The 66,654-nt window shown below is 59.6% G+C and overlaps 5 protein-coding genes across 9 annotated transcripts; 4 read left to right on the top strand and 1 right to left on the bottom strand.

Moving 5' to 3' along the window:
- The first annotated feature begins 2,957 nt into the window (after positions 1-2,957).
- NR1I3 (nuclear receptor subfamily 1 group I member 3) lies at positions 2,958-21,124 on the top strand. The gene is made up of 8 exons (XM_030542536.1): positions 2,958-3,232; positions 6,043-6,173; positions 8,799-8,980; positions 11,606-11,841; positions 12,456-12,601; positions 13,647-13,763; positions 14,512-14,617; positions 19,242-21,124. Exons 1-8 carry the CDS (start codon positions 3,045-3,047, stop codon positions 19,369-19,371), a joined length of 1,236 nt encoding a protein of 411 aa, XP_030398396.1. The 5' UTR covers positions 2,958-3,044; the 3' UTR covers positions 19,372-21,124.
- Positions 21,125-29,632: 8,508 nt separating this feature from the next.
- Positions 29,633-38,836, bottom strand: TOMM40L (translocase of outer mitochondrial membrane 40 like). Its single transcript, XM_030542302.1, has 9 exons — positions 38,139-38,836; positions 37,606-37,673; positions 36,875-36,967; positions 35,111-35,212; positions 33,218-33,323; positions 32,707-32,829; positions 32,253-32,329; positions 32,068-32,170; positions 29,633-30,334 (listed from the first exon to the last, which is right to left on the bottom strand). The coding sequence occupies exons 1-9, from the start codon at positions 38,242-38,244 to the stop codon at positions 30,195-30,197; spliced, it is 918 nt and encodes a 305-aa protein (XP_030398162.1). The 5' UTR covers positions 38,245-38,836; the 3' UTR covers positions 29,633-30,194.
- A 69-nt stretch (positions 38,837-38,905) lies between these two features.
- APOA2 (apolipoprotein A2) lies at positions 38,906-48,309 on the top strand. 4 transcript variants are annotated; one of them, XM_030542153.1, is made up of 5 exons: positions 38,906-38,948; positions 41,484-41,651; positions 46,665-46,741; positions 47,380-47,515; positions 48,030-48,309. In XM_030542153.1, exons 3-5 carry the CDS (start codon positions 46,690-46,692, stop codon positions 48,145-48,147), a joined length of 306 nt encoding a protein of 101 aa, XP_030398013.1. In that variant the 5' UTR covers positions 38,906-38,948; positions 41,484-41,651; positions 46,665-46,689; the 3' UTR covers positions 48,148-48,309. The 4 variants fall into 4 exon arrangements, with proteins under 4 accessions (XP_030398013.1, XP_030398014.1, XP_030398016.1 ...); XM_030542154.1 differs by having other exon boundaries at positions 41,484-41,772; XM_030542156.1 differs by lacking the exon at positions 41,484-41,651 and adding an exon at positions 44,584-44,718 and having other exon boundaries at positions 38,910-38,948.
- Positions 48,310-52,549: 4,240 nt separating this feature from the next.
- On the top strand, positions 52,550-60,331 carry LOC115639506 (endogenous retrovirus group V member 2 Env polyprotein-like). 2 transcript variants are annotated; one of them, XM_030542366.1, is made up of 2 exons: positions 52,550-53,371; positions 58,115-60,331. In XM_030542366.1, exon 2 carries the CDS (start codon positions 58,616-58,618, stop codon positions 59,999-60,001), a length of 1,386 nt encoding a protein of 461 aa, XP_030398226.1. In that variant the 5' UTR covers positions 52,550-53,371; positions 58,115-58,615; the 3' UTR covers positions 60,002-60,331. The 2 variants fall into 2 exon arrangements, with proteins under 2 accessions (XP_030398226.1, XP_030398227.1); XM_030542367.1 differs by lacking the exon at positions 52,550-53,371 and adding an exon at positions 57,866-57,887.
- A 1,379-nt stretch (positions 60,332-61,710) lies between these two features.
- Positions 61,711-66,427, top strand: UFC1 (ubiquitin-fold modifier conjugating enzyme 1). Its single transcript, XM_030542278.1, has 6 exons — positions 61,711-61,871; positions 62,836-62,903; positions 64,565-64,628; positions 65,296-65,372; positions 65,933-66,023; positions 66,104-66,427. Exons 1-6 carry the CDS (start codon positions 61,749-61,751, stop codon positions 66,173-66,175), a joined length of 495 nt encoding a protein of 164 aa, XP_030398138.1. The 5' UTR covers positions 61,711-61,748; the 3' UTR covers positions 66,176-66,427.
- Positions 66,428-66,654: the final 227 nt, after the last annotated feature.

Raw genomic sequence — 66,654 nt, 5'->3', positions numbered from 1 at the left:
CCATGCAACAAACCTCGATGCCAACTCTGCCCACATAACTACACCAGCGACACCATCACAGGACCTAACCAGATCAGCCACACCATCACCGGTTCATTCACCTGCACATCCACCAATGTAATATACGCCATCATATGCCAGCAATGCCCCTCTGCTATGTACATTGGTCAAACTGGACAGTCACTACGGAAAAGGATAAACGGACACAAATCAGATATTAGGAATGGCAATATACCAAAACCTGTAGGAGAACACTTCAGCCTCCCTGGCCACACTATAGCAGACCTTAAGGTGGCCATACTGCAGCAACAGCCATACTGCAGCCAAACATTCCCACTCCCAAGGGGCTGAGAGGAGACAACCCATGAACCATTGTGATGAGGCTTGGATATGGAAGTGAGCAGGGCCAGCTATGTACTGAGAGAGCTAGGTCACTAGAGGGATAGATGGGGCTGGATGGAGATAAATACTGGGGTGTATGGGGATAATAAAAGGGTGTATGGGGATAGAGCAGGAGTGGGCAAACTTTTTGGCCTGAGGGCCATATCAGGGTTGCAAAACTGTATGGAAGGCCGGGTAGGGAAGGCTGTGCCTCCCCAAACAGCCTGGCCCTCGCCCTCTATCTGACCCTTCCCACTTCCCATCTCAGACTGCCCCCCTTAGAACCCCTCAACCCCCCCTCCTCCTTGTCCCCTGACCACCCCCTCCTGGGACCCCACCTCCTATCCGCTCCTTGACTGCTCTGACCCCTATCCACACTCCTGCCCCCTGACAGGCCCCACAGGACTCCCATGCTTATCCAACCCCCCATTCCCATTCTTCGATCGCCCCCCCCAAACTCTGCCCCATCCAACCATCTCCTGCTCCCTATCCCCTGACTGCCCCCCTGGGAACCCTTGCCCCTTAATCCAACCCCCCGGCCCCCACCCCCTAACCATGCCACTCAAAGCAGCATGTCTGGCAGCCGTTCCGCCTGGCTGGAGCCAGATACACTGCCGCGCTGCCCTGCAAGAGCGCACCGCTCCGCTGCCCAGAGTGCTGCCCATGTGGCAGCGTGGCTGTGGGGGAGAGGAGACAGCGGGGGAGGGGCAGGGGGCTAGCATCCCTAGCCGGGAACTCAAGGGCCAGACAGGATGGTCCAGCGGCCTGCAGGCCATAGTTTGCCCACTTCTGGGATAGATGGTGGAGGTGTGTGTATGGGGATAGAAGGGGGATGTATGGGGGGGATGGGGATAGATGGGGGGTGTATGGGGATAGATGGTGGTGTCTGGGGATAGCCAGAGTAGTGTATGGGGATAGAAGAGGGTGTATGGGGATAGATGGGGGGGTATGGGGATAGAAAGATGGGTGTTTGGGGTGAGCCAGAGGGGTGTATGGGGATAGAAGAGGGTGTCTGGGGATAGAAGAGGATGTCTGGGGATAGGCAGAGGGATGTATGGGGATAGAAGAGGCTGTCTGGGGATAGATGGGGTGTATGGGGATAGATGGGGGGTATGGGGATAGATGGGGGGTATGGGGATAGGCAGAGGGGTGTCTGGGGATAGAAGAGGGTGTCTGGGGATAGATGGGGGGTATGGGGATAGATGGGGTGTATGGGGATAGATGGGGAGTATGGGGATAGGCAGAGGGGTGTATGGGGATAGAAGAGGGGGTATGGGGATAGACGGGGTGTATGGGGATAGGCAGAGGGGGGTATGGGGATAGAAGAGGGTGTCTGGGGATAGATGGGGGGTATGGGGATAGATAGGGGGTATGGGGATAGGCAGAGGGGTGTATGGGGATAGAAGAGGGAGTATGGGGATAGATGGGGTGTATGGGGATAGATGGGGAGTATGGGGATAGGCAGAGGGGTGTATGGGGATAGAAGAGGGGGTATGGGGATAGACGGGGTGTATGGGGATAGGCAGAGGGGTGTATGGGGATAGGCAGAGGGGTGTATGGGGATAGAAGAGGGGGTATGGGGATAGAAGAGGGTGTCTGGGGATAGATGGGGGGTATGGGGATAGATGGGGGTATGGGGATAGGCAGAGGGGTGTATGGGGATAGAAGAGGGTGTCTGGGGATAGATGGGGGGTATGGGGATAGATAGGGTGTATGGGGATAGAAGAGGGGGTATGGGGATAGACGGGGTGTATGGGGATAGGCAGAGGGGTGTATGGGGTAGTTGAGGGATAAAAGATGGATTCCCTGCAGAACATACTCAGCTGTGGCAGCAGGAGCTGGCCACTCGCCAGGCTGATGCGTTGGCAGCAGTGTTCCAGAGGCAGCAAGACACAGGGCACTGTGGCTGCACTGCAGAGGTGGTGGCCGGTGGAGCTGCCGGAGGGTAACTGGGGGCAGAGAAATGCTGTAACTGAGAGTGTTGCCCCCTGCTGGCAGGTCCTGCCTGTTCTGTAGCCCCCGTGGCGGGAGATGGCCCTGGAGAGGCCCGGTTCACTTGGTAGAAGATCCCCCATGGGTAGGTGACAGGTGGTGGGGCCATCTGACCATTGCCATCTGCTGCCCCCCTAGCTGGCGTTGGCAGTTCCGGTGACTCCCGGCCCAGTGGCACAGAAAAAAGCTCCCCTTAGCGTGCTGTGGGGCATGGACTTCCAGGGACCCCGGCAAAGGCTGGACGCAGTCCTAGTAGAACTTGATACAGGGTCTCCCCAAACCCACTCGTCCAGGCTTTGAGAGAAACAACATCTCTGTGTGTGTCTGCATGAATCAGGGGTTATCCTACCACCCACTACCACAGTACAACCGACAGCAACAGCTAATTTGTCGTGTGACTGCACAATGCCTGCAGAAGCATAAACAACGGGCTCCACTGGGATCTGCGGGGGGCTGTCCCTGGGGAAGGGAGGGTGGAGGAGGAATGGGGCCCACGGATGGGGAGCCGTCTCCTGGGGGAGGGCCAGGAGCCCAGGCTGGACTGGCCCCTATGGAAAGACCACATGGCATGGTCTGACCTGGGCCGTCCCTGTGCTGGAGCCTAGGCCTGTCGTTGACTCTCCTCTCCCCACAGCAGCTTGCCCGTGGGTGCCTGGGGGCCAGGAGCTGCCATGCTCAGCCCCTCTGATAGGGAGAGCAGCAGCAGCAGCAGCAGCCCCAGCGTGCTGAGCCTCGGGGCCGGGAGCAGGGAAGACGGGGAGCCAGAGGGAGAGGAGAAAATCTGTGCTGTGTGCAGAGACCGAGCTACCGGCTACCACTTCCATGTCATGACCTGCGAGGGCTGCAAGGGCTTCTTCAGGTGAGAGCCCCCTTGGTGCCATCATCCTGCCAACCTCCAACCCCCTGTCCTGGGCTTTTCCACCCCATGGGGCTGGCAAGGATAAACGCTGCCTCCTATTGGCGCTGCGCAGGCAGGGCACTGCCCTGGGTCACACTCAACACCCCTCAGAACAAGGAGGGTTGGGGGGGGGTTGTGCACTCGTGTGTGGGGGGTGCACAGGGTATGTGTAGTGTGTAATGGTGTTCTTATGTGCTGGGGGGGGAAGTGTGCAATGAGATGTGTGTGCATGGAGGGGTTTGACCGATATTGCAACTGCATGCAGCATCTCAGGGAACCGTGCTGTATCCAGTTTATGAATGGTTGCTGTAGCTTTGCACCCAGGGATTGGAGCAGCTCCATGGGGGAAGGTTACCCAGGAACTAAAAATAGCGGTGTGGGGAGGTGATTCCTACAGCCCCGCGACTCTAAACAGCTCTGGAGAGGTACCTCCCTGGGGTGGTTTGCAGAGACTAATTTAGGCCAGGGCAGTCACAGAGGACAAAGGAAGAAGGTGCTTTGTTAAGGCTGTTTCAGGTCTGAACCTTGCTGAAAGGTTGGAAAGGCAGCCGAGCCAAGCCTGTCTGGTTAGTGCATGTGCACAGCTCTTTCTCACCGTTACCCTTCCTCTGGAATGCTTTTGTCCTTCAGATACATGTGCTCTGCTGGGGGAAGGCTGGGGGGTCACTGGTAACACTGTCTTTGGAGAGAAAGCATGATGCGGGTGCTGCCTTGCTGGGGATGTCACAGTGTAAGGCAGGGGGCTGCAGTCTTAAAGTGTTGCTCAGGAAGGAGTGAGATGGGTCTCGGCCCACGTGAGGTGATGGCTGGGAGCTGGAAGCCTCAAGAAAATGCCCTCGAGGGGCCACAGAGGGGGAATACAGCTGCAGTTACCCTCAACTGTGACGGGGTGTAGTGTGCAAGGTGTATGTGTAAACTGGTGTGTCTATAAGGGATGCGTGAGTAGGTTGTGGATGTGCATATTTGGGGTGCGCATTGGGATGTCTATGTGGGTGCGTATAGGGTGTGTCTGTGCGCGGGGGTATATGAGGGGAGTGTACATTGGGATGTGGGGTATCCGTATACTGGAGTGTGCAGGAGTGTGTTATGCACTGGTGTGTGTATATCGGGAGTGCGCATTGGGATGTATATGTGGATGTGTACACAGGTATGCGTATGCATTAGGGGGCATGTGTGTATAGCATGTCTGTGCATTGGGATGGGGATGGGTGGGTGCGGTGCGTGTTTGTGTGCACACAGGCAATGCCCTGGCTCAGTGGCTGCTGTGTCCAGCCCTTATGGCAGCTGTCCTGTGGCTGTGCCGTCCTATGGCTCAGAGCCGATCATGTGCTCGCCTTCATGGGCGTTTGCTGCTGCCGACCCCAGGTTTATCTCAGCTGATGCCCAGGCGAGTACAGCTGTGGCAGTGACGCAGGGTGCAGCTGCGATGCTCTGCCAGGCGCGACTCCCACCCCCGAGTTTCAGGGAGCTGGAGCTAATACCCCTCTTGATTCAGGACCAGCCAGGCGAGGTGCCCAGGTCTTCACACTGAACTGGGGGCCTCACCTGCTGCCTCCTGCAGCTGCCAGCCTGAGACACGTGCCAGGCCTGATGGGCAGCAGCATCCCTGCACAGCTAACCAGGGTAACTCCCTCCTGCACAGTACTGCCGGGACCTGATACCCACACAGCACTCCCTACTGTGCCTCCACCCTGCTCCCTGCAGCACAGTGCCATCGCTGGCTGTGCAGGGCGAGTGCCCCTTCTGCTCCCTGCAGCACCGTGTCCCCAGTGCCATGCTAAGCTACTTGCACCACTTCTTGCAGCATGCTGCACATTCCTTTGGGGTCTCCCATCCCCCTGCCCCAGAGTGACTGATTCGTTGTGAGGCTTATTCTCAGAGAAAGGTGTTGGGGTTTCAAGGCTTTGGGGCATTTTTAATGTTTGTGGCTTCTCCTCCATGCAGGGAAGAAACAGTTCTAGACACCCTGGTTCAGCCAGATGGGCTTGTCCCGGGCATTGCAACTAACTGGGACAACCAATGCCTGAGATGGCTACTGGGGGCAGGGCCCAAAGCCTCTTCACCATGGCTTCTTGCAGCACCATTTACCACGCTGTGTGCTTGTGTGTGTGAGCGCGCGCACGCATAGCCATCTGTCTGTTTGTGTGTGCTGGAATAACCATCTGTGTGTGTGACAGCAAGCAGAGGAGGTGTGGGCCTACCCATCTACATAGGGGGCAGATCTCAGGGAGGGGGCAGAAATTGGCACAGCCCAACGTGTTGGCATGTTACATGTCTGTGTTGCTCAGTGCCTGGGCCAGCACCCCCCACCCAGGCACACAGACATGGCGGCCCTGTGCCAGGAGAAGCGTAGCTCGGACAGTTTGGTGAAGAGGAAGTCAGAAGCCGGCTTCCCCAGCTCTATCCCACAATGCAGTGCCTCGCAGCTGGAAATGACCCAGAAGCCCCCGCTCCTAGCAAGGGTGCTGGGCATTGGGTTGGACGTCCCTGTGCCTGGATGGGCGGGGAGCAGGAGCGGGCTGTGCTGTGCCTGGGAGGGATGCAATGCTGCATGGAGCAGGCTGGGGATGAAGCCAGCAGAAGGCTGGGAGGGGATGGCGGGTTGCTGAGGAGTGCCAGGATAGCCTGCCTGAGTTGCTCTGAGCCTTGCGGTGCCAGGTTCCAATAGGTCGCTCGCTTGGGGCTCTCACTGTGTGGGGAGGAGGGCTCTCTGACCCTTTCCCAAGGCAGGGGGTGTCTCCTGCCCCCCAAACCCTGCCCCTCTTTTGCAGGCGGTCGATCAGCAAGGGCGTGTGCTTCACCTGCCCCTTCACCCGCAACTGCACCATCACCAAAGCCAAGCGCCGGCAGTGCCAAGCCTGCCGCCTCCAGAAGTGCCTGGCTGTGGGCATGAGGAAGGACAGTAAGTAAGGGCTTGGCTCCCCGCCCTCCTGCGCTGGTATCTGGTCCTGGGGAGGCTGGCAGGGGAAGCGCAAGGTCTGTTCTCCCCAGGACATCGGCACTCAGGGACTATCTGTGCTGTAGCCTTGTCAGAATGGGGGTGCTCCTCACTGGGCTTAGGCAACTTCTGTTGATGAACTCCCCGGCAGGGGGAATGCCAGGCTACAGGGGTGCAGGATCGGTGCTGTGTGGGGATCCCAGCTGGCAGGGCGCTGGGCTGGCCTGGTTCCGTGCAGGGGGTCCCAGCTGACAGGGCCCTGGTCTGCTGCTGTGCAGGGGGTCCCAGCTGGCAGGGCGCTGGGCTGGGTTGGTGCCGTGCAGGGGGTCCTGGCTGGCAAGGCACTGGGCTGGTGCCATGCAGGGGGTCCCAGCTGGCAGGGCGCTGGGTTGGTGCCATGCAGGCGGTCCCGGCTGGCAGGGCCCTGGGCTGGGCTGGTGCCGTGCAGGCGGTCCCGGCTGGCAGGGCCCTGGGCTGGGCTGGTGCCGGTGCCGTGCAGGGGTCCTGGCTGGCAGGGCCCTGGGCTGGGCTGGTGCCGTGCAGGGGGTCCCGGCGGGCAGGGCCCTGGACTGATGCCATGCAGGGGGTCTCGGTTGGTAGGGCCCTGGGCTGGACTGGTGCCATGCAGGGGGTCCCGGCTGGCAGGGCCCTGGGCTGGACTGGTGCCGTGCAGAGGGTCCGGCTGGCAGAGCCCTGGGCTGGGCTGGGCTGGTGTCGTGCAGGGGGTCCCGGCTGGCAGGGCCCTGGGCTGGGCTGATGCCATGCAGGGGGTCTCGGCTGGCAGGGCCCTGAGCTGGGCTGGTGCCGTGCAGGGGGTCCCGGCTGGCAGGGCCCTGGGCTGGGCTGGGCTGGTGCCATGCAGGGGGTCCCGGCTGGCAGGGCCCTGGGTTGGTGCCATGCAGGGGGTCCTGGTTGGTAGGGTCCTGGGCCGGGCTGGTGCCGTGCAGGGGGTCCCGGCTGGCAGGGCCCTGGGCTGGGCTGGTTCTGTGCAGGGGGTCTCGGCTGGCAGGGAGCTGGGCTGGGCTGGTTCCGTGCAGGGTGTCTCAGCTGGCAGGGCGTTGGGCTGGGCTGGTTTCGTGCAGGGGGTCCCGGCTGGCAGGGCCCTGGACTGGGCTGGTGCCGTGCAGGGGGTCTCGGCTGGCAGGACACTGGTCTGGCCTGGTGATGTGCGAGGTGTCCCAGGTCACTGGTGCCTAGTACTCACCCCTTGTTGCCCCCCAGCAGCATCCCTGCTGGTAACAGCAGAGCCACTCAGCCACTCTCTGCTGCATCTGCTCTGTCCCCATCCCCACCAGCACCTGGCAGGGAGGGAGAAGAGGATCAAGCCATCAGCAATGTGGGGAACGCAGGGGCCTTGGTGCGTCACCCAGAGGAGTAGCCCCTGTGTCACTGGGTGCTGGGCAGATAACCTGCTGGGGGGACTGGGCAGATAGCTCATTGGGAGGCTGTGTGGATAGCTCGCTGGGGGGGACTGGGCGGATAACCCCCTGGGGGGGACTGGGGGCTGTGTGGATAGCCCACTGGGGGGGCTGCGTGGATATCTCGCTGGGAGGGCTGGGCGCTGGGTGGATAGCTTGCAGAGGGGGTTTGGAGGCTGCATGAATAGCTCCCTGGGGGGGCTGGGAGCTGCCTGGATAGCTCGCTGGGGGGCCGGATGGATAGCTCGCTGTAGGGGGGCTGGGGGGCTTTGTGCTTCCCCTGTGGAGCAGCCAAGGTCTCTGATTTGCAGCGATTATCCGCTATCCAGTAATGGCTCTGGAGAGTCTGCCTGCCTGGCCCCGAGCCCCCGGCCCATGCAGCCCCAGCTCAGAGAAGGTGGCTGGTGCCCCTGATGTGTTTAAAGCCACCCTGTCTGGTGGGGGCAGCATTGGCCTCCTGGAGAACTGTCCCGTAGCAGTGGGGGGGGGGTGGCTCCTGGTGGAAGTGACTCTCCTGTCCTTACTCTGGTCACTCCTGAGCGCCTGGCTAACACACGCTGCCTGCAAATGCCACGAGCACCCAGGTTTGTAAAGCCACAAGGCCATACCCCTTCCTCCGGGACTCACAGCACCCTAGCATGCTGCAGTTTAAACACATCAGGAGCACCTCTTGAGAGCTGGAACCCAGGAGTCTGGACTCCCAGGCACCTGCTCTGCACACTAGACCCCTCTCCGTCCCAGAGCCAGCAAGGGAACCCTGGCAGCCTAGTTTCAGCCTCACTTTTTACCCACTAGACTCCTGTTCTTTTCTGGCTGACAGCAGGGGCTGGTTGGGGTTTCTTCCTGGCTCTAGGGTGAACCCAGGAGTCCTGACTCAGCCCTGCTCCTCCACCACTCTCCCCTCTATACCCCTCTCCAGCCCAGAGCTGGGATTAGAATGCAGGAGCCCTGGCTCCCAGTCCCTGCTCTCCCACTAGGCCCCGCTCCCTCCAGCCAATTTGGTCATGGAGCAAAGGCAGATAGTAGAGCCCACGGCCAGGGCAGCGCCATATCGAGCTCCCCAGGCTCTTGGGTGGGGCTGAGGGAGAGGAAGCTGGGAGGCGTCTGTCAGCGTGGGCCTGGGAGCTGTTGCTGGGGCCAAGCCCCTTACCCCTGCCTCATGGCCTGGCAGTGATCATGTCAGAAGAGGCTCTACAGATGCGCCGGGTCCTGCGGAAGAGGAAGCAGCAGGAGCGGGAGCCGGCGGGGGAGCCGGCAGAGCTGACAGAGGAGCAGGAGCAGCTCATCAGCATCCTCATCGAGGCCCACAAGAGGCACTTCGACTCTGGCTTCTCCCAGTTCGCGCATTGCCGGGTAAGAACCCCCACCGCAGCATCCCCTGCAGGCACCAGGGCAGCCACTGCCCCCTGAGCCACAGCCCCGCTGGAACCAGCCCCCCATACACCAACCCAGCTCATCCCAACCATCCTCCTCCCTTGCAGGCACTGAGCAGCCACTGCCTCCCAAGCCACAGCCCCGCTGGAACCAGCCCCCCCATACACCAACCCAGCTCATCCCAGCCATCCTCCCCACTCACAGGCACTGGGGCAGCCACTGCCCCCCGAGCCACACCCCCTCTGGAACAAGCCCCCCATACACCAACCCAGCTCATCCCAGCCATCCTCCCCCCTTGCAAGCACTGGGGCAGCCACTGCCCCCCGAGCCACACCCCTGCTGGAACCAGCCCCCCATACACCAACCCAGCTCATCCCAGCCATCCTCCCCCCTTGCAAGCACTGGGGCAGCCACTGCCCCCCGAGCCACACCCCTGCTGGAACCAGCCACCCATACACTAATCCAGCTCATCCCAGCCATCCTCTCCACAGGCACTGGGGCAGCCACTGCCCCCTGAGCCACACCCCTGCTGGAACCAGCCCCCCATACACCAACCCAACTCATCCCAGCCATCCTCCCCACTCACAGGCACTGGGGCAGCCACTGCCCTCCGAGCCACACTCCCATTGGAACCAGCCCCCCCATACACCAACCCAGCTAACCCCCAAGCCCACTGGGCTGGCCACCACCCACAGAGCCACACCTCTGCTGGAACCAGCACACTGATCCAGCTCGACCCCAGCCTCTGCCTGCCCAGCCCCATCATCACAGCCTAGGCAGGTAAGGGGGTGGGGGCTGTTCAGACCCTTCTCCCCCCTACTGGGGTTGTAAGCAAAACAGCTGGGGCAGAACAGCTGCCATTGGCTGAGTCACATGCTGGGATTCCTGCTCCCTGATTGGATCAGGCTGGTTACTGGGCCACGGGCTTGCATAGGTGAAGTTTCACACCTGCCAGGGCTTCAGTCTGTTCTCCCCATAGGGTGCCCCCAGCCCCTCCACCTCCCCTATTCCCCTTCCCTCCTGCCCCCTAGCCCACCTCTCCCCAGCCCCTCCCCCCCTCCTGTCCCCAGCCCACCCTCCTGCCCCCTAGCCCACCTCTCCCCCAGTACTCTGCCCCACCCCCCCTCCTGCCCCAGCCTGCCTCTTCCCCCCATGCCTCCCAGCCCACCTCCCTCCCAGTACTCTGCCCCACCCTGTCCCTCCCTCTCTCCTGCCCCTAGCCCCTCCACTTCCCCTCTCCCTCCTGCCCCCTAGCCCACCTCTCCCCCAGTACTCTGCCCCACCCCCCCTCCTGCCCCCAGCCTGCCTCTTCCCCCATCCCTCCCTCCTGCCTCCCAGCCCACCTCCCCCCCAGTACTCTGCCCCATCCTATCCCTCCCTCTCTCCTGCCCCTAGCCCCTCCACTTCCCCTCTCCCTCCTGCCCCCCAGCCCACCTCTCCCACAGTGTTCTGCCCCACCCTATCCCTCCCTCCTGCCCCCAGCCCCTCCCCTCTGCCCCACCAGCCCACCTCTGCCCCAGCCCACCCCTCTCTCCTGCCCCCTCAGCCCATCTCCTTCCCCTCTGCCCCCCACCTTCCTTGCCTCCAGCCCCCACATCTCCTCCTTGCCACCCCACTCCATCCCTCCCTCCTGTCCACATCCCCTACCACTACCCCATCCCAGCCAGGGGAGGGCTTAGGCTGCCCTGGGCAGAGCCTGCAATTCCTGTGGGAAGGGAAGATGAACAGAGACATGGCCTGGGCTGCTCTGATCCCAGCAGGGCTCCCAACCCGGTGGGAGCAGCCACGTGTCTGCACCATCCTTGCTCCTGCCCAACTGCACCTGCATCTGCAGCGTCTGTACTTGCGGATCCTGGACATGCAGTTCTGACCCCCCAGGTTTGAGCTCAGCCCTGAGGGAGGCCTCGGCAGAGGACCCCCAGCCACTCTGTGGAAGCGGCGTTAGGGTTTGTAAACAGGGGCAGCTCTAGGCACCAGCAAAGCAAGCACCTGCTTGGGGCGGCAGGGATCCAGCATAGGAGCTGAGAACCAACAAGGGGCTCTGGGAGCTGTAGTTCCTTGGTTAGCTCCCTGTCTATATAGCCAGCCCTGGAGCAGGGAAAGAACTACATTTCCCAGCATTCCCTTGGCCACTACCAACTGGAAAGGAAGGAAGCGAGTTACCAGTGACCCAGGGCTGCTGCGGAAGGAGGGTGCAGGTGGGGGCGGGGGAGAGCCCAGAGCTGGGGTGGGGGAGGGCACTGGTTGGGGGAAAGGGGGAAGCCCAGCGCTGGGGCGGCAGGGGGTGCGGGTAGGGGGGAGAGCCCAGGGCCGAGGCAGCAGCGGAGTGTGACGGGGAGACCAGGGCTGAGACGGGGGGCAGCCAAATTTTTTTTTGCTTGGGGCAGCAAAAAAACCTAGAGCGTAAACCATGGCGTATGCGGGGCTGCACCCCGCCGGGGTGTGGGGATTGGGGCAGGTGTACCCAGCAGTCCAAGGCTCAGCTGTATTGCAGGGCAATGCACCAGGGGCTCGCCACACCCCAGAGCCAGCCGCCTCTCCACAGGGTCAGGGCCACTGACAACAGCAGCATTACGTTTCTGACTGGGGCCTCTGTCTCCCCAGCCTCCGGTGCGATTGTACATCCACAGCCTGAGCCCTCAGAACCCACAAGAGCCCAGGGTTCCCCATGTCCTGCAGGGGCTCTCCCAGCCTGAGGAGGGCGGCCCTCTGGCCCCCATGCAGAGCCTGCCAGGGGACATGCTGCCTGACATCTTCTCCATGCTGCCCCACTTTGCCGACCTCAGCACCATCCTCATCCAGCAAGTGATCAAATTCGCCAAGGAGATCCCAGCCTTCAGGTCAGCATGGCTGGGCTCCCACACGCCGGGGAGCTGGGTGGGCATGGAGGGCAATGGAGGGCAGGCGGCTCAAACTGCCTGGCTGGAGGGGGAGTGGGAAACGGGAGCTGAAACCCTGAGAGTGACAGGCCTAGCTCAGCACAGCTAGCACCTGCTTTACCCCGCTCCTACCCCGCGCACCTCCGATAGCCCCACCTTGCTGCATCCCTCCTGTACCCCTCAGCCCTGCCCTGCTGCATCCCTCCTGCACCCCACCCCGCTCAGCTGCATCCATACAGCACCCTGCACCCTCAGCCCTGCCCAGCCACATCCCTGCTCCCCAACCCCCCTCAGCCCCACCCTGCTGCCCCCTGCACCCCCAGCCCCACCCTGCTGCATTCATGCTCCCACCCCCCATCTCCAAGCCCTACCCTGCCTCATCCCTGAGGTCCCCAGTCCCTGCTCCCTCTGTACCCCAGTGTACCCCCACCCCCTGAAACCTGCTAAGCCCAGCCCCCGCAGGGTCCCTCCCCCACCCCATTTTGCACATGGCCTATGGCCCTGCTCTGTCCAGCTGCTCCCAGCCTAGGTTCCTGGCCTGCTCTCACGCTCTCTCTCTTGCTCTCTCCGGGAAGGAGTTTGCCGATTGATGACCAGATCTCGCTTCTCAAAGGCGCCACTTTGGAGATCTGCCAGATCCAGTTCAACACAGTCTTCAACGAGGAGACCAAGGTCTGGGAGTGCGGCCAGCACTGCTACACCATCCAAGACGGCGCCCTGGGTGAGTCCCTCTGACGCAAGGGGCTGGCCCAACTCCCCCACGTTCTCTCTACTTCTAGCCTCCAGTGTCCCCCACAGGGGCTCCCACGGCCCGGGCTAGGGGAGTCCTGCAAGGGAATGTGGGCTGCCATGCCCAGAATCCCCTGACAAGAACAGTGGTTCCCCCTGCGCCCCGTCGCAGCACTATGCCCTTGCCCAGGGCCGGCTCCAGGCCACAGCGCGCCTTGGGGCAGCATGCCACGGGGGGCGCTCTGCCGGTTGCCGGGAGGGCGGCAGGCGGCTCCAGTGGACCTCCTGCAGGCATGCCTGCGGAGGGTCCGCTGGTCCTGTGGCTCCGGTGGAGCATCCGCAGGCACGCCTGCGGGAGGTCCATCGGAGCCGCGGGACCACCGGACCCCCTGCAGGGAAACCTACGGGAGGTCCACCGGAGCCGCGGGACCGGCGAGTGGCAGAGCGCCCCCGACGGCGTGCCGCCGTGCTTGGGGCAGCGAAATTGCTAGAGCCGGCCCTGCCCTTGCCTATGGGGAACCCACCCCTGGGCTGGCAGGAGGGGCTGGAATAGTGACTGACACAGCTACAGCCCTGCACCGCACAGCGCCAAGCAGTGACTGAGCACCGACACTGTGGAAATGCTAGACGTGCAGCCCCCGAGGACTTCGCTGCGGCAGGACATACGGGGCACAGGATCGCTGCCCGCTGCGACATGGGTGAGATCAGGTGGTCTGAGGACGTTTCCCAAGGCAGGGCCAGGCTAGGAGCCCTGGGGCCCGTATCCCAGGCAGAGGTGGAAGAGCCATGTCCTACCGCCCCAGCCACGCTCAGTCTTGGTGTGCTATGAGCTGCCTGCTTCTCTCTGTGCTTCCCGAGGCTGCAGTCCCCGAGGAGCTGGGCCTTCCCCACCCTGTCCTGTCCTGCAGTGCAATGTACCTCTCCTATCCGCCGCCCCCACCCCACGACTTCCCCAGGCCCTGGCATGCTGGCAGCTGAGCTTGGAGCCCTGGGCCAGCCAGCGCAGCTCCCCCATCACCCCTCATCTCTGTCTCCAGCTGGGTTCCAGCAGATCTACCTGGAGCCGCTGCTCAAGTTCCACATCAGTCTGAGGAAGCTGAGGCTGCACGAGGCCGAGTACGTCCTGCTGCTGGCCATCGCCCTGTTCTCGCCTGGTGAGCCCTCCCCCAGCCCCCACCACGGGCTCCGAGACACTCCCCCAACCTTGCCACCACGATGGGCACTGATCTCCCCCAGCCCCCACCATGGGCTCGGAGGCCCCCCCTAACCTGGCAACCATGATGGGCACTGAGCCCCCACGTCCCCCTCAGGCTCCAGGTCCCCCCGCAACTTGCCCCACACACCCGGCCCCCACCACGGGCTCTGAGCCACCCCCAAACCTGTCCCCCACCATGGGCGCTGAGCTCCCTGGCCCGGCCCCCACCATGGGCACTGAACCCCCTGGCCCGGCCCCCATCATGGGTACTAGCACCTTCCCAGCCTGAAGGGCTCAGAGCCCCCCCAGCCTTTACTACAGACACTCAGCTCCTACCCAGCCCCAAAACAGGCACCGAGTCCCATATCCAGCCTCCCATCCTGCTCCTCCTATGGGCACTAACAAGGTGGGGTGCCGAGCCCCCTGCCCAGCCCTCCCACCCTGCACCACCCCAGTGGGACAGTGCGATGGCACATAAGGGCATATCCATGGCCCCATCATTTGACCAGTGGAAGTCACTGTGCCTGTGAGCAGGGGGTGGGCACTGAACCCCCCCAACTCCAGGGCTTGCACTGTCTGCACAACAGGGTAACTCCCGCCCGTGGGCTTCCTGCACTGAACCCCCCACATACACGCAGGTCCCCCGACCCCAGGGTACGTGGCCTCTGCTCTGCCTGCACACTCATGCCAGGGCTGCCTTCCCCCAGACCACCCTGGCATCACCCAGCGCCACACCGTCGACCAGCTGCAGGAGAAGATGGCTCTCACGCTGAAGAGCTACATTGACCAACGGCACCCGCTGCCCGAAGGCAGGTGAGCAAGGGACCCCCTGTCCTGGGTCCACAGGCTGGGTGCCACGTCCTTGCTTCTTACCAGTCCTTGGAGGTGCCAGTCAGTGTGTGCCAGACCACCCGGGGCCACGTGTCTCCACAGGGGCAGGCCACGTGGCCTCTCCGCCTCTAAGACTGAGCCCCAGGCCCCTTACTCCACCCTGTGAGCTCTGCCCAGCTGAGCCAGGCTCCTGGGCAGAGACGTTCCCCTCTTCCTCAGGGAGCTGGGCACCTCGACCACACTCGGAGCCTCTCCCAGCCAGAGCAGGTTTATTGGTACCCTGGAGCATGGAACGGGGAGGCCTTAGGTAGCCCAGAGCAACCCAGGGGAAGAGACAGGCCACGTGGGCCAACATCAGGCTCTGCTCCCTGTGCCTGTGTGTGACCCCGGGCCCAGTTCTTCTTCCCAGCCACCTCCTGCTGTCTCCCCCATTGTCTTCCTGCTGAGTTCATGCCTCCAGCGCCTGCTGGGAGCCACCCACTGACAATGGCAGGGGGTTCCATTGGCTCTCCAGGGTCCCAGCCAGCTCTTAATTGCCCACCTATGTCACCCCAGGCAGCTTCCTCATGGCTCGGACTCTTTACATGCAGGGCAGAGCAACACCACACCTGGAGGGAAACTGAGGCACGTAGTGGCATTATAAAAATATTACCAAAATTCCCATATTCTTCCCCTCCCGACCCCGCAAGGGCAGGTGAGTGAGAGCCTCTCACTAGCTTGACTAGCGAAGCTGAGGCAGGAGGGGGCTCCTGGTGGGAACAGGGCCCAAAGCACTGAGCAGCCCAGCAGGGGGGCACTCACTACCACGGCCCAGAGAAGGGCAGGGAGAGCCCTTCCTGGAGCCTAGCCAGGTACCCAGCCCATCTCTGGGATGTCTGGGTAGGCTTTGTCCTCACTCATGCCCGGGAGAGATCTTCCCCCCGCAGGGCTGGTGACTGAGGGATTTGGAGGGCAGATGAGGGGACCCAGGGCCCTGATGCAGGGTCACGTGGCTGAGCTGGGAATTGAACCCAGCTGTCCTGGGGCCCAGCCACGTGCCCCGCCCGCTAGCCCTTGCAGTGTCCTGCTGAAGGGGTGGGATCAGAGCGAACCCATGTGTCCTGGGCCCAGCGGGTGCAGCGAGCAGCCCAGGGAGGGAGGCCAGAGGCAAAGCCTCTGCCCATTGCCTGGATGTCCAGGCTCTCCCGGGAGCTGGGGCAGCTGGCACCTGCAGGGGTCACACTGATATGTGCAGGCAGCGGGAACAGAGCACTGGCCCATGGGAGCCCTGGCAGGGGCTCCAGGATGTGGCAAGGCCTGGGGCCCAGGGCCACAGGGACTGATTGTTCAGAGCTCCTGTGTCCTTGGTGCCATGTTCCCCCGGGACCTGGCAGTGACACCCATCCATTCAGCGGGCTGGGAGGCAGCAGGCCGGGGCCAGGGCAGAGGGTCCCACCATGCCCTCTGGGCCTAGGGTGCAGAGCTGAGCGCTCGGGAGGTCCAGGCAGAGAGGATTGTGGGAACTGTCACTGTGAAGTGGCTGGGTTCACTGCATCGCCAATGGCTCCAGTCTCCCCAAGCGTCTGCACCCCCAGGGGTCTGGCCACGCTACCTTCCCCTCTTGGGGGGATCCCCCCCACTCAGCCCAGAGCCCTAGGTCCCAGCAGGCTCCACTGGGGGCGGCCCCTGCTGCCACCCCCCTCCGGGAGCTGTGACTGAGGCTCGCTAGGACCATCAGAGCTTCCTTAGCAGAACCCAGCAGAGAAATGGACCCTAAACCATGGAAAAGTCTGTGCGGGCCTGTGTTGCACAGAGATCTGGGGCAGCCCTGGCTTGCTGCCCCCCCCCCCCGCCCCAAATCTGGGGGAAATGAGGCAGTCCTGGCTTGCCCTCTCCCTCCCCTCCCCCCTGCCCTGAGTCTGGGGGAGCTGAGGCAGGTCTGGCTTGTCCCCCAGTCCTGAGGCTGTGGGAGCTTATTTCTGTGCAGTCCCTCGCATGGTCCTGTCTCTGTGCTCTGAGCCGCTTCAAAGCGCTGGGGGTGGTTCTCATGTCCAGCTCTGGAGTCTCTCTCCTGGAAGTCAGTCCCCCAGCTGCTCCCCCAGGACAGGGAAAACTTTGACCCCTCTGTGATCGCTCACGTATCTGCACGCGCAGACACTGCACACCGATGCAGCCACACATCGATGCCCAGCACCCGGAAATCACTCACTCGTGCACACACAAACACACAGCTACTTACACTTGCACTCACAACTTAACACAACTGTACACACACACGCACATCACAGCCATTTAAGAGTACATCTCCCATGGTCATCCGTGTGCAGCTGCTCACATGACACACCTTGCAACGCACCTACTTGTGTAACCTTCGTGGCAGGTGGAGCCGGCAGCAACCAGGGCTGGGTTCAATATCTAGGGGTTTCTTTTCAACAACAGAACACAGAACCAGCTCGAACCCCCACCCAGTAACACCACCCCATGGGCGCCTCTATTTCCCCACTCACAAGCACAGTGTCTGTGTGTAGAAAAGAAACTTTTAATGACAGGAGGGAAGTGACCCGACATAAATTAGGGAAAATGCCACAAGCAGGATTCATAACCATAAAATTGTCAGCAGGACACTCACCCCAGAGTGCATGGGGCAGAGCCTTTCACCTCATGTCCTTGAGTTCTACAACCAACAGTTCCTTTTCTGTGCTCCCCTCTGCTCCCTCCCCAGACCCCACTCACAGGGGTGCTGTCTCGAATCAGTGAGGACCCAGGGTTCAGAGGTGCATCTTGGTGCTCTGCTATCAGCTGCTTCTGCCAGCTACCCACCCAGGACCGGCGCTAGAGTTTTGAGCGCCCTAGGCGGACAGCAATTTCGCCGTCCTGTGCGCTGGTCCCGCGGCTCCGGTGGAGCTGCCGCAGTCATGTCTGCAGGAGGTCCACCGGAGCTGCGCGAGCAACCAACCATCCGCAGGCACGACTGTGGTAGCTCCACGGGAGCTGCCTGCCGCCCCCTCCGGACACCCTGGACTGCTGGCTGCCGCAGCGGCGCCCTGACCCAGGGTCAGTGCGCCTCCGCGGCAGCCGGCAGCCCGGGGTTTCCCTGGGCCAGGGGACCCCCGCCCCTGGGCTGCCGGCTGCTGGGGCAGCGCCCTGACCCAGGGGACACCCTGGGCTGCCGGCTGCCGCGGAGGTGCCCTGACCCAGGGGACACCCTGGACTGCCGACTGCCGCGGAGGTGCACTGACCCAGGGGACACCCTGGGCTGCCGGGGCGGCGCCCTGACCCAGGGGACACCCTGGACTGCAGGCTGCCACAGAGGCGCCCTGACCTGGGTGACCCCCTGGGCTGCCGGATGCCGTGGAGGCGTCCTGACCCAGGGGACACCCTGGGCTGCTGGCTACCGCCGGCAGCTGACTCCCTCTCTGTCCCAGCAGCAGCGGCTGCTCAACCTTTTAAAAAAAAATTGGGGGCACTTTTTGGCGCCCTAGGCAACCGCCTAGTCCGCCTAAATGGTTGCACCGGCCCTGTACCCACCTTCTGCTGCCATCTGCCTCTCTGCTGTGGCCTCTGTAGGTTAGTCTCTTGGTGATATTTGAGCTCTCAGCCGGCTGGGTAGAAACACTGCTCCACCATAAGGGATGTCTGCTCTTCTTGGGTACTTAAAATAACAAAAGGCTCCTGATGGAGCCTAGTGAGCTCTGTCTTTGAACAGTGAGGAGAAACACCAGACCAGAGACCCTTAGGAAGACACCACATCTCCTAGCTAAAACACCTGTCCTCACCCTTCTGACTTTCCCAGGGCTCAGGCCTTCCAGCCCCTGGCTTAGTGAGTTCCTTTGAGCTGAAGATAACAACATTGATAATGACATTTCGCTGGGTAACCCAACACCAGCCACAGCTGGTCACTGGGAGCTCCACAACTCTCTGCTGGACACCTACGCACAGTAGGTGTGTTCATGGAAATACAGTTTGCTCCTGAAGTCTTTCCCCATCCCCAGCTAGCAGTCAGGGGAGGGCTCATTCAGACCCTGCTTACACTTGTGTGCACAAGGCCTTATCACTACTAGCCAGCCCCCCCTCTGCCCCAGCCAGCCAGAGGTTGGTTTGCCTTTGGGCAGCTGGAAGCAAAAGGAGTAGCTAGGGAAGGAGTGGGCTCCTTGTCCGGGGGGTAGCTAGGGAAGGAGTGGGCTCAGCCTGGGAGCCCCTCTCCCCAGTGGGGCCCAGCCAGCTCCCATCCAAGGGGCAGCTGCTTGGCCCAAGGGTTTTCAGTCTAGCCTCCTGCCCCTCTGTGTTCCAGCCACATGCACCTCCTGTGAAACAGACCATTGGGGTAGGGGGATGGGAGTCAGGTCAGGACTCCTGAGCTGTAGTTCCAGCTCTGGAGGGAAGTGGGGTCTAGTGGGTTCATAGCAGAGGGGCTGGGAGTCAGGGCTCCTAGGTTCTGTTCCTGACCCTGGGCATAGATAGGTCCCTTCCCCCTCACGTGCCTCAGTTTCCCATCTCCTACCCAGGCTGTGTGGAATGGAGTCCTGGAGTAGGGGTAAGCTGTTCCTGCCATGGCACAAAGCAACTGCTGGGGCAGGCAGGCGCCATGGCCACAGAGGGGGCTGACACTCAGCTCCTTCTGCCCCAGGCTCCTCTACGCAAAGCTGCTCTTGCTGCTGACCGAGCTGCGGACACTCAAGGTGGAGAACACACGGCAGATCCTGCACATCCAGGACCTGACCGCCATGACGCCGCTGCTCTCCGAGATCATCAGCTAGAGCCTGGAGTCAGGACCTGCTGGCTGGCCTGGCCTCCCTCGCTGGGGCCAGGATCCCACTGGACCAGGGGCCCCCTGGCTGGAGTGGGTACCCTACTGGACAGGGCCTCCCCTCGGTGGGACTGGGACCCCACTGAACCGAGCCCCCCTCACTGGGGCTGGGACCCCACTGGACTGGGCCTCCCCTTGCTGGGGCTGGGACCCCCCTGGACCAAGCCCCACCTTGCTGGGCTGGGACCCCGCTGGACCGGGAACCTCCCCCCAGCTACTTTCCAAGCCCATCTGCTGCCCCCCAGGAGCTCAAGGACTCCTCGGCTGAGCCCTGCAGCTGGATCCAGCTGCCCGATCTTGTTGCTCCTGGCTTGTCGATCCTCTCCCCTCCACTCAGCAAATCCAACCCGCTCTCAGCTCCGGGGACCTGGGCTGGCTGTGGCTCCGAGGAATCAAAACCAACCCCTTGGCTCAGCTGAGCCCCTGCCCAGCCAGCACCGCTTGTGCAGAGCAGCCCAGGGACACGGCTGAAATGGGCCAGAACCAGCCTGCGTCTGGACCAGATATGAGCCTGATGCTTGAGCCCAGGTAGGCCCAGATGTTGGACGCTGCAGCCAGGCAGGGGTGGGACTGGGCATGTGGCCATTCGGTTCCACCTGCAGCCTCGGGGGCTCTAGCCCGTCTGCCCAGTGTCACCTTGGGCCAGCGTCTGCACCAGAGTCTAGCCAGGCCCAGCGCTGGGAGCAGGAGCACTGGGTATGGCTGAGAGTGAGACACCAGGTGGGAAGGGGAGTGACACCCACGAGTGGGGCAGACCCTGTGATTCTCCAGGGCCTGCTCTCAGCCCAGTAGGCAGCGTGGAGCTGCCCACTGCCGCTCACATGCCTAGAGGGGCACCCAGCCCAGGATGTGCCAGCGCCTGCAGCCAGCCTGGCAAGACAGCCTGGTATGAGGCCTGCATCCCCCAGCCCTGTGTGGGGCCTGCCCTTCAGCCCCCCAACCCTGACCCTTGCCTCTGTGTGGGGCCTTCCCCCTGGTCCAAAGCCTGTGCCTTGGCAGTGCCCCACCCCAGCACTGCCTCCTGCCCTATACAGAGCCTGCCCCCCTCCATACAGGGCCTGGCCCTCAGCCCTGCCCCATCCCACAGGGAATGCCCCCCTCAGTCCTGCCCCCCCAATTCAGGGCCTGCCCCTTGACCCTGCCCCACCCTAGGACAAGATCAGCCTGCTGGCCACACAGGATTGACCCTTTTAAATGGGAAAACTGAGGCACCAAGCAGTGCTGTGACTTGAGCCTCTGGCTGTTGGTTTCTCAGCCTGGCTCTGCTCCCAAGGGCCGTGGCTCTAGCTGCCAGGAGCCCAAAAGTGCTGCCAGCGTAGCCGAGAGGGGCCCAGCTGGGGAGCCAAGGAGATCACGCCCATTTGCCCGGCTGCCCTTCTAGGGTGGACAAGGTCGTATTGGCTGGGTCCCTCGTGGCCCTGGACATGGGGAGGGTATTTGTTTGAGGCCTGTTGCTGGAGTTGTGAGTGCTCAGCGTAGGCCAGTGCCCAGAGGTCCTGGGGTCAGAGGGCACAGAACCCAGGTGTCCTACCTGTCCCAGGTGCGGCCGTTTACTCCAGCGAGGCGCTCCCAGTGTGTGTGGGGCGGGGGGGGGCGGCACCGACGCCAGCTTTACCTGGGCCTCAGTAACCCGCCCTTCACCATGCGTGGCGATGTTGTGTCACCCCTGCCGCAGACGCTTTCCCCTCCCTCAGCCATGCACACCTGGGCCACAGCTCCATGGCTGTGTCTGGGGGCTCACGAGGGGCTGGGCTGCTGGCACGGACGTGGCACTGTGGCTCCTGGGGGCATAGCTCAGGGAGGCACATGAGGGGCTGGGGGTGGGGGTAGGGCCATGGTGCCTGGGACACTTTTGTCACTAGCACACTTTAGGGGCCAAATTAAAGCCTTATTTATTTATTCACTCTCCTTGTGTCTCTGATGGGGGGCACACCCCCTCCTCACTCCCAGGGCCCACCTACACCTGACAGCCACTCCTGTGGGGCAGTGATGGTGCACGCCAGGCGCCTGCTTGGGGGGCACGGGTGGGGGAAGCATTGAAAACATGGTCTACTCCTGGCACACCTCATTCATCCCCCTCTCTGTCAGGCCCCCCACCCAGTGCAGGGCCATTCTCCCCATTGTACAGGGAGAAACTGAGGCATGGGGATGGGACCTGCCCAAGGGTACCCACAGGTGTCCTGGCTCCCTGGCCCAGGATTCAATTGGTCTGTTAGTGTCACTGTCTCCCCCTACACGCACTCCCAGTCAAACGGCCTGCTGGGGTAGCATGGCTGGGGACACCCTCCTCGCTCCCAACTCTGTCTCCTCCCCTCCCCAGGTGCAAGGCCTCCCTCTCCCTAAGCACCTTTCCCTGGCAGTCTCCTCACCCCCACTGGCTCTCTGTCCTTGGTCACTGCCCTCCTGATTTCTGTCCCTGACCCCCGCCCCTGCTCCCCCCCATTACTGCCCTCCCACTCCCCTCCAGTCACTGACGCCCACCCGGCTCCACTCTGCTGAGCCAGTGCCGCCTCAGGGCGCGGCGCAGCCGGATGCTGGTCCCAGAGCCAGGCCTGGCCTGCAGGAAGCCCGAGACATTGAGCAGAGCCCATCCCTGCCCCTGAGCAGCTCTTGAGCCAGTGGGGGGAGAAGGGGAGCCCAAGTAGTGCCCAGGTTGCAGGGGTGCGCGCTGGGCAGCGTGTGGCTGTGCAGTGGGATGGGGCTGTGGTTGCGTGTGCAGCTGGGGGGGTTCATGGAAGTGTGGGTAGCGGGGGGTTATCCTTTGGGGGGAGGGGCTGGCACTGCCACTGCCATGCCCTGCACCTGGGGCACTGGGCACTGGCTGACTGCACGTGACAGTTTTTCCCTAGGGCAGACGGGGCCCAGCTCCCTCCCTGGTGAATGGGCTGGCAGCAGCCGCTGGTTTGGCTCCGTCGCGCCGTTCCCCACCCACATGCACAACCGGGCACTCGCCCAGCAATTGCCTATGGGGACACACACCGGGCCCTGGCCCCACTGCCCCCCGCAACACACACACACAAAGTGGGCACACAGCCGTGGCTGGAAGGAGTCAATGCTGCCGCCTGCCACTGGGGGCCAGCCGTGCCAGCTGAGCCATGGTGCCTGGGGCAGCCAGAGGGGGATGTAGGGACAAGGCCTTCCCCGGTGTCCGGTGGGGATGCAGGAGGCCATGCAGGTGGGAGCTTGGGCACATGGCCAGGGCATGACTAATTCATGGCCAGGAGCGAGGGTCAGCGTGAGCGAGTCCAGGAGCATAGCAGGTGTGGTCTGTGTCAGTGTCAGGGTGTGTGTCTGTGAGTGGATGTTAATGGCAGGGTGTGTGTGTGAGGATTTGTGTGTGTCAAGGTGGGTGGGTGTGCTAATGGCAAGATGTATGTGTGTGTGTGATAGTGGTTGAATGTGTGTTAATGGCAGAGTATGTATGTGTTAGTGGCAGTCTGGGGGTGGGGGCGTGTGTGTGTTAATTGCAGGGTGTGTGTGTGTGTGCGCGCGTGCTAGTGGCAGTCTGGGGGGGTGACTGAGTGGGTGTTAATTGCAGTGTGTGTGTGTGTGTGCGTGTTAGTGGCAGGCTGTGTCTGGGTATGTCAGGGTGTGTCTGTGGGAGGATAATTGCAGGGTGTGTGTGTGTGTTACTGGCAGGCTGTGTCTGTGGGTTAATGGCCGGGTTTGTGTGTGTGTGTGTGTGTCAATATCTCTGCGTGTCACTTAGAGCTGGGTGAATTTTTTCAGCTGACTAGTTGACCTGAGACTATCTCGCAATTCACCGTGACCTCACCAACCAGTTCTGGCTAAAACACTTGGGGATGAGGGGAGAAATAGGGGCCAGTTACACACCAGGGTGGAGGTGGAACCTCCCTTACAGCCAGCAGTTCATGCACTTACCTGGGGTGGGGAGAGCCAGGTTCAATCCCCCTGCCTGGTGTGGAGAAGGGTTTTGAGTTTCACCTCTCCCAGGTGAGGGCTCCCAAGCTCCCCTCCCCACACTGTGCCACTCTGCATAAATCATGAAGAGTCACTGGGCCAAGGACACTAGCCAGGCGGTGGGTTGTGTGCACAGGTGGGCCCAAAGAGACCAAAGTTCATGTCCCTGCTCCAATGATTTTGTGTCAATGTGGCAGTGTGTGCTGCATGTCTGTGTCCATGCACAATGCATGTTGTGGGGTCAAGTGCAGTGTGTATTGTGTGTACTGTCGCCATGTGCCGTGTTGTGTGTCCATATGCATGGTGTATGACCCTGCTGGCTCGTGCTGCTGTTTGCTGGGCCTGTCCCATGGGTACCTGGTATGTCACCAGTGAGTACTGGCCATGGGGAGCACCAGCCTTCCTGGCAGCTGCCTCTCACATGGACATTGCCGTGTCACTGCCAGCCCATAGGCGCTGGTACAAGAGGCCTGGCACCTTCTCCCATGGGCTGAAGCCTCATGCAGATGCTTCCTCCCCCTGTGCACATGCTGCTGCCTTAGAATGGGGCTGAGCAGCAGGCACTGCCCCCAGCTGCAAGCTGGGGCCTCCCTACTGGTTTCCATAGTCTCTGGAGCTCAGCGGCGACTCCAAGCACGTGCCTGGGGCGGCAAGTGGCAGGGGCGCCCTGCCGGTCCCTGCAGGGGCGGCAGTCAGGCAACCTTTGGCAGCTTGCCTGCAGGAGGTCCACTGGTTCCGCAGATTTGGTGGCAGTTCAACGGTGGGTACGCCAAAGCTGCAGGACCGGTGGACCTCCCGCAGGCAAGCCGCTGAATCCGCAGGACTGAGGCTGCCTGACTGCCATGCTTGGGACGACAGAAAAGCTAGAGCCGCCCCTACTGGAGCTGGGCAAGTCCCTGGGGATGCATTGCAGGCGTTGGGGGAACGTGTTCTGCTCCCGCTCGTTCGTCACCAGTTGTGTCTCCAAACAGCCAAATTCTGGGCTGAGATCAGCTGCGGCCCGAGGGGGCAGAGGCTCTGCCAACTTCACAGAGGCCTATCAGTGAGGTCCCAGCCCTAGTGCCTGCTGCACCCAGGTGCCACAGGGAGCCAGGCCCTACGGCTACACGCAGACATGAGAGCAGAGCAGAGCTCTGCCCCTGCAGGTCACAGGAGCTGCCACGGGGGGCAGAGGCTGGAGCTTAATCCTCGTTTGCAGGGCAACAAGCCCGGAGCAAACACTGCAGCAGGGATGCCTGGCCTGGGACACTCCAGGGTGAGAACTGTGCAGCAGGTGCAGGGCACACGAAGGGGGGGGGTGTTTTACTGGAGCTAAAGAGGGAAACGAGAGTCAACCTGCTTCCTCCTCCCAAAGCAACCTGCCTGTTGTGGGTGGAGGGGCTGGTTTGGGAGGAGGGAAGAGGAATGTGGGGAGAAGGGAGGGGGGCTGGTCCCTGGGGAGGGAAATTTGGGATTATGAGAAGTACTGCTAAAATGAGCAGTGGTGAGAGAGTTAGCAGCACGGTTGGTATTTGAGCAAACATCATTAGGTTTCAGAGTTAATGCCTCTTCACCATGAATAGGGCGGTTCACACCATCCCCAGTGCTCTGCATTCAGGCTCCCCACGGACCCAGGCTGCCATCTCTTCAGTCATCACCCTCGTGGCACATTTCCAAAGATTTCTGTGTAACCAGGGCTAAAAAACAGTTTTATATTAAAGCCAAGATTCTGGAGGCCGATTCTGGGTCTAGAGGTGTGGAAGCCATCAGGGAGAAGGTAGCAGCTTCTGGGGTGAGGGGTGGATTCTGGGGGAGGGGGGAGCAAATTCTAGGGTGAGGGATGGATTCCGGGGGAGGGGAGAAGATTCCAGGGTGGGAGCAGCTTCTGGGATGAGGGGAGGGTTCTGGGGGACGGAGAACAGATTCTGGGGCAAGGGGTGGATTCTGGTGGGGGGAGCAGATTCTGGGGTCAGGAGTGGATTCCAGGGGGGAAAAGCAGATTCTGGGGAGAGGGGTGGATTCCGGTGGGGGGGGGGAACAGATTCAGGGGCAAGGGGTGGATTCTGGAGCAAAGGGCAGATTCTGAGGGGGAGCAGATTCTGGGACAAGGGATGGATTCTGGGGGAAATGGGAGCAGATTCTGGGGCAAGGGGTGGGAGCAGATTCTGGGGTTAGGGTGGATTCTGGGGAGGAAGCAGATTATGGGGTGAGGGGAGGATTCTGGGGGAGGGAGAACAGATTCTGGGGCAAGGGGTGGATTCCAGGGGGCAAAGCAGATTCTGGGGCAAGGGGTGGATTCTGGGGGTGTGTGAAGCGGAATCTGGGGTGAGGGTGGATTCCAGGGGGGCAGGAAAGCAGATTCTGGGGTGAGGGGTGGATTCAGGGGGGGAGCAGATTCTGGGGTAGGGGTGGATTCCAGGGGAAAGCAGATTCTGGGGTGAGGGGTGGATTCCAGAAGGGGAAGCAGATTCTGGGTTGGGGATGGATTTGGGGGGGGAAGCAGATTCAGGGGTGAGGGGTGGATTCTGGGGAGTGGAGCAGATTCAGAGGTGGGGGTGGATTCTGAGGGGGGAAGCAGATTCTGGGGCAAGGGGTGGATTCTGGGGTGAAGGGTGGATTCCAGGGGGGAGCAGATTCTGGATTCTGTAGCTGCAGTTCACCTGGTGTCTTGGCGATGGCTCTACGGTGGAGCCAGGGGGATGTGAAGTGACACCGGGAACAATTCCTATGGGGAAGAATATGAAATTCATTGAAATGCGTGAGAGCTGCTGGGAGCTGAGGGGAAACCTGCCCTCTGGGCCCATGAGGAACCTCACGGACATGAACAACCCTGCAGCTACAGTTGCCCGGGCAGAGTCTATGCCCATCTCATCATCACCCTGCCTCTGGCCAGGGCCCTGCAGCTTCTCTCCCCAGCACTGCCAGACGCTGTGATGCCACCAGAAGGCTCCAGGCACGTCCCCCCCACATGCTACTTGGCCCCTGTCCCACCCAGCTGGTGAGGTGTCCAAGGAGCACAGCTCTGCCAGTACCCAGGGCCCTCAGGGAAGCGGGGCCAAGCCACGCCAAGGGCTAGATCCACAAAGAGATTTATGCCCCAAACCCCGCTCGGCTGCCACCTAACTCTGGTGGCGCTGCTGGGGCACAAAGCCAGCAACACGCAGCACCTCACTTCTGCTGAAGCCCTGCTGGACTCACAAACTAGGCGCTCCCCTGCCCGGTCCCTGGCAGAGCACAATCAGGCAGGGTCATTGGTGCACGGCCTAGACCCACATCCCGGGTGAGTGCCCTGAGCACCGGCCTCATGCTCTCCTGGCCCCAAGAGTTAATTATTGAGACACCGTGGAACAGCTCCAAAGAGCTGGCGCGAGCCCTGGCCCAGGATCCACTGCAGCCTGATGGCTTGGGCACTCACCGGGGAGGGGGCAGACCTGCTTTCACCTCCCTGCTCTGAATCAGATCGAGTGGGGATTTGCCCTTATTACCAAAGGTCTCAGACCTCAGGGGAAACTGTCTGCCACGTGCCCTGCCTGCCACATGCTAATTGAATAAGCAGGAGTCTATAAACTGCAGCCTACAGTCAGCACCCAGCCTCCCCGGGGGAGGGCCCATAGCTGCACTTGTGGGTAGGGTGCTGGTGGGGCAGGTGAGTGCTGGTGGCAGGCTGTCCAGGACAGCGCTCTGGGGCTGGCTGGCTGCAGGAGCCTGGGGTAATCCTATCCCTTCCTCTCTGCGCTACAACCATCCTGAAAGCAGAGGGATGGGGCCAGTAACAGGTGCATGGAGCTTGGCCCCTCCCCTCTACTTTTGGTGGTGGGGGCACAGGGTGCTGCTCCAGGGCAGAGACCAGCTGTCCATCAGAACCTGGAGCGGCTCTGCTTAGCCAGGGCCAAATAGCAGGAGTCTCCCCGAGCTGCCAGTGCCGCACTGGGCACATACGTCCAAGTCCTGTCCCCACCTGTGCTGCTGAGCTGTAACCCACGGGCAGCGTGCCTGTGTGTGCACACGTGCAGCTGCACCTCCCTCCACAGGCTGCTGCGCGTAGGGGATAATAACCTACTTATGCCGCCAGCGACTGCTTTAGGGGCAGAGGGCCAGGCCTTGGGTCTGCAGCTCCTGAGAGCCACACAGGAAAATTCAGTACATGACCTTGTCATTAGAGGCAGCATGCGGGAGCCTGTTGAGTGAGCCTGGGGCAGGGAGACACCTCACTGCATCAGCCCCCATGGGCCGGCACTTCCACTGCTACCTTCCAGACCCAGCCACATTGGTGCTGAAAGGGCCTGATGATGCATTGCAGAGTCTGTCCTCTGCAGCTCCCCAGTGCAAATCCAGTCCAGCACAGCAGGGATCAAAGCTGCTTCTCTCCCATGGCTGGCTGGTGGCCACAGTATGTGGCGAGTTTGGTGGGTCTCAGCTCCAGCCCCCCACCTCACTGCTGGCCAGGCTCAGTGGAGAGGCCAAGAGCTGCCCAGGACATGGAGACCTGTCCCCATCCTGGCTGTGCCACGGAGGCAGGGCCATGTGGGTATCAGGGGGCTGGCCCTGCAGATCCACCAAGAGCCCCACTCTGCAGGGTTTCAAGCCCAGTCCTCCTCAGCCATGCATCCACCTACTGGTTTCAAGCTGAAATATATTCCATGCAAATTATGCAGATTAGCTTACTGGAAATTTGCAATGAGCATCCCTGCTGGGGCCAGACAAAACTAGATAGGCCCTGAGCCCCTCATCTCTGGTCCCACCTGAGCCCACACCCCCAGCTGGAGCCCTCACAACCCTGCACTCCAACCCTCTGCTCCCCTCCCTCCCCCCTGAATTTTGTTATGTACACCAATATGGAGGTGATGTGTGACACAGAAGGACGCCGGCAGCCAGCCCCAAGGCCCCTGGGACTGTCAGAGTGGGGGCAGCAGGACAGACTGAGGGGACCTGGCCCAGCTGCAGGGGAAGGGCCAGAAGAGGAAGGTCATTTCCAGCCTCACTGTGCACCCCCCTCCCCCCCCAGCAAGGAGGCTGCACTCTCCTGGCCCAGAAGCCTGGCAGCATTTTGGGGACTAGCTGCAGGTGCGAGGGTTAGGCCAGAGGTGCAGGATTGTAAGGCCATAAGCCACCAGGGGCTGCACCTGGGGAAATCTCCTGCTGCCCCGGGGGCAAATGGCTCCTTACACAGGATAGTTGATGGGGCCTCTCCAACCCAGACTCTGTAAGATCAGCCAAGGATCCAGGCACTCTGCCCCACAGGCAGCACCCCCAGCTTGGGGGGCAGGGAGCAAACCTGCAGTACGGGGGGTGGGGGTGAGAATCAGAGTGTCTGCTCCAGGCTGGGAGGAAATGTACAACCCCCTGTGTTCCATGAGTGGGTTAGTGGTGCTGGGCTCCAGTGCACCTGTTCTCCTGGCTCCGTGGGTTGGGCTGTGCCAAGGGAGGGGGGATGGCGCCCCCAGCTGGATGAGGCTGGAAGGAACAGAAATCAAATGAGTGGGAGAGAGGACTGGGGACAGGGTGGCAGCCAGGCTGGGCTTCACATAAAACCCCACAGGAGTGCCCAGAGTGCTGGGGAAAGAGGCCCCCTTGTACATGTGGCTCCCCCCCCCGTGGGGGAGGGAAGGGGAGGAGGGTTTAAGGTTAGCATGGGCATGTGTGGGCAGAGGGGACATTCTAGGCCCAAGGGGGGGGGGAGATGTGAGCTGTGGGGGGAGCTCCTGCACTGTGCCCAGCTCCCCAAGCATCCCAAAGCACATCAACCCCACTCATGTCCCTGCCCATCCTCCCTCTCAGCCTGCCTGGCCCTGCCAGCTCTCTGGGAAATCCCCACGCTCCTTTAGGCTCCTGCCCTTCCAGCTGGCCAGGCACAGTGCAGCCCCAACCCAAGATGCCTTGCATGGGCTGCAGCCTACGTGGCGTAGTGCTGCTGCCCTCTAGGGGTAGGCTCAGTGCATCCAGCTGTGTATCCAAAGCCCCATACTGCTCACAGCTCAGGGGGAGTCCCCCTCACTTTTAAAGGTGCTTCATGCAACAACACCCTGAGCAATGGGGCAAACCTGGGCATGGAGAGGGTCCCACCCCATCTGTACTTTCCTCACTGAACCTCTCTCAACCTGCAGCAAGGACTCCTCCGGGAGCAGAGAGCTCCCAGCCCAGCCCTAAACAGCCCTCCAGAACTAGCTTGAGGAGAGAGATCCCAGGGGCTATCCAGCCCAGCCAAGCCCCAGCAGAAGCCAGGGGACAGAGTTGGTGCAGCAGGATGGAGCAGCTGCGGGTGGTGGGGGGTGTCCGAGTCCTATCCCTCAGCCACTGACTCCAGCCACCCCTCAACTCAAACACTTTAATCAGGTTCCAAGCCATCGTACACAGCGTGAGAACATCAGAGGGACAGCCCCCCAAACTCCCCCACAGCACAGGACCCCCCCTGCCCAGGGCACAGAGCAGGAGGAGATGCATCACCTCCACTGTGCAGCTCCTGGGGTGACTCGGCGAGCTGCCCAGGGGAGGGGAGGGAGATGCCCATGTGACATCCCCTCCCCAGCTCAGCCGCCTGCAGAGAAGGGCTTGGTGGGGGGAGGAGAAAAAGTGCCCCCCAGGACACCAGGTATCAGATGCCCTCTGGACACAAGAGCAGCCACTCGGGGCAGGCTGAGCTGCAGGCCGGCCCCAGCTGGGCACTGGCTCCATGGCACAAAGGCTCCCTGAGTCAGGAAGGCAGCGGGCAGGCCCCCGCACCCCCCAGGCTGCGGTGAGCGGCCCCGCCCCACGCACACGGCCAGGATCCTGCTCCCGCCTGAGCAAACCAGTCAGAATCCACTTAGTGCCAGGCTCTGCCCTGCCCCCACCGGCTGGGGCGAGAGCAGGGAGCCCCGCGAGGGCACTGCCCCCTCAGCCCACGATGACGCTGAAGCCGCAGTGGAAACGATTCTTCCAGTGGTTGAGGAAGGCGCCCAGGGCCAGGGTGACGGGCAGAGGCGGCAGCTTCTTCTCCAGGACACCCCCCACGCACCAGTTACTGTCCAGGAGACCTGCAGGGGAAGGGACAGGAGCCACTGGGCAGCTGGACGCATCCCCACCCCCAGCAGCCGAGAGACCATGCCCCGGAGCCCAGCCCCCACAGCTCAGACCCGCCTGCCCCCCATTCCCAGCTGGAGAAACCTCGGTTTGGTCCACACTCCAGGTCATCCTGCTCCACCCCAAAGCCCAGCACAGGGCTGCTCTTGGCCCCACTCCCTGGGGCTCCGGCCAGCTGCCATGGACTTGTAGCCCCCCAATCACAGCATGTCCCACCCTGGGCAGTGGAGCCTGCTAGGAGCCCCAACAGTGCAGTGGGTGGCTTGGGGCCATAAGCAGACCCCCAGCATGCTGTCTGCCTGAGCCTTGGGGACCAGGGCGCCGGCTTCTCCTCCCTGATCCCAGCTCCTCTGGGGCTGTTGCTGAATCAGGCGGGCCAAGGGCTGGGAACCCCAGGCCAGAAGAGCTGCCGATGGAGCAGGAGACGCCAACCAGAGTGCAGAGAGCTGGGCTGGGGAAGGGGGAGCAGCCAGGCAGCCCTGAGCACACTCAGGGGGCACACAGACAGGGAGCTATCCTGGGGTGAGGCTGAATGTCAATCAGCTGCTGCTCCCTGGCAGTCCCATGGGTCAAGTCACAGGGGACACTGGCTGCAGTCTCCACCCCTTGTGCTCCCAGCACTCAATGCTCCCAGTTGGGGGTTGGCCCCACACAGCCAGATCTGTGCCCGGCTCCTGCAGGAGAAAATCCTGCCTCAGGCATCCTTCGGGAGAGAGCAGCGCTGGCTCGGGAACAGGGCCTTTCCCCTCTAGGGGGCGCCAGCTCCAGTCCAGCCCAAGGGCAAAGGGATTGACATGGGGGATATGGGGCCTTTCTCCTCTAGGGGGCGCTGGCTCTGATCTGGCCCCAGGGAAAGGAAAATGACTGGCTCGGGAGATGCGAGTGACAGGCTTTTCCCCTTGGGGGCATTGGCTCTGATCTGGCCCAAGGGCAAAGGAACTGACCTGGGGGATGTGGGGCCTTTCCCCTCTAGGGGGCGCCAGCTATGGTCCGGCCCCGAAGCAGGAGTGCTTACTGGCTCAGAGGGAGATGGGGCTTTTGCTGGCTCTGGTGCAGCTCTGGGCATAGGGGACTGGCTGGCTTGGTGTGGGGGATGGGAGATTTCACAAACCCTGGGCAGAAGTTTCTAGCCCTTTTCACTAATAGTACAGCCTTACACACAATGAATAGGCAGATGGGTCGCTACTGCCCCCTACTGGATGGGATACGAACAGCTCTGCAGTGTGCAATAGGCCCTAAACTGCTCATGAACAGGGAGATTCCCCTGTAGCTCAGGGACTCTAGGCCTGCGCTGTGGTAGCTGGGGGGTCTGCTTCCATGCTTGATGGTGCTGGGAGCTGGACAGAGAAGCTGGGACGTTCCCACATGGCAGAGAGGAGCGAAGGGAGAGCAGGTTCCAGGCTCACGCCCAGCCCTCAGCAAGCGGGTGGAGGGGATCAGAGGCCAAAACACCTGAGCGGTGTTGGGAAGACCCCAGCTATGAACATCCTCAGTCCAAGTACCAGCTGGCTCCCAGCAGGACCATGCAGCCATGCTGGGATAGGCGTGATCTTGCACCTTCTGGCACTGTGAACAGAGGCAGTCTGTGGGTCCAATGGTTGTGGAGATGCCTTGCCCCCTGGGCGAGGCTGGCACAGCCCTGGGCAGCCCCCTGCCTGAGTGGGGGCTGGCCCAGCTCCACACTCACCTCGGAAGACCATGTTAGCCTGGGGCAGGTTGAGTTGGTAGCCGAAGGCAAAGGTTGTGTCCTGCAGTCGGGTGTTGGCCTCCAACTCCACCCCGACCTGCACCTGCAGGGAAGGAAGCACAGGGTGAGGGGCGCCCCATGGCTGGCCTGGAGGATGGGGGCAGCCCCTGGGGGGGCGGGCTCACCTGCTCATTGGCTCTGTGGTAGTAGCTGGCATGGGCCCCACCATAACCAATGTTCAGCGTCGCCACCCACTTCAGAGCTGCAGAGATACAGAGGGAGTGAAGCTGGCATGGGGGGCAGGGCTGGGGAGGAGCTGGGCACGGCCTTTAACTCACTCTGAAGCGTGCTGGGGCGGAAGCCTGGCCAGGAGGGGACAACTCGGGTAGGCGCTGTACAGGCTTCACCTGTGATGCCCCTCTGTGCAGACCCACAGCCCCTGCTATCCCAGCCAATGCTTCCCAGTCCCACCTCTGCCCCCCACGATGCCTCCCACCCCAGGGTCTCTAAGCAGGGGTACCAGCTGTGCCATCCCGTGACATTTCTGTGCTCCAGGGCTTGGACATCCTTCCCCCCCTTTTCTCAAGGCTCAGCTCTGACATAGGCAGGGCTGGAGCAGGGACCAAGCCAGGCTCGTACCCGTGTACTTCCCTGCCAGGGTGACGATGGCGCCCTCCTCGCCCGGGCGCCGGTGATACACCATCTCCCCGCCCAGCACCAGCCGCGAGGTCACGCTCTGCAGGAAGTGCGCCACCACAATGACTGCAGGGAGGGAGAGACCGTTAGCACTGGACCCCGCAACCACCAGCCAATGGGAAACTGAGGCACTGAGCAGGGAGGGGCCTGCCCAAGGTCACAGCAACTTGGTGCCAGAACCCAGGAGTCCTGACTCCCAGCCCTGCACACTAGCCAACGCTCCCCTCCCCATCTGACATGGGGGGGGGCTCATCAGCCCCGCCGCTAGCTCCAGAGCAGCATGGCCATGAGGCTGGGCACCAGGCTATACACACTTGGTAGGGGAGGAGGGGCAGCTCTGTGCCGAGCCCTGGGCTGCGGGTCTCGGGCAGGAAGGGGGTGGAAGGAGCCAGCGGCAGGAGAGTTTAGGACAGGAAGTGAGGCAGTACAACAGGGCCCACGGGCTGGGGCTCACCTGATTGGCTGAGCACATCGGGGTTGCCCAGCGTCAGTGTGGCCGTGTAGTCATCGCCACGGAGCTCCCCGTCGAACTGCCACGTCACAAACCGGGCCTGTTGTGTCTGCAGGGAGCAGCAGGGGCTTAGCCGGCGGTGCGGCACCTCCTGCCCCACATTCCCCTGCCCTGCCCTCCCCATTACCCCACTCCCCTACCCCATGACCTGCCCCATCCCCGCCTCACCTTACCATAGCCCCACACTCTGCCCTGTCCCACACCTCACCCATTGACCCCATCTCATCACAGCCCCATGCCTCACCCCACAGCCCCACCATCATCCCTGCCCAATGCCCCAACCCATCACAAACCCTTGGGCCCACCCTGCCCTACACCTTGCCCCATGTCCTCATGAGGCCTCATCTGGGGAGCAGCCAGTAAATCTCACTTCTATCCACTCTCCTTCCCTCAGTAGCTGGGGCCATGACCTGACTGTGTCCTCCCCTCAAGCCCCTTGGAGGGCCCTTGCTAGGGCTCTAGGTACAGCTTGGCACAGGGGAAAGCAGAGCCAGGCAAACCCAAAGGAGGTCCCCACCCAACCCAGGGCAGCTCCCCCTGCCTCACAATGATCATGGGGGGCACTGCTGCTCCGCCCAGCCTTTCCCTGGCCTCGCCCCGGTAGCTCCATTCAGCCTTCCCCACCCCTACCCCTCAGCCCTGGGGTGCTCTGCCCCTCCACCAGTGCTGCACCCAGATTTCCCCCTAACTACCCCTGCATTTACAGCCTCCCCAGAGAATTCCAATTAGCAGGGATTAAGCCCCGCACGACTGGTGCACACTGGGACACATCCAGCACCCAGGGGTGCGATGAGTAAACTCTGCTCAAGGGGGGAGGGGAAGCTAGGCACCAGAGGGGAGCTGATCCCTTCCCAAGCACAATGCCCCCTTGATGGGAGCGTGTGAGCAGGGTCTGGCTACAGCCACAGCTGGAGACACACAACCTGTGGCAGCAGGTAGGGGCTGTGAGGGGCCCAGAAAGGCACTGGGAGAGAACACTTGGCCCCTCCCCTGCAGACTGCCAGGGGCAGTCCCCATACGCCCCCCAAGGGAAGGGGGCTGGGCTATGTCATCGTCCCCACTACAGAGAGGGAAACTGAGGCACAGCAACTGCCAGGCAGTGTTAGAACAGGCAAGGAGAACCCAGAATCCTGGTTCCCACCCCTGCTCTAGCCACTAGTCCATGCTGCCCTCACTGCTCCGGCACTTCTGCATGGAGCCGAGAACCTGGAGCCCCTCCCCCAGCCACAGCCCTCTCCATTCCAAACCAGGGCACCTGAGGCAGCGCAGGACCTGGCTGGGCTCCAGCCCCCCACGGCTCTAGGGGTCGGTGCAGCCAGATTAGCAGCTGGGAGAGCGCGGCAACTGCCAAGGTCCTAGCGCTTAACTCTCAGCGTCAGCACTTTGAACAACAAACACACACAGCCTCTGCCACTCCGCCCCACGCCCTGCCCCTCCCCATCTCCACACACAGCCCCCCTCTGCCACACACCCTGCTCCCCCCACCTCCACACACACGCCCAGCCCCCCTCTGCCATACACCCTGCTCCCCCCACCTCCACACAACCCCCTAGTCCCCCCTCCTTCCCACACCCTGCTCCCTCCATCTCCACAACCCCCAAGCTCCCTCACCTCACGGTCCCTGTGCCACGCCCCCATTCCTCCACACATGCCCGGCACCCAATGCCCTCTCCCTGACACTATGCATTGCCCACCTCTGCTCCAAAACACCCTGGCCCCCACTCCACCCACGCCACACCCTGCCTCCCCATGCCACACCCACATGCCATTCCCCCTACATGCCCTGCCCCACACCTGTCTCCTCCGCTACCCTGCAGGCCCAGGGCAGGGCCTCACCTGGAAGACGGCCTTGGTGCGGATCCGCTCCGCCACCAGGTGCAGCACCTGAGCGTTGAGGCTCCCGCAGCTGTCGATGTCCCCGACAAGCATGGGGAAGGTCTGCAGGGAGAAGGGGCACGGCGCTGGGATGGGCTATGCCAGGAGGCGCTGGGTCTCTTCGGGGGAGCCCCACACCAGCTGCACACACCCCAGGGATGGTGCCGTCAGCAGCCCGGCCCCCGCCCCGCAGGCTATGGCAGGGGAGCCACCTGCCTAGGGAGCCTTCCCTCCTGCCGTGCTCCCAGTCTGCTTGGGAGCGGGGTGCAGCAAGTCTGCGGGGTCTCCTCAGCCTGGCTCCTGGGAGCACTAGCTGTGCTGGAGGCCTCCGCAGCCCTCCCCACAGCTGGAGCTCTGCCCCCATCCCATGCCCCACACACGCCTCCCTTGCCCTGTCTCCTATGCACCCAGGCCCTAGCACCCACTGAGCACAGGCTGGGCTCTCCAGCTCCTCCTGGTGGCACCTTCCCAGCTAAGCGCTTCCAAAAGGAGAGCGCGGACAGGGGCAAAGCCCCAACATTTCAGCCTGACACCCATTCCCACCCCTCCGTCCAACAGCCTCAGAAACACACCCCATGCGGACCGACACACAAACACACCCAGCCCAGGCCCAGCCTCCAAGCCAGAGCCCTGGCCCACCCACACGGTCATGCCAATCCCATGGGAGGAGGGGCTGCCATGCCCGTGGGCTGCTGCCAGCCCTCAATGTTCAAATATCCTGAGTCAGGCTTCAAAGCACCCTGCGATGGCATCAGAATGAGGGGAGCACTGGCTCCTTTCCCTCTCCTGAGGTGCTGTGGCCTTTGGGGTGCACTCAGGTTCTGGGCGGGAAGCTCATTCAGCACTGGGCCCTGCAGGCAGGTCGGCTGGGGGGCCCTGCAGCGTGACTGCAAGAAGCCCCCCACCCTCCTGCAAGGAGGGGCACTCAGAGCCAGCTTGTGGTCACAGGCCCTGTCTGAAGAGGATGGGGGGACCGCGCTGCTGCCACCATGGGTCATAAGCCCCTCAGGCGCCTGCTTTGCCCAGCACTCCCGTCCCTGTAAGAGCCTGGAAGACGGTGCCAGCTGGATGCCCACATGAGCAGGATCCAGGGATTCTAACTCAGATGGAGGGTGAGCGGCAGGGCTTGCTCCCTGAGGCTACTGGTGACAGGTCACACATCCACCCGGCAGGCAGAGGAAATCTCCCACTGCAGCTCAGTCACTCACCTGCCAGGGAACGCAGCCTATGTGGGGATCCCATACATCCCTCAGCAGGGGACCCCTCCCACTGCTGGGGCAGAAACACCAGAGTCCCAACCCTCACCCTGGTCCCTGTGAAGAGACTGAGGCATCTCTCCCAGCTCTGCTCCTCCCTAGCACCAGAGCAAGCCCCCAGCATTCACAGACATGCTTCATACACCCTCTGCCTGCCCAGGGAGCTCCGGATCAAACTTGCTGCAGAGATGGGGGAAGGGATCCAAGTCAGCATGCGGGGGCGGGGGGGGGTGTAGAACCCAGGAGTCCTGGTCACAACCCCCTGCTTTTATGGGGAGATTTTCTAGCATGCTCAGTTGGCACCAAGTGCACTGGAGGATCCCCGCCCCCCACTGAGAACAAGGGGAGCTTTGGGGTGCTGAGATCTGAGCATCTCAGACCCTACTCCATCCTGGTGCTGTGAGCTGAGCTTGGACACCTGGCTCCCAGCCCCTGCTTCAGCCCCCTGCACATTTGGGTTCCAGCTCACCTCGGTGGGGCTAAGCTGCCGGTCTCCTACGTAGGTGGTGTTGAAGTGGTAGCTGGACTGGCCGACTGTGCTCATGTGAATGGTGTGGGTGACCTGGGGAGGACACAAGGGGGTCAGGCTGTGCTGGGGTAGGATGCTGTGTGCAACCCTCAAGGGCTCCAGCTCTTTCCAGCCCAGCCAGCGTGGACAGTGCCACCTGATCACTGCCCCTCCCAGCCCAGCCATGGCTCCCCTCCTCCAGGGCCTCCTCCATCTCTCTGAGGCTGCAGAGCCCAGAGAACAGAGACCCTCATCGGCGACCCAGTGCGAACCTGACTGGTTGCACTGCACACTGGGATGTGTAGTCTCGACTAGGGTGTGCGTGTCCTTACACCGCTCAGAAGAGGGGTGGGGGAGGTGACAAAGCCCCGGCTCATTGCGCCAACCCCTCACCCAGATCCCGGCAGCATCTTCACCTTGACACTCCAGCCAATCCAGCCCCCAGGAGGTGTTTCCCAAACAGCCTGTCAGTGGGTACCCAGCTGGTGGGTTTGAGCCCAGCTCCGAGAGGGAACGTGCCCAGATCCCCCATCTCCATCCCTCCTGACTCTCCTGGCTGCCAGCCCCTGAAGAGGGGCCAACGCATGCACCGGAAGGGGCCCTCCAGCTCCACGGGGGAAGCAGGAGCTAAGCTAAGCCTGGAGGGTACTGGGGGTGACGGAAAACAATTGGAGGCGCGAGCTGCAACTGACCTGAAAATGGCTGCTCAGGGCTTTGTTGATGATCAGCTTCACCCCTTCCATCTGCTGGGGGAAGACTTCTGCAAGGAGACGGGGCGGAGAGAGACTTAGGGACACAGCGCAAGGGCCACGGAGCCAGAGACAGGCAGACGGCTCCTCTGTGCTCCAGGCCCCACAGCCAGGGCTGAGTTCATCAAGGGCGAGTCGGAGGAATGGAAACTTGGTTTAGGGAGAATGGGGGGGGAAGACCCCGTTACTAGTCCAGGGCTCGGACCTCGGCTTCCCCAGCCATCTAACACGTTAACTCCCTCCTGTCTGCACATGGTCACTCGTAGTGCTGCCAATCGCAGAACGGGACCCCGGAAACACAGGCGAGCCGAGTGCCACAGCACCCCTGCTATGGGAGGCCGGAGCTATGGGAGGCCGGAGCAGCTGGGCGCTCCCCGCACCCCCACCCTGGTCCCTGCAGCACCCCCGGCTGGCAGAAGGGCACACTCCAATCCCCTCAGCATGCCTCTGTCCCAAGAGGGGTGGCCCAGACTCACCTTTGCATTGCCGGTGGAGCTCATCGAAGCTGCCTGGGTTGGTAAGCGGCTCCTCCCGGCGCAGAGGTCTGTGCAAGTCGAGCACTGGTGCCAGCACGTTCCCCATCACCCCGCAGGCCCTGCTGCCTGGCCCGGGGATGCAGGGGTGTAGCCGCCCTCTAACCCACCCTCAAATCCCTGCCTCCAGTCCGAGGAGGAAAGACCTGGAGAGTTCGGGATCAGCAGGTGCCCGCGGGTTCCCCCGTCAGAGCACCCCCAGCTGCCCCCTGCCCCGGGGACCCTACGCACATGACCCCCGGCAGGGTCTGACGCCTGCACGGAGCTGGGCTGAGATCGTGTCCCCTCTCCACAGCCCCTTGGGGCAGCACGGCTCGGAGCCCGGGAGGGGGGCTGGCTGCCCACGGGAGCTGGGGGGCAGGGTGCCCTGACGCGGAGAGAGGGGGTAACTGCCCACAAGGCGAGGGGGAAGAGGGAACGGGGGGGCAGTTGTTGGGGGCACAGGCTGCCCCAGGTGGGGGCTGGGGGGCTGGTGTACAAGGAACTCCCCAGGCAGAGTTGGGGGGCTGGATGAAGGGGGATCCCTGGGCAGGGGCTCCCCAGCCGGGGAGCTGCCCCGCACGGTGCCTCTGGGCGCTGCCGCCCCCAGCTGCCCGGCGCTCACACGGCCCGGACCCCGTGCTGGGCTCCGCTCACCCTGCGCCTGCTGGGCGCGGCCATCTTGCGCCCGGGCACCGCCCCCGCAGGAAGTGGCTTCACTGGAGCGGCCACCGCCCCGGACGCCATGTTGGAAGCGGGCACCCCGCCCCCCAGGTGCCGTCGGGCTGGGGGTGAGGGGTCCGGGCGGCCCGGGCGGGTCCCTGGGGGGCACGGCGTGAGCGAGCAGCTGTTTGCCGGCTCACTTCTTTGTACCGCTTGTTCTCGTTAATGATCCCTGGTATCCCGGCCGCGCCCCGGCAATGCCTTGGGGTTTGCCCCCCCGACCCATTGCTTTGCTTCAGCAGGCCCGGGCGGGCCACGGAGGGACCTGGTGCCAGAGCCGGGCTTGGGTGTCAGGGGCACTTGTGGCACCTGTGACTCTGGACAGGTCCCGTTGCCCTTCTCTGCCTCAGTTTCCCCATGTGTACAATGGAGCAGTGATCCTGACCCCCTGGCTGTTGTGGGGCCAAGATCACTAGTGTCTGTGAAGCTCCCGATGGTCATTAGCCCTTCCCCACCGTTTTTGGTCGGAGGGGAGGGGCCTCTGGAGGCCTGCACAAACTCCAAACTAGGCAGCCCCCCCCACTTTCTGTAGGACATTCTGAGCTACTGGCACTGCATGCACTGTTAGCCCCCCACCCCAGGTGGCGGCATTTTCAGAGGGCTCAGTGATCCCTCTGTATCTGTTTGGTGACTGTGCCTGGCTGGGACCCCCCAGGGACAGGGAAGTTCTGCAAGAGGGTGGGAGCTCATCATTGTGTATTAAAGCAGAATGTGAGCCCTCCTGGGTTCAGTCGAAGCAGGGCCTATGACAGGGTGATGGTTGTCCCTCACTCCTGATTCCTGGCTTCTCCCTGCCGGCGCTGGGGTCTGGGAGCCATGCTGAGCTCTTTCCACCTCTACCCTCCACCCATTGACGGGCTGCAGGACCCACGGGGGTGGGCCACAGATTTGTACCTCAGAAGGGACCATTGTGATCATCTAGTCCAGGGATAGGCAACCTATGGCACGGGTGCCGAAGGTGGCATGCGAGCTGACTTTCAGTGACACTCACACTGCCCGGGTCCTGGCCACTGGTCTGGGGTCTCTGCATTTTAATTAAATTTTAAATGAAGCTTCTTAAACATTTTAAAAGCCTTTTTTACTTTACATACAACAATAGTTTAGTTATATATTATAGACTTATAGAAAGAGACCTTCTAAAAATGTTAAAATGTATTACCGGCACGCAAAACCTTAAAATAGAGTGAATAAATGAAGATTTGGCACACCACTGCTGAAAGGTTGCCAACCCCTGCTCTAGTCTGATCTGCTGCACGTTACAAGCCTCCCGCACCCACTCCTGTAATAGACCTCTAACCTCTGGCTGAGTTACTGAGGTGTGCAAATCATGAGCTAAAGACTTCAAGTGACAGAGAATCCATGGCCCTGGGGCTTCCCAGCAGTGGGTCTGAGCAGCTGCAGTTTCCTGCCCCTGGGCTGGGTTTGGGGGTGTTTCCACGCTGGGGGGCTGGAACTGGCTGGAGCGCAGCATTGTGGGAGCTGGCTGCTGAATGAGGGAGCAGATGAACTGGGGGGGCAGGGGAAATTGTAGGGTGCTGTGCATCAGCAGGGGTAAGGGGGACCTGTTTTCTCCCTGCTCCAGCTCTCTATTCTGATGGGGGAGGGAGTCCCTTTCTCATCCCTTTCTCCTCAGAACTTCCTCTCATGACCCCCAATCACAGGGCCCAGATTAACCAAGTGATTCCCCTGCAGGGTGGGTTCCTGGCCATGTTGCCTCAGGCCAAGCATGTTAGTGACCCCCCCACCCCGCTTAAAGGAGAGGAGCCCTCTGCACCCTGTGACCCAGCTGGAGCAGGGCCCTCGCTGGCAACTCCCAGCCCCTGCTTGCTCTCCAGGGTCCACTGCCTCCCCACTGTCAACACAGGGCTTTCCTGGAAACAGAATCAAACAAACAAAGTGACCAAGCCGGGGGGGGGGGGGGGCGGGGGCGGGGAGAGAGCCTGGCAGGGCCTCTGCGCTGCCCTCCTGCTATCTGGCTGTGAGAGCAGGAGTCCAGCAGGGCCTGCCCCCTTGCATCCCCCAGGCCTGCGACCTGCCTGTCCTGGGTGTGTCTGCCCCAGTGCTGCCCATGTGGGGGTGGCACTTACATAACTGGCCCTTTGCACAGAGGAACACGGGGCCTCTCCCTCTGTCAGGGAAGCAGCCAGGCATGGGAGCTGCCATGCAGCACTTTGGCAGTGCCACCTGACCAGGATGGTTTGTGCCAGACTGCCGAAAATGGAGTAGCCCAAACTGAGCCCCGGACACCTCTGGGCTTTAGGAGAGTTCCTGCCTGGGCCCCGTTTTAGTGGGGCAGGTGGAGTAGGCCCATCTGTGTTGGAAGGTGACCCTAACCCAGAGGGCAGGGAGTGGGGCTGTGCCAACACAGAGTAGAGCTGTTTGCGACCCGGGGCAATGTTTGGGTTATGGACGCCAGGGGTTAAGTCAGGAAATGCTGCTGCTAAGATGATCTGGGTAACTCTGACTGGGCCCTACTGGTGTGGGCGGGGGGAAGGCTGCAGGCTCTTTGGTTGACTTGAGACTCCTCTGTACACAAGGAGCGGGTGGTAGATTTTCACCCAACAATGATTTTCATTTTAAATGAAGGAAAACCAGAGCAAGAAAGATGCAAGATGTGGGTGAGAGCACAGTGTGCCTCTCCTCTAACAGTCTGCAGCACGTCTGAGCAAATGGCTGGAGGAGAGGGATGAGGAACATCATGTTGCCACCCACAGAGGACACCAGGCTGCCCAGTTAGGAGCTCCCGACACTGCAGTGAGTACGTCCCAGAGGTTTGTCTACACACACATCCTCTGGGCCTGGGTGGGACCCTGGCCTGGCCTCTGCTCTCGGTTACAGCTGCAGGAATCCCCAGGAGCTGCGCCAACACCAGCAGGTGACTCTGGCTTCACACCGATGTTAGCGAGATTCTGATCTGGGCAGGTGACCCTGTGTGCGTCCCGCAAGCGCCCAGTCATCCTGCCAACATCGGGCCAAACCTAGGCAGTGACCCAAACCCATGGTCATTGCAAGCTCCCGTGGAAAAGCAAATGGTTTGGCACCTCTGGGTTGGGAGCTGTGGATCGGTAGGCATAGCGGCATGGGGGGCTCACCCTGCGCCCTAGCGCTGTCTGCCAGGCCAGGCCAGCTGCAGAACTCCAGCCCACACCCGACCTGCATGGGGGAGGGGGGCTGCCAAACTGGCCCATTCCCTCTCTCCAAGGCCCCACACCAGCCGAGCCTTCCCCCTGCCAGGGCTGCCCTGGCACATGCAGCTGGAGTGCTCAGGGATCCATGCAGCCCCTGCAGAGGGCCGCATGCTTGGGCCAGTGAGGGCTGCGGATCTGTCCTGCCCTTCTGGGCTCAGGGATTTGCTAGCCCCATTGCCGGCTGCCCCAAGGCCTTGTCTCCCCATAATTCTGTGGCCAGTGAAGCCACAGGGCCCTTAGTACTGAGCCAGCTCCAGGGATCTGCCATGTGACAACAGGAGAGAGCCAGCAAGCCACTTTCTGCTGCTACTGACTGAGGAGCTTTGTCTGAGTCAGGGAAACCTTACAGCTGCTCTCCCTCTCTGCCAGCTGCACGGGGGAGCTCTGCCATGGGCCCCCCCAGCCAGGCTCCTCATGTGGTTGGGTGCTGGCCTGTGGCAGGGGCAGTCGAACACCCCTCCTAGGTGCTCTGTGGAGTGGTTAGGCACAGGAGGGGGAATGCTGCTCCTGGCTCTCTTGGGCAGGTCATGCCTTGGCTCTGTGCCTCAGTTTCCCCAGGGGCTGTGGGCCTGATAAATAAATGCTGTTAGAGGGCTTTGAGATCCTCCAAGGACAGGAGCTGGAGAGCAATGAATGCTCTTCCGCCCCCCTGCACTGCGCAGCTTAGCCTGGAATGTCCCATAGGGCCACTCCCACCTCCACCCCGCTGACTCATCCTGACATGTTGGAGGTTAACGGTCAGTGAGTGATAAGATTAAGTCACACTGTCCTTCACCCCTAGGTGCACAGATGGTGTGGGTGCACTAGACTAGTCCGGGCAGGACAGCTCGGAGGGAGAGCAGGGGCTAGTGCGGTGCAGGGAGCCAGGAGACTTTTCCCCCTAGCCTGCACCCAGCTTTCCCCTGCAGGGCTCCAGGTCAGCTAGCAAATCAGCAGCCCTAGCCTCATGGGTCAGACACCCCTGGAGGACTCCAGCCCCGTGCCCTCCTGCCAAGCAGTGTGGCCTTTTCCCATGGCAAATGCTGGCTAAGCCCCTAGGAACTGGCTCCGGTGGGAGGTACTAGTGAGGGCAAGGGAGGCAGGCTGGCTCCAGGCTCCTTCCTGGATTGAGGCCCCAGCAGCTGGAATCTCATAGACTCATAGACTTTAAGGTCAGAAGGGACCATTATGATCATCTAGTCTGACCTGCACAATGCAGGCCCCAGAATCTCACCCACCCACTTCTGTAACAAACTCCTAACCTATGTCTGAGTTACTGAAGTCCTCAAAGTGTGGTTTGAAGACCTGAAGCTGCAGAGAATCCTCCAGCTCTCCCTGCTCACTGGCCTGTGTGCCCCACACAGGCTGTAAGGGTTAATGCTCTCCCTGTGGGGTACATGACAGGCAGGGCTGAGTCACTGCCCTGTCCAGCTCCACTAGCCCCACGCTTGCCCTCTCCAGGCCCCAATTCACAGAGGAATAGGAGATAGTAGTGAGCCCTACCAGCTCAGCCCACAGCCCTGGGACCCACTCAGCTTGCCCCATCGGCTTCCTGGGGCAGCCCGTCTGCTCCAGCTAATCTAGAGCTTTTATCCATGATGGCCAATTCCTGCTGCAGCACCTAGCACATCTGGCCAGGTGTACAGTGCTACCCGGGGGTGGTTGGTTCAGGTCGGGGATTCCTTCCTGACCCTTGGTGACCTGTCCTGAAGCCTGATACCTGTTCTACCTTATGGTGAGGCCCAGCCCCAGAGCTCACTCTTGGTCAGACACATCCAGGGCTGTGCTAAACTCTGACTCCCTGCAGGAGATCCACTGTGCAATCTCCTTTCCTGACGTGTAGGCACTATGGGAGGAAGAGACAATGCCAGCGGGGTGGGTGCCAGTCCAGAGCATGTCCTTTGTGGCACAGCCTGGCACGCCACTGCCTTGCTCCTCCCCTGAATCTCATTACAGACGCCTTCCTGGCACATTCCCCTGCCTGGGGCCCAATTTATCAAGTCTGTATAAAGATACCATCTCCTTTGCCCAAACCCTTCCCCCTGTGCCAGGATTCCACCATCCTCCACCCTGGGTCTGCTTCCCCAGCCCACCCACAGCCAGGCTCCAGCCCTGCTTCCAGGGGCTCCCTGCTCCTAGGGTCACCACACAGCCAGGCTTTCACCAGCTCCCTGATTAACACCTGGCCCCATTCCCCAGGTTGTCTGCTGTTCCCCTAAACACGTTTCCTTAAAGGGGGGATTTAGCGGGACAGTGACCACTGGCCCCGGGCACCACTACCCCTTGCAGGGGACAGAGCGTGCTGCTGCAGTGCCCGTAACAGTACTACCCTTGGTGCCCAGCAGACCCTAGACAGTGCCTCAGACACTGCCTGGTGACACTGGTGTTTGTCCCGCTGACCCCATGCACTGTGCAATGGCCAGCAACCCCCACCACGCGACCCTTAGCCCCAGCCTATTTACCAGGGATTTGTCAGTTAGTGATTGTACAGCACAACATCAGCACATTTCCCTCCCCAGCACAGCAGTGAACCCCCGGCCCGGGGACCAATGAGTGGGCAGCGCGGGCTGGCCCAGCAGGTCGGGGGATATAAGCTCCTGCAGCCCCAGCCAGGGCACCTGCTGTTCCTGACCAGTTTCTAGCCCAGGCCTCAGGTGAGCAGCCCGGCAGGTCTGTCTGCAGAGCAGAGTGGGGCGGGGGCGGGTTTACAGGGAAACAATGAGCTTATTTGAGATTTTGAATTAACATTGGATTTTTTAACTGAGATTCGCCCTCCCTGGGTGGTTGAGAGCGGCCCCCCGCCTGCCTCGTCAGAGCCCGGCTGGCTCCTGGGCATGAGAGAGCCTTTGCCCAGGACTGGATTAGTTGGGGGGTTGGTGCTACTTCTGCCACTCAACAGCAAGAGCCACCCTGGAGCTGGTCCCGGGGGGTGAGGGGGCACCAGGTGAGGCTGAGCTGCTCATGCCCCTCTCTAGGCCTCTCATGGGACTCAGATCCCCTGACCCCATCACCCTCACCCGCCAAGGGCTCCCCAGGCTACAGGGCAGAGCATGAGCCAGGGGATCCACTCTAAGGCAGGGGGAGCCAGGCAAATCCCACCCTCCTTTCCGGGGCGCCAGCGGAGCAAGGGTCAGAGATATCCCCTCTTGGAGCCCTCCCTGCCCTCTGGAAATGCATGGGGGCCTGGCCCAAAGGACCCAAAGGCTGGAGGGGAAGAGATGGGGGCGGTGGGGAGCTGAGAAATGGGGTGGAAGCCTCGGAGACCAGGGACATGGCACAGCAGGACTGAGCAGGACAGTGGGGTGCCTGGGGACATGCAGGGCTGGGGCAGAGCTGAGCGGGGAAGCAGGGGGCAGCGGGGGTGAGGGGCAGGGAGAGGGGACCAGGGAGGGACATGGCTGGACAGGGCAGCTGACCCCATGAGCCCTGCTCTCAGCATCACAGACCCTTGAATTATTTCCTTCCTCTTCCTAGTGTCTTTCCATGGGGCCCCACCAGCCCTTTGCTGCTCCCTGGGCCGCTGGCACTGATCGTGGGGCTAGCAGCCCCTTTGCCTTCCCCTCTCAGAGGCTGCTCGGCTCCCCTGGGTCTAGTACCATGCTGGCCCATGGCTGGGCGGCCATGGCAGTGGGAGTGGGCAATTAAGGATTTATTTTATAAACAGAAATTGCCCTGGAAATGCTCCTTGGGGGCCGGGGAGACCCGGGAGTGTGTCCAGCTCCCCTTGGGAGCATCAGTGGGGTTAGGGCCACTTACACCATCCAGGCTCTAGCCTAGTGCTCCTCCCCTGGCAGAGGTGGGAAGTGCTGTCCCTCATGAGCACAGGTGGGCACCATGGTGGGAACAGGACCCAGTTGGACGAGGCTGGCTGGCAGGGTGGGATAAAAGCCCGCTTGCCCTCAGTTTCCCCCGGCTCCCTGTGCAGTGCCCCAGGGGAAGTCCTGGGTGGGTCCCCCGCAGCTGCTGCTGGAGGAGTCTCACTGCCTGCTCACCAGCGGAGCTGGGCTACCAGGCAGCCCTTGCCATGCCCACAAGTGCCCCCTGCTTCCTCCCCGTCCCAAGGTGGAAGAGCTTTTGTCTCCCGGCTCAGCCTGCGCTGCTGTCCGTGGCCTCCCAGGGACTGGGCCTAGGCAGGTGGGGAGGCAGGGATCAGCTGTGCAGAGCCCCCACCAAGGCCTGGCCGAGCTGAGTGCCAGGGCAGAGGGCCATTGTCACGCTGGGGAGACCGACAGCCTGATCCCCTCCGCCACAGCTCTCAGTGGTGCCCACGTTAGGGGCTTCCCCTGTGCATGGCCTGCTCAGAGCCCTTCTGTCCTACAGACACTGCCCAGCCGTTATGCCCCGCGTCCCCTCTGCCTCGCACTCCAGAGCACCTGTGCTGTTAGCCAGCGTTCCTGGCCTTTACCTAAAGGGGGTGTGCCTCCCCCCCCCCCGGCACAATCTTCCTGGGCTCCTGTGGCTGGTCTCCTTGTTAATGGGGTAATTAGCCCCCATCTGCCCCTCTCCTTAATCAGGCCCTCCCCGGGGGCCTGACTGGTAAGCCAGGGACAAGGGGGCTGGTTGGGGCAGCTGCTGATTCCCAGCCCCCTCTGCCCTGCAGGTCCCGGAGCGCAGCGCCTGTCACGATGAAGGTGTTGGTCTTGGCTGTGGTGCTACTCTGTGTGTGCAGCTTGGAAGGTAAGAGCCTCGCCAGGGCCATGCCCTCCACCCCCAGCATGGTCCGTCTGCGCTGGCCCCGAGATCATTGTGGGATGGACCTCGCACCTCCAGCCCTCAGCAGCTCCCTACGGGCCATGCTGCACACTTGGCAAGAGCCGAATTCACCGAAGCTGCCCAGAGGATTCAGGGGGCCTGGGGTAAAGCAATTTCGGGGGCCTGTTCCATAAAAAAAAGTTGCAATACTATAGAATACTATATTTGCATGAGGGTCCCTGCAGGGCCTGGGGCAAATTGCCCCACTTGCTTCCCCCGAGCAGCCCTGGAATTCACTGGTGGGTGAGATTCTTCCCTGTAGGCTCCTGATCTCACCCAGGGCCAGCCTCTTCAGGGAGGGAGGGGCTAGGTTAGAGGATAGCCGTGAATCAGGACTTCTGGGTTCTGTTCCCAGCTCTGGGAGGGGGTGTGGCCAAGTGGGTTAGCGCAGGGAACTGGGCACAATCTTTGGGGCCCTTCCCACTGGGGCTGAGGGATCTCCTCACTCCCCCCTGCCCCATGGGGCTATCGGATCTCCTCTGGACTCCCTGGGGCTGATGGATTGCCCCAGCCCCACAGATTGCATGAGGCAGGGGCCTAACCCAGCTCTCCGGGCCACGCAGGTGCAGTGGTGAAGCGCAACGCAGAAACCCCAAGCCTCTCGGATGTCTTCACCCAGTATTTCCAGACTGTGTCTGAATACTTGAGCAAGCACTTGCCGGAGAAGGCGAAGACCGAGGAGCTAAAGACCCAGGCAAGGTACGGGCTGCTGTGGGGAGTGTGGAGGGGGGGTGCTGCCATCTGGGGGTGGGGGCACCTGGAGGGAGAGGGGCAATGGGGAGTTCAGAACGGGCAGAGTCTGCTGGGTGCACACAAGCAGCTGGGGAGCCTCAGCACTTAGACGCTGCAGTGTTGAGAGAGCAGATTGCCCCTGCTCCAGGCCCTCTGACATGCCACCCCAGCCTGTAGTAGCAAGGCAGGGCGGGTGGAGTGGGAAGAACAGAAAAGCCACAGTAGCAGAGTCCCAGGCTGCAGTGAGGATCATTTCCAGCCTAGTCCGCTGCACACAGCATGGTCTGAGGCTGAGCATGGGGCCAGGAGCCACTGAGTGCTGTGTGAGCCTGGGCAGGACGCAGGCCTGCTCTGTGCCTGAGTTTCCCCACATAGTGTTGCGTGCAGTCCCCGTGCCCAGTAGGCAGGCAGGGCCCCGGCTGCTGCATCTCCCCAGCCAAGTCCTGCCCGTCTCTAAGGAACCAAGTATCTGTCACCCTAGGGCTTATCTGGAGCAGGCCAATGAGCAGCTTTCGCCTATCGCCAAGCGGCTGCACACCGAATTAGTGGAGCTCATCACCCAGCTGGTGGAGACCGGGAAGAAGGCTGTGCAGAAGTGAGTGAGTGGCCGGCTCCCAACAGCCCCGGGGCAGCTGCTGATCAAGGCTGGGCGCTTTCCATGGCAGCGAGAGGAGGAGACTCATGGGCCGATTGTGGCACTAAACAGCTGGTGATATCACCTGACGGGGGGTGGGAAGGGGGTCCCAGGAGCAATAAATCTGATGAGACTACGCACAGCGTCACGCGTGGTGCAAAGCCTGAAGCAGAGGGTGAGCGTGTGAGCATGCGGCCGATGGGGTGGGTGTGCAAGGTGTGTGCGATGCAGGCAGAGCAGGGTCCTTGTCCCTCAGGCTCCCAGTCAGCACTGCCTGGTGTATTGGATCAGCAGGTGTGTCGGTGTGTGCGCATCACTGCCCCCTGCTGGAGGGGACTGAACTCTTCAACTCTGTGGTTATATTGCCCTCCAGTGGCTGGACATTTGAAAGGCCCAAAGTCCTTAGCAGTCCCCATGGAGAACGATGGAGTCTCCCTCCCTTCACAGAGAAAAATGAAGGGTCCCCCTTTCCCTACTCCCATGGAGGACAATGGAGAGGTTCCCCTGCGGGAAGGAACCAGACGCAGACAGCTTGTGTGTTCAGGAGAGCGCCCCGCCGTGAGGCGTGGCAACCTTTTTATTCTTTCAGTTACAGCGTCATGCATAGCTTACAGCCTTGTTTACTTGTTTCGCATTGGTGGAGGACTCGTTCTTCCCCTTCTCCCCTCACCCACTGCATGTGGGCAGAGCGTGCGGTACTTTCCTAATCTTGTGATAATATGGAGTCAGCATTCTGAGGCAAATCAGCATTCTGTGGCAAAGGCAAAAGGGGGTTTTGCAGGGGCGGTTTCTGGTGGCCTGCCAGCCAGGACCGATCCCTACATTCCCCCACCTGCATCACAGCTGTAGTTGAGCGACCCCCCTTGGTCACTTATCGGTGTACTGTGAGGTGATCCAATCTCTGAATCCCCAGTATGTCCTCCTCCCCCCCACCCCCCAGTCTGAACAGAGTCCAGGGATTGCCCCAGTCTCAGGGCACACTCCTGGGGCACAAATCTATCTAGCACCCGCTCCTGAGAGTTGCAACCACATGGCCGCTGCCCAGCCCAGGGATGGCCTCTCAGATGACCCGCTGTTGCTTAAACACACCTGTGATGGGGTTCGGGGGCAATCCAGATCAGTGCAGGACTGTGTCAGCACTTGCTGTGCAACCTTGGGTGCCTCACAGTGCTTTGCTGCTGTAGCTCCCAACCCGGGACACTCACAACCAGCCAAACAGCATGCAGGTCATACCGTGAGCCAGGGTCTGTGTGCTAGACAGTCCAAGGTCAGCCGCTCTGACCCCAGCAGCCTGTCCATAGCCCCACTCTGGGCTTCCTCTAGCTTTGCATACACCCAGCAAGGGGATATGATATAAATATATGAACAACAGGACCCAGGATAAGTGATGCCAAATTAAAGGAGTAAAGTTATAAGGAGTCACAAGCAAATAACAATGAAAAAGCATCAAAGAGTCTAAAACTTAATCTAGCAAGATACAGGCTTGGGTCCAGGTGGTTTCTCACCAATATTAAGATCCCAGAGACCTTAAACACGCCCCTTGGTTGAAGGATCCCTCTTTCTCAGCGTGTAGGAGCTCCTCGTTTGTCTCAGTCTAATGATGGATGCCAAAGACGGCTTCCGTCCTTGCTTATATCTTCCTAAGTTCAATGAGCTTGTTTCAGATGCAGGCTGACCTCATGTGGGCTCCCCATACACCCTGTATGGGAACGGGGCTTCCATTGCTTTGAGTCCACCATGCTTAATTAACACAGGAGACAAGTAAATAGCTGTGACATTCTCTCCTGTCTCCCCATTTGCTCACAGGTTTGAAAACATAATATTATGAAGTATCCGCATTTCCTCCTATGGTGTTTACTACAGAATATTTCACAATGCTAGCAATCACCAGCGTGTCCCTGGCTTTCAGAAAAGATCTCATGCTATATATACACTTCTACAATACAACATCATTGTATAGACAGCTGATTCAACTGCTTATCACTTGAGGTTCACCCCTCCCCCCACCCCGTCTTTATAGACCCGTAAATCTTTGCAGTGGATTCTTTGAATAGTAAAACCTAGACCAAGCTTCTCCCTCCTGCTGGGTTTAGACCCCATGCTGTCTCCTCCCCCACCTGTTCGAGTCAGGTTTGCCTCCACCCCTTGTTAGCTTGAAGGGTCTGTTTACATGATATGTGAACACATTCTCATTGTCTTTCAAAGTACTTAGGAAATAACTCCCAGGTGGGGACAACACATTCCTTTGTCTACTGCAGCCCTGGTTACCAACTCCTCCCGGACATGTCTGGTTTAAACACACTTTAGTCATAACTCTAGCATATATCCATAACTCTTACTACCCACCATGTACATACATCATGCAAGAACACTGATGATCAATATGTTATTAGTTTTCAAATGACACCTCACAAGGCATATTCTGTGTAAAGATGATGACAATAGTGTGTAGGGTGTGAATACAGGGGTGCTTCGGTGACACAACACCCTCTCCCAGAACTCCACCCAAAGGTATGAGCCTGTTGGGTAACCTCTTCAAGGGACATGTGACTGGTGTAACATGCAGACACTTTGCGCAGGATTCTCACACCATTGCTCTGTACTTAATCACATGAGAAATACACAGATCTAGACAAAAAGAACAAACCCTCCATGCATTTTCCTGCCTCTGTTTCCACAGCACTCCAGAGCGTTCTTTGGGCTGGAGGAAGAGTCCTCTGGGGCATCCAGGGACCTTCTGCTGCAGTGCACAGGCTTGGGTTCTGAAACACAGAGCCCAGCTGCTTCCTTCTCCTATGAGTCCTTTTTTACAGGCTAGCATCACCACCTAGGTGTCCTTGTTCTTCTGCTGGGAACTTTCCACTCTGCAAACCCTCGGCTCCTTGCTGAAGGAAGTTAGAGAGAACTGGTTCTCTTAGGATGTGGTTACTCTTTCTAGCGTATCTAATGTCCAGTCAAAGCACAGTCATTCATCTCCATTGTCCCTAGTTTAGGAGGTTTGGGCTCGGTCCTGTCAGTCCATGGTGAACACACATTGACAGCAGAACATTCCACAACACAGCAATGTTCATAGCAACAATGTAATCATGTCACCCAGAATTAAAAAATTGTACAGATTTCCCCACTCATCACTGTGATCCTTTCAGGGTTACATGGTGAATTGCTACTGGCTGTTTTTAGCACCAGGGAGCCTTGTCTCTGCCCCCCAAGGAAAGTTTGCCCAAAACTACCAACTGCTGGCACCACGAGTGCCCCACTCCAGCCTCTGCAAGCCCAGCTCTTCCCTCCTCACGCTGGCAATTTGCACTCGGCAGCCCTTTGGCTCCCTGAGCAAGTCCTTGGGTCAGAGCAGAGAGAACATGTGGCTAAATCTCTGGCAATAGTTACCCCAGTGTTTTGCTCTGTCCCCAGGCACTGGTCCCTCCAACCTGTCTGTATGCTGTCACTTCATCACACCCAGCCCCTCAATTTCTGGTCAGTCCATACAGACCTTGCCCAGTCAAGAGAGCTGGGATCTACTTTTCAAGAGACACCCCGCTGGCAGAGGGTTGCCCCCATAAGGGATCCCCTCTTGTGCCTTTCTTTCTCCTTTCATATAGATCCAGCCCTTTTGTCTCTTGTCATAACTAGGACGTTTTATTGACTTCACCTCTCCCTGATGCTCCCAACTGTCCAACAGCTGCTTGGGCTTTTCTGTGTTTTGTATCGGCCCAAGCCCGCGTCTTGTCTAGACTATAAATACTGGGCGGGGCTGCGGTGAAAGCTGTTTTCTCCTGGTGAGCTCTGAGAACCACCCTGCCCCAGCCCCCTGCTTCCCCTCCAGCAGCTTTGGACACAATATCCTGCATGCTACATAACTCTGACATCCCGAACATCCAACCTGCAATAACCATGGCACCCAGCGAGTTCCTAGCGATCAGCAGAGACCGTTCATCACAGCCCCCTTTGGTGGAATACTGTGAAGATGGCACTAGGCACCGGAACAGGGGGACCAGGATATGGCTACGCCCTCCCGTTTTTTACGAGTTGTAAGGGCAAGTGATGGGAGGGAGGGGGGAGAGAGGAGCAAGCAGAGGGTGGGGCCTCAGGGGGAATGGGTGGTGCAAGGGCAGGGGCTCGGGGAAGGGGCGGGGCCTCAGGGGAAGGGGTGCCATGGGGGTGGGGCCACAGTTTGGGCACCTGTGGGAGCCCCTCCCACACTTCTAGGGACCTTCAGTTGTCCCTGGATGGTGATCACAGGGGAAATATGCCTGTCTGGGCATGTTCCTGGGTATAGACTTGGAACTGTGTACCCGTCTGATGCCAACATGGAGCACCTGGGTCACAGTCACCCCCAGCCACAGGGAACAATGGAGAATCCCCCTGTTGGTGTCATTGGCCCACTCGGGAGGGTGGAAAGCCACTGTGTCTCAATGAAGCCCCCTGTTAAGGCCTCAGTGAACCAAAGTCCTTCCATGATTGAACTCTCAGCGACCTGACAAGCTGGCTTAAAGAATGGAATGTAAAGTGGCTGACTATCAGCTACAGTGCTGGTACCAAGAGGCACTAATGAGGCCTGTATGCACCTGGCTAAGGGGGCAGGATAACAAATCACAGAAACTAGGATGAGATAGTGGTTTAGAGAAGAGTCACTAACAAGATAGATTAGTAGGTGCCAGAAGTGATTTAACTACTTGGGATAATTGCTTCTGTAACAGTCACAGGGAAAGATGGGAGGGGGGAGAAGGGGGCATGGGGGGTAATAGAAACGGCTTGGCTAAAGTATGTATAAAAAGAGAGAAACTGTTTGTATCAGTGTGCATGATCTGAGACGTGCCTGTCTCCGTGCATCAGGTTTGCTTTGAGATCTCAAATAAACTTAGTCTGCTTCTCCACCTTGGTGTGTTCTTTGGCGTGAAGCACACCGGGCAACGAACACCCCCACTGTTGCTGTCCTCGGGCACCCTGTGTGCTGGCAACAGTTTTGGCGTCCCTGGGTGGGCATCGAGGCTAAAACTGGCCTTGCCCGGACCCCTCCTGGAGGTCGACGGATTGCGGCGACGACCGACGCCCAGCGCGCACTGGTGACTTCATCGGGGGCCTCGGCGGAGACGCGGTGTGGTCGACCCCGGAGGGCACAACGGTGTAACGCGCTTGAGTAGTGGAGAAGCTGCTTCAAGCGACGGTGGGGAACCGGTCCCGTGGATAAGGTAGGAACAGTCCAGTACTGTAAACCTTCTTTTGCCTGTTTTGACCTGGGGACGCCCAGTATCTCCCTAGAGTATGGGGCAGGGACAGAGTACCGGTAGGGCACGGTGTACACCCTTAGAATGCATTCTGATGAATTGGAAAGTGTTTGGGTCGGATCCGATGGTTAAGAACAAGCTGAAAAGATTCTGTACAGTAGACTGGCCTCAGTACCAACTAGAGGACCAGGAAAGGTGGCCACCGGAGGGATCATTAAATTATAACACGATCCTCCAATTAATTCTGTTTTGTCAGCGAACGAGTAAATGGGATGAGCATATGTATGCACAACTGTTTATGTTGCTAAGAAATAGGTCAGACCTGGTGCAAAAGTGTAATCTGACTCCGGCAGGTCCGGTAGTAGCTGCTGCTAGTCCCCCGAACCCCTTCCCAGTTGTAATGGCAGAGTCGGTGTCCCCTTCGGCTCCAGCACCCCCACCATATAAGAACGAGGTGCCTAGGGTGTCAGAGATCGCCCCCTCAGTGGGATTCTATCCGCTAATTACTGAAACTCGGATATCCCGTCGGGGAGGAGACCGTCGCCCGGCCACTACTATGCAGGTTTACACGCATGTACCTTTTAACCCAGTGGATTTGGCAGCCTTTAAGGCACAGGCAGGGGAATTCTCCACGAACCCCAGTAAGTTTATCGCAGTGTTTGAGGGAGGCCTGGCTAGCCACAAGCCAGACTGGGATGACTGTAACGTCCTCCTGAGAACCCTGCTGTCAGAGGTAGAGCGAAATCAGCTCCTGGCTAAGGCACAGGAAGAGGCACAGAGGAGACATGACCGGGATCCTTACAATGTCCCCATCCCCACTGACATGCTCCCCCGAGCAGACCCTGGGTGGAACCCAAACAACCCCAGGGATATGACCCGCCTCATCGTATACAAGGAGTTGCTTTTGCATGGACTCCGACACTCAGCTGTCAGACATAACAATTGGGCTAAGCCTTACGAGCTCATACAGGAGCCCAAGGAAAGTCCGGTTGCTTTTCTGCAGCGCATCCGGGATGCAATTCGCCAAAATACTAATGCAGACCCTGATAGCCAGGAAACTGAGGCAATCATAAAGGGTATCTTCACCAGTCGGGCTGCCCCTGATATTAAGAGAAAGCTGCAGAAAAAGGAGGATTTAATGGGCATGACTATGGCACAGATTTTGGAAGCTGCAAACAGGGTTTACAGCAACAGGGAAGGAGAAAAGGAAAGAAAGCAAGCAAAAATAATGGTTGCAGCAGTACAGGCTGGTGGCAAGGGAAGATTTCAGGAAGGTAGAAGGGGCCGGGGAATGAGAGGCCGTGGACGTGGGCGCCCTGGCTCACAGGAAAGATGTCTGGGTCGCAACCAGTGTGCCAGATGCCGAAAGGAGGGACATTGGAAAAATGAGTGCCCCGAGAGGGAAGCTACCCCTATGATGGCAGCAGAGGATCAAGACTAGGGGTGTCAGGGGAGACGGACTATCCTGCCCCCGGAACCCCGAGTAAAGATGCGGGTGGGAAATTCGGAAATAGACTTTTTAATAGACTCTGGAGCAGCACGAACCGCTGTAAATCAACCCCTTCAGCTGCCTGTGGCAGACTCCCTCACTGTGGTGGGCGCCACAGGGAAAGGAACCAAGTGTCCGGAATATGCTCCAGCAGAGTGTGCTTTGGGAGGCAGAACTCTATCTCACAAACTGGTTTATCTCCCCGATTGTCCAACGCCTCTGCGGGGACGGGACCTGCTTTGTCGCTTAGGTGCCACCCTGCATTTTACCCAGGATGAAATAACCCTCACCTTGCCCCCAGAGAATGCCTGGATAATGACCCTTGCAGTTGAGCCTTCAGCCATGCAAGCCCCAGAGTGGAGCCAGTGGGAAGACCAGGTTTTCCCTCTAGTGTGGGCATCGGGGGTCCCAGGAAAAGCAGCCCATCACACCCCCATTAAGGTTCAGCTCCTGCCGGGAAAAGGTCCAGTGCAGATTAAGCAGTATCCGATCAAGAGAGAAGCCAGAGAGGGACTACAGGAAACTATAGACCAGTTCCTAAAGTATGGGGTACTGCCGGAATGCCAGTCAGCTTGGAACACCCCCATCTTGCCTGTGCGAAAACCCAATGGCACATATCGGCTGGTCCAGGACCTGAGGGCTGTGAATGAGCGAGTCAAGACTCTGCACCCCCTTGTTCCAAACCCGTATACACTGTTGGCTTCTGTAGGGGGGTAGTACACCCACTTTTCAGTCCTGGATTTAAAAGATGCTTTCTTCACGATTCCAGTTGACATTCAGTCTCAGGAGATTTTCTCCTTCGAGTGGGAAGACAACAACAGGGTTAAAAAGCAGCTTTGCTGGACAGTGCTGGCCCAGGGATTTAAAAACTCTCCTACCCTTTTTGGCCAGGCACTGGCCCGAGACTTAAAGGAATGGGACAATGAGGATAAAGTTCTCCTCCTGCAGTATGTAGATGACCTGTTAATTGCTGCTGTGGGTCTAACTCCCTGCCTTAAGGCTACTGTGAGCCTCCTAAACTTTGTCGGACTCCGGGGGTATAGAGTAGCTCAGAGCAAGGCTCAAATTGCCCTCACAGAAGTACAGTACTTAGGATTTCACCTAAGGCAGGGGGAACGTCAGCTTTCGAACGAGAGAAAGGAAGCTATCTGTCAAATTCCTGTCCCAAGCAATCGCAAACGACTCAGAGCGTTTCTGGGCATGGTAGGCTTCTGCAGAATATGGATTCCAGAGTTCGGACTGTGGGCTAAACCCTTGTACGAATGTGTTAAGGGAGCAGATCACGACCCCTTTCACTGGTCAGCGGAAGCTGACAAGGCATTTAAGGGCTTGAAAAGAAAACTGATGGAAGCCCCAGCCCTGGGTCTGCCAGACCTCTCTAAGCCATTTCAGCTGTACGTGCATGAGAGGAAAGGGGTGGCTCTGGGAGTGCTTACTCAGATATTAGGCACTTGGAAGCGTCCTGTGGCATATTTCTCTAAACAGCTGGATCAAGTTGCCAAAGGGTGGCCAGCATGTCTGCGGGCGGTTGCAGCCACTGCCCTAGTGCTTGGGGAAGCAGAGAAGCTGACTTTGGGGGAAAAGGTGCAAGTATATACTCCCCATATGGTCCAAGCCCTGCTGGACACTAGGGGTGGTCTCTGGCTTACACAGGCTCGAATGGCTCGGTACCAGGCTAAACTTGTAGAAAATCCTGAAGTTGCCCTGCAGACTTGCCCCTCCCTTAACCCAGCCACCCTGTTGCCAGAAACAGAAAAACAGGAACATGACTGCTTGGATGTAATAGATACCCAATACTCCAGCCGTCCAGATTTAAAAGATCAGCCACTCCCGAATGCAGACTATGAGTGGTATACTGATGGCAGTAGCACTGTTGTAAATGGACAAAGGAGGGCGGGCTATGCTGTTGTAACTCTCCACGAAACTGTGGAAGCGGAGGGTTTGCCTGCTGGAACATCAGCCCAGCTGGCTGAACTGGTAGCCCTAACCCGTGCACTTGAACTGTCAAAAGGGAAAAGAGTTAACATTTTCACTGATTCCAGATATGCCTTTGGAGTTCTGCACGCTCATGCAGGTCTGTGGAAGCAAAGAGGAATGCTGACAGCTCAAGGCTCTCCGGTCAAGCATGGATCCCAGATCCTCCGGCTTTTAGAAGCGGTACAGCTCCCCTTGGCGGTAGCAGTGGTACACTGCAGGGCTCACCAAAAGGAAGATCAAGATGTGGCTAAGGGCAATGCTAGGGCAGACAGGGAAGACAAGTGAGCCGCTACCCTGGAACCACTGGAAGCTGAAGATGCCCATATGCATGCCCTCATCCCATCGGTAGGAGAGCTTCCAGCCCCTCAGTACTCTCGTGAGGAAAGGAACCTGGCGGACACACTCGGGCTGAAGGAGAAGGAGGGATGGCTCCACTCCACGGAAGGGAAAATCCTCCTACCAAAGAATCTAATACTGCCAGTGCTACAGAAACTACACCAGACTACTCCTGCTGGCAGAGAGGCTTTAACCCAGCTCGTAAATAAATATTTTCTAACCTCTGGGCTTAGACCCCTAGTATCCCAGGTACAAGCTGAATGTCTAGTCTGCCAAAAGAATAACCCCCGACCGGGAGTGCCAGTGCTGCCAGCCACACTGAAACCTACCCCAGGCCCAGGATTGGTTTGGCAAATAGACTTTACTGAGTTCCCTCGGGCCCAGGGGTTCAGATACCTTCTCGTCTTAACGAACCGATTCAGTGGATGGCCCGAAGCTTTCCCATGTCGTAACAACACTGCAAGAACGGTAGCCCTTAAGTTCGTCAAGGAGATCATTCCACAATTTGGGCTTCCTCAATGGATGGAATCTGACAACGGAACGCACTTCACGTCACAAGTTGTCCAGAAGATATCGGATGCCCTACAAATCCCCTGGAAGCTCCACACTCCCTGGCGACCTCAGGCCAGTGGAGTAGTGGAACGCACAAATCAGACCCTGAAGCGACATCTCTCAAAGGTTTGCCAGGAGGCTTCTCTCCGATGGCCTGATCCCTTACCCCTTGTTTTGCTTTGAGTTCGCGCTCTCCCAAAGGGCAGGTTAGGGCTCAGTCCCTTCGAGATTATGTTTGGAAGGGCATGGCCTCTGAATAGTACACCGGTTCTGTTAGGGGAGTGGGAGGTAGGCTGTGGTTTCTTGTCTCAGTACCTGTGCTCTCTGTCTGCTGTTCTTTGTTCTCTTCACAGGTATACCAAAGATTTGCAGCCCCTCCCGCTGGATGCTCCTGTCCACTCCCTGCAGCCAGGTGACTCCGTCCTCGTTCGTACCTGGAAGGACGAGCCTCTCCAAGAGAAGTGGAAGGGACCCCGTACTGTCCTGCTGGTCTCACACACAGCTGCAAAGGTTGAGGGACACAAGCACTGGATCCATCACTCTCGTCTGAAAGCAGTGCCTGCTCCTGAACGGTGGACCGTCCAGCCTGCGGAAAACACTGCCAGCGACGATTTGGGACTTAAGCTGTTGTTTAAAAGACAGTAAGGTCTGCTGGAAATGCCCTGTGCCCTCTTCGGACAGTCACGGCATATTCCCAGCGACCACTCTGAGCATTGGTTCTGTTTATTTTCACAGGGCCGGCCTAACCTCGTGGCCTGGTCCCTTCTGTTTTTAATCTGTTTGCTATTGGTAATTGTTATTTTGTGGGTATTTGGGGAATTGTAATTGTTAGGCCTTACGGTTACCAACCCAGTATGGAGTTCAGGTCAGAGCTTGCCACAGTATTACTCCTTGCCATGGGAGCACTCATTTTGGTAACTCCTGGTTCTCCCCAGGCACATGCGGGATGGAGAGGAATCCCTAACAAGCTGGAAACAAATACGTATGAGGCCCTGAAAGCTTGTTTTGCCCAAGAGTTTAACCTCTCCAACTGCTGGATATGCTCCCAAATCCCACACCATGCAGTTGGGTTGCCCTGGAGGGTGGTTCCCCAAAATTGGTCAGATCTCTGTTGGGGATGGTTCAGTAGGGGGAAAAACATTTCGGGTACCCCCTTGTCTCAAAACTGTACAATTGAGTCCCAGTACGCATTAAGGGACGACCCCTGGGAACCGCAAGCCAACTCAACGCATCTCCCTCCCCCTATTAGGCTGCGGCCAGTGAACCCCGGGTTGGTGTGCTATCAGCAGTCCAAGTCCAGCAATCACACCTGGTCCGCTGGGAATAGCACCTGCCAGTATTATCTATCCCCTGGCAGTAATGCCTCTATCCCAGTCTATGTTAATGGAAAACCCAATTCTACTGCCTGGTTCGGAACTTTCAGTAGCTCCCAAACTGAAAGGTGGCAAAGTGGTTATAATGGGCTAGTGGGAAATGGCCACTCCTTTTATGTTTGCGGTACCTCTGCCTATAAGTGGCTCCCACATCGGTGGTATGGAAGCTGTTATGTGGGATATCTTGCTCCTCCTCTTCGAGTGTTTCCTAAACTGCCCCCTGGCCGCCCCAGGCATCGTAGGTCTTTATATGTCACCCCTGAGCCCATTGGTGTGGGAGACAGACTCGGTATGATCCTCCTCCCCTCTTATGGGGTGGGACGGCTGTCTCAAATGTATCGTAAACTTTCTATGTTTCTCACCAAGTTTGCTAATGAGACCCTGGCCATAGAGAAAAGCCTTAACTCAGAGCTTTACCAGCTCCGATTGCTAGCCCTGCAAAACAGACAGGCCCTGGATTATGTTTTAGCCTCCCAGGGCGGAGTGTGTGCCCTGGTTGGCAGCGAGTGTTGTACTTATGTCCCAGAAAATTCACAGGACATTAACAAACACATTTTGTCAGCCGAACAGGCTCTCAGCCATTGGAAGGCCCAGGAAAGGGAACCCACAATTTTTGATTCCCTCTGGAATAGGTTGCCTAATCTAGGAGGGCTGGGGGAAGGCCTTGTGCGTCTCCTCCTCACAGGTGTGGTCTTGTGCCTGATCACCCTCCTCCTGATCGCGTGTTTCAAGCTGTTACTCCGCAAACTCTGTAACCCCCTGACCCCAGAGAGCCCTACATACCCTCTTGTTGAGAGCCCCAGCTCCATAGAACTCAATCACTTCTTGGCTGTAGAGTATGAGAAAACTCGGCCAAAGGTTTGTTGAGTATTCTCAAAGGAGGGAACTGTTGGTGTCATTGGCCCACTCGGGAGGGTGGAAAGCCACTGTGTCTCAATGAAGCCCCCTGTTAAGGCCTCAGTGAACCAAAGTCCTTCCATGATTGAACTCTCAGCGACCTGACAAGCTGGCTTAAAGAATGGAATGTAAAGTGGCTGACTATCAGCTACAGTGCTGGTACCAAGAGGCACTAATGAGGCCTGTATGCACCTGGCTAAGGGGGCAGGATAACAAATCACAGAAACTAGGATGAGATAGTGGTTTAGAGAAGAGTCACTAACAAGATAGATTAGTAGGTGCCAGAAGTGATTTAACTACTTGGGATAATTGTTTCTGTAACAGTCACAGGGAAAGATGGGAGGGGGGAGAGGGGAGCATGGGGGGTAATAGAAACGGCTTGGCTAAGTTATGTATAAAAAGAGAGAAACTGTTTGTATCAGTGTGCATGATCTGAGACGTGCCTGTCTCCGTGCATCTGGTTTGCTTTGAGATCTCAAATAAACTTAGTCTGCTTCTCCACCTTGGTGTGTTCTTTGGCGTGAAGCACACCGGGCAACGAACACCCCCACTGTTGCTGTCCTCGGGCACCCTGTGTGCTGGCAACACCCCTTTGCCCTCCATAGAGAAAAACTGGCTCTTTCTGCAGTCTCTGTTGGTTCCAGTGCCTAGTTGTCCTTCCAAGAGGAGGTAAACTGCACCAAACTGCCCAGCAAACGGGGGTTCTCCTGGCGATCTAGGGTGAGATTCCTGGGCTTTGGGCACTCCGGGACTGGCTCCAAGTCCCAGTGCTGCAGCCAAGCCGGCCTGGAGACCCCTTCTTCTCTGGTGGAGTATCCATGTTTGGAGAAGGTGGTTTTAAGTGTGTTAAGATGTGTATCCTGGACTTCCTCCTCAGAGCAATGTTTGTGGTATCTGAGTGCCTGGCTGTAGATAACAGCTTTTTTGGTGCATTTGGGTTATTGGATTCTGTAAAGGCAGGCATGGTGATCTGAGGGCTTCTCATATATAGTTATCTGGAGAGTTTAATCGTTGAAGTTGATTATGGTGTCCAGGAAGCTGATACAGCAATGTTCTAGAGAGAGTTTAATGGATATCTGTTGGTTACTGAAGTTTTGGTCAAATCTATTTAGGAGTTCAGGTTGTTTATGGAGATGATGAGAATATCATTGATGTATTTATGGTGCATTTGTCAAGAAATTCTTCAAGGTGGCTCATGAAGAGGTTGGCGTAATGGGGAGCCATCCGAGGACCCAGGGCTGTTCCCATGGCTTGGACAAAGTGTTGGCTGAAGGTGAAATTGTTATGGATGAGGATGACATGTGACTGGGGTGGCTCTCTGAGGGTTACCCATTGGCCGCAGGCAGGCAGCAGTGCTGTCAATGTAGAGTCAATTTAGTAAAACTCCAGTTTTAAAACGTTCCTGGTCTGGGAGTGTAACGGGGAAGGCAGCAGGGACGGGACCTGCGGATCCCAGCATATGGGGGGATCAGGGGCAGCGTGGAGAGTCCTGCCAATGGCAAGTCACCGCCTGGGGCAGCGGACATCGCACCACGCCGGCCCCGCCGCCTGGACTGGGCACTGAGCGGGCGGGGCAGGGGCCAGGCCAGCTCGGCACGGATTGGTCAGGGCTTCCTCAGCCCCGCCCCCAGGCCATCCCTGCCATCAACAAACATGGCGCCTCTGCCCAGCCCAGCCTTGCTATGACACCACTTCCGCTCCTTCTCCCCCAGTAAAGATGGCGGACGAGGCGACCCGGCGGGTGGTGGCGGAGTTGCCGCTGCTGAAGACGAACGCGGGGCCCCGGGACCGGGAGCTGTGGGTGCAGCGGTTGAAGGAGGAATACCAGGCGCTCATCAAGGTGAGGCTCTTCCGCTTCCGGGAAGGGTGTCACCGGCAAAGGGGCCGGGCGGAAACCGCTCCCTGTCAGCGCTCTGCTGCCGGGGTCTCTGGTGCGGGGAACTGGCCGCCCTTTCCCCTGGGGCCAGCCGGTGTCCGGATCGGGAGGCCTCGCTGTGGGGAGCACGCGCCCCTCTCGCACTGACCTGGCCCTCCCGGACGGTGGCCAGAGAGAGTCACACTCAAATGTGCTCCCCCATCTCTCTATAGGGGACAGGGGCTGCCCCTTCTCCTCCCCCTGGGTCTGCCCCTTCCCCCCACCTCTGCTGCGGATGTGGGGCTGTGCCCTCCCCCGCCGTCTCTGGAGCATTAGCCAGGCCCCAGTGGGGTTCCCTGTGCTCCAGGGGGTGCAGACTGCCCTGCTCCTAAGGTATCTGGGGCTGCAGGGGCCCCACAATGCAGGGATCTGTGGGGAGAGTATAGCTGGCTCCCAAGCCCAGGGTGCAGGGGCACCTACCCTTGCCTTAAACTCTCCATTTAGTGTAGCCTAAAGGATAGGTCACCTGGAAACCAGCAACATCCTCCCTGTGGTGCCCGGCCAGGCCTGCGTACTAAGGGCATCCCATGAGCAGCAACCCGACCCAGGAATCCTGCCATCTGCCCATGCCCAGTACCTCAGGGCTTGACAGCATCTGCTTTTGGTGGCTCCGTGCAATGCTAGTGCCAGTCTTGTGTTGCTGGCTGTGGGGCTTTTACAGCTGGTGTTCACCACAGCAGCAATAGATCTTTCTGCCTTGCAAGGAATATGCCTACACTGTAAACATGCCCAGAGAGATCTCCATTACCTCCGTAGATTTTGGGAACAGGAATTTGGGTTTCTGTGCTTCTGATGGATTGGGAGGTTAGACACAAACTGCATGGTATGGGGGTTCTGATTTTGTGGAGTTGCCTGTACCCACTCACTGCCTTTGTTTTTCCCTTCCCAGTATGTGGAAAACAACAAGAACGCTGACAATGACTGGTTCAGGTTGGAGTCCAACAAGGAAGGGACAAGGTAGGCATGTTTGTGGCTGCCATGGCACCAGGCCCTCCTGTCTCTCTGATGGGCCTTCCTCTGCTATAGCCCACTCTCTAGGCTTTGAGTAATTGTGAGCATACCAAGTCCCAGTCCTGTGGGAGCCCTTGCGCCTGCACTGGGAGCTGTTGTGGCCCTTCATTGAAAAAGGAGCAGAAGGCTGAGTCTCTGGCAAACAGGTCTTCCGATACCTGCTGGAGTTAGAGGCATGAGCAAGAAAGGGAATTCTGAACAGTCTTTTCTCACATCTGTGTCATGTCCTTCCTATCCTAATTCTGCTAGCTCTCTGGTTGGCCAGAGACCACTCTGGGGTTGCAGGGAACTGAACGTCTACTGTGCAAAGCGTACAGAACCCTGCCCATCTCCCACCTCTCCATCCATCCACAAGGAGCAGGGAAGGCATCAAACCCTTTTTCCTGTGGCAGGTCCCCCAGGTTGTGCTCTAATCTATCTCTTGGTGGAATAAAGTATAATAATCTCAGCCCGCTTGGTCCCTGGAGGCAATTTCTCATCCCTGCATGATAAATATGGACATGTTCCCATTACAGAGAATGCAAGGTGTTTAGTGATCCAGTCTGCACTGTGCTTCCTGTGGCAGGAGGCACTGAAATGCCACCCCTCCCTGGGCTGTGTGGCACCTCGCCAGGAGCTCAGGGGCCACCTCCAATGTGTATACGAGGGAACAGACTGCAGCTGCCCTTTTCAGTAGCAGGGAGATGGAAGCTAGGGACCTGCAGGCAATGTGGCTTGACTGCATAGGTGAGGATGGAGCACTGCATGCTGGGAGCTGTAGTCTCCATTTGACTGCATCCACTGCAAGAGTGTTGGGGCACCCGGTGTGATCCAGTGGTGTCGAGCAGTTGGAATTAGTACTGCCCAGCAGGAGGGAGTACAGTGCAGCTGGGTGACCCATGTGTCCTTAGGCTGCCAGTCATAGCTTATCCGGCTGCTCCTCTTGGAGTTGTGACCTATTGCCAGGTAAGCTAATGGCTTCATAGTGCTCCTTGTGCTGCACCCGCCTTCCACCCATTCCTCCTCTGGGGCTAGGATAGGCATCGATCCCCTATGTGTCACTCTGCCATTCTCATAGAGGGGCTCAGCTTGGGCCCAGCTGTTAGTGACACTGCAGAGAGACGCCTGCCTCTGTGCTCTCGCTACCAGCCACCAAGCCTGGGTCTGTGAATGGACCCCTGCCTGCCACATGTGGTGCTGCCACGTCCCAGGCTTTGTCAACGTCAGAGAGGCCTTGGCCTGCAGCATCGCTGTGTTGGGTGTGCTGTGCTCCATGTGCCCACATACAAAGGGACTCATTAATTTGATGGGTTGGAGCCTGGATCAACTGAGTGCCATGGAGAACGGGTCCAGGCTGCAGCAGCCAGAGCAGAGCTTTTAGCAAAATGTCCCGTCTTGAGTCAGACCTGGCCAGCGATGGAGAATCCCCCACGACCTTGGTTCCAACGGTTAAACTTCAGCTTCCAGCAATTGGGTCTGGTTAGACCTTTGTCTGCTGCACTGAACAGCCCTCACTTGTCAGATTTCTGTTCCCCACATCACCCCTTCTCCGCCTCTTAGTTAAGCTGAACAGACAGAGCCCCTGGGGTCTCTCCCTGCCCCCTCCTTCCCATCTCTCTCTCTTGCAGGTGGTTCGGGAAGTGCTGGTACATCCACGACCTGCTCAAGTACGAGTTTGCCCTTGAGTTTGACGTGAGTGTCCCTGGGGCGGGGGTGTCTGAGGGAGGAGAGCCTGCCTGCTCTGCTCCAAGGCTGGGGCAGGGAGGGGTTTCTCGTCCACTCCCTGCAGCACTGGAGGGAACAGGTGGGAGCTGGCCCTGGCTGGGTTCGCAGCATCGCTGTTCCCCTGGGCCGCAGGAGCCAGGGGCTGAGGAAGGGAACACACTGAGGATGTTAACCGGGAAGGGACAGAGAATCGCCCGCCCTGCAGGGTGAGAGCGAGCAGGAAGGAGTCCTGTGGGACTTGGCTAGTGCAGCCCAGCTGCTGAGCGAGCTGAGAGCAGGGAGCCCTTTACACAGAGCTTTGCAATGGGATTGTGTCGGGGAACTTTGTGTAACTTGGGGCTAGCAAAGGGCTCTGCCTCAATGGGGCCCTGCCCCCTCCTGCCCCTCCTAAACTAGGGTACTCCCCTCCCGCCTACCCACAAGCTTCCACTTCAGCATCTGGGGTGTAAACTCCGTAGGAAGCTCACAAGATGCCTAGGCTCAGTGCTCCCAGCTGTGTGGCTGAGCAGAGAGAGCAGCAGCTGGAACTTGGATTACACATACTGCTCCCTGTTTATGCGGTGGGAGGGGGCTGGCATGGCCATGGGTACACTGAGTGGGTTTTGGGTTGTTTTTTTTTTTTATTATTTTGCAGATTCCCGTTACGTACCCATCCACCGCCCCCGAAATCGCCATTCCAGAGCTGGATGGGAAAACGGCCAAGATGTACAGGTCAGGCAGCCCTGGCGTGCTCCCACCTCCGCTCTCTGCAGGCCGTAGGGACCAGAGCTCCTAACTCAGATCCCAGGCTTTGGTTGGGACTGTCTTTATATCGCCTCTTACATCCCACTCATGTGTATAGGCCGTGGCAGCTGTTGGTAAATGCAGCCGCCTCGGGGGTGGAACATGGCAACTGTTGCTCAAAGCACAGGAAAGCGGCCCCTTGATGCAGGACAGGAAGTGGAGGAGATGCCATGTCTGAGCTGATCCCCAGGCTTCCTGGTGAGGCAGAGGAAACTGGCTTGGGTCGCGATGGGGCCAGGCCTGTGAGAGCTGCAGCTCCGTTTCGGGGGCTGATTGGGCTTGACACCCCTATTGCAGTGCCTCTGCATCTCTCATGGTCCCATGAGGCTGGGCTCCGTCTCCTCTCCACATCTCCCCTGGTCCCACGACACCAGGCTCTGTCTCCCCTCCTCATCTCCCATGAGGCGAGGCTAGGCTCTGGGCTCTGTCTTCCCTCAGTGTCTCCTGTGGCTGGGGCTTCTCCCTCACATCTGTTTTGTCTCTTGCAGGGGAGGGAAGATCTGCCTGACTGACCACTTCAAGCCCTTATGGGCCAGGAATGTGCCCAAGTTCGGGCTGGCCCATCTCATGGCCCTGGGGGTGCGTTTCCATCAGTGGGGGAGTGGGGGGAGTCTGCGTCTGAGCCGTGCTTACAGCCTCCTGTGCTCTTTGCCTTGCAGCTGGGCCCGTGGCTGGCAGTGGAGATCCCGGACCTGATCGCCAAGGGGCTCATCGAGCACAAGGAGAAATGAGGGGTCCGGGCTGGCAGAGGCCTGCATGGTGGCTCTAGATGCTCCAGCATCAGACCTTATCCTTCCACGCAAACACAGCAGCCAACTGGCCTTGCATCCCTGCCCTCAGTGTGGGGCAGTGGACCCACTGTGCTGGGGACTCACGATTCCTGTCCGCTCCAATTCCATGTAACCCCTGCCCAGTTCCTGTAGGGGGGAGCTGCCCAATCTCCCACGAAAAATCCCCCAATAAAAACTGTAGCCTGACTAAGACCTGCCTGGCAGCTGCTGTGCCTGGGGGCTCTTGCCAGGGGTTGCATCCTGCTCAGGTAGCTGTGCTGTAGCCGCCTCCGCTGAGTTCCTGCTGCCACTGCACCAACTGCAACATCCTGATGCTTCCTGGTCCCTCCTGCTTAACGAGACGGCTTGTAACTGAACCGGTTTCCATTTCACCATACCAGTGAGTGAGGGGCTGGCCCCTGCGAGTGAGCATCCGTCCA

Source organism: Gopherus evgoodei, chromosome 24 (genome assembly GCF_007399415.2).
Source record: "Gopherus evgoodei ecotype Sinaloan lineage chromosome 24, rGopEvg1_v1.p, whole genome shotgun sequence".
Lineage (NCBI taxonomy): Eukaryota > Metazoa > Chordata > Testudines > Testudinidae > Gopherus > Gopherus evgoodei.
This window is presented reverse-complemented; position numbering and strand designations above follow the sequence as displayed.

What these genes read in the sequence shown, in the direction of transcription:
- NR1I3 (XM_030542536.1), top strand. Translation starts at nt 3,045, where the DNA reads ATGCTCAGCCCCTCTGATAGGGAGAGCAGCAGCAGCAGCAGCAGCCCC. An exon ending in TGTGGGCATGAGGAAGGACA is followed by an intron (nt 6,174 to 8,798) that starts GTAAGTAAGGGC and finishes ATGGCCTGGCAG; the next exon opens with TGATCATGTCAGAAGAGGCT. An exon ending in CATCGCCCTGTTCTCGCCTG is followed by an intron (nt 13,764 to 14,511) that starts GTGAGCCCTCCC and finishes GCCTTCCCCCAG; the next exon opens with ACCACCCTGGCATCACCCAG.
- TOMM40L (XM_030542302.1), bottom strand. Translation starts at nt 38,244, where the DNA reads ATGGGGAACGTGCTGGCACCAGTGCTCGACTTGCACAGACCTCTGCGC. An exon ending in CCCTGAGCAGCCATTTTCAG is followed by an intron (nt 36,968 to 37,605) that starts GTCAGTTGCAGC and finishes TGTCCTCCCCAG; the next exon opens with GTCACCCACACCATTCACAT. An exon ending in CCTGGCAGGGAAGTACACGG is followed by an intron (nt 32,330 to 32,706) that starts GTACGAGCCTGG and finishes GTATCTCTGCAG; the next exon opens with CTCTGAAGTGGGTGGCGACG.
- APOA2 (XM_030542153.1), top strand. Translation starts at nt 46,690, where the DNA reads ATGAAGGTGTTGGTCTTGGCTGTGGTGCTACTCTGTGTGTGCAGCTTG. An exon ending in CTGTGTGTGCAGCTTGGAAG is followed by an intron (nt 46,742 to 47,379) that starts GTAAGAGCCTCG and finishes CGGGCCACGCAG; the next exon opens with GTGCAGTGGTGAAGCGCAAC. An exon ending in GAGCTAAAGACCCAGGCAAG is followed by an intron (nt 47,516 to 48,029) that starts GTACGGGCTGCT and finishes CTGTCACCCTAG; the next exon opens with GGCTTATCTGGAGCAGGCCA.
- LOC115639506 (XM_030542366.1), top strand. Translation starts at nt 58,616, where the DNA reads ATGGAGTTCAGGTCAGAGCTTGCCACAGTATTACTCCTTGCCATGGGA.
- UFC1 (XM_030542278.1), top strand. Translation starts at nt 61,749, where the DNA reads ATGGCGGACGAGGCGACCCGGCGGGTGGTGGCGGAGTTGCCGCTGCTG. An exon ending in AGTTTGCCCTTGAGTTTGAC is followed by an intron (nt 64,629 to 65,295) that starts GTGAGTGTCCCT and finishes ATTATTTTGCAG; the next exon opens with ATTCCCGTTACGTACCCATC. An exon ending in CCCATCTCATGGCCCTGGGG is followed by an intron (nt 66,024 to 66,103) that starts GTGCGTTTCCAT and finishes TTTGCCTTGCAG; the next exon opens with CTGGGCCCGTGGCTGGCAGT.